The sequence below is a fragment of the Lolium rigidum genome, chromosome 7, assembly GCF_022539505.1.
Source record: "Lolium rigidum isolate FL_2022 chromosome 7, APGP_CSIRO_Lrig_0.1, whole genome shotgun sequence".
In the NCBI taxonomy this organism is placed as follows: Eukaryota; Viridiplantae; Streptophyta; class Magnoliopsida; order Poales; family Poaceae; genus Lolium; species Lolium rigidum.
The window spans coordinates 329,750,284-329,822,037 of record NC_061514.1 but is presented as its reverse complement, the minus strand read 5'-3'; the positions used below and the strand labels follow the sequence as shown (position 1 = coordinate 329,822,037).

General features: G+C 46.9%; 3 protein-coding genes and 1 pseudogene across 3 annotated transcripts; 1 reads left to right on the top strand and 3 right to left on the bottom strand.

The window, feature by feature from the left end:
• Positions 1-5,415: 5,415 nt before the first annotated feature.
• LOC124673413 (ABC transporter C family member 14-like) lies at positions 5,416-15,614 on the bottom strand. The gene is made up of 11 exons (XM_047209496.1): positions 13,515-15,614; positions 12,772-13,092; positions 12,348-12,434; positions 11,341-11,967; positions 9,829-9,993; positions 9,431-9,725; positions 8,903-9,114; positions 8,423-8,728; positions 8,278-8,341; positions 6,040-6,279; positions 5,416-5,831 (listed from the first exon to the last, which is right to left on the bottom strand). Exons 1-11 carry the CDS (start codon positions 15,612-15,614, stop codon positions 5,728-5,730), a joined length of 4,521 nt encoding a protein of 1,506 aa, XP_047065452.1. The 3' UTR covers positions 5,416-5,727.
• A 449-nt stretch (positions 15,615-16,063) lies between these two features.
• Positions 16,064-17,231, bottom strand: LOC124673412 (annotated as a pseudogene).
• Positions 17,232-27,460: 10,229 nt separating this feature from the next.
• LOC124677246 (probable acyl-CoA dehydrogenase IBR3) lies at positions 27,461-34,031 on the top strand. The gene is made up of 16 exons (XM_047213246.1): positions 27,461-27,745; positions 28,267-28,407; positions 28,907-29,038; positions 29,399-29,587; positions 29,785-29,862; positions 30,087-30,206; positions 30,306-30,404; positions 30,473-30,590; positions 30,831-31,099; positions 31,236-31,430; positions 32,017-32,159; positions 32,556-32,640; positions 32,725-32,934; positions 33,014-33,166; positions 33,385-33,489; positions 33,567-34,031. Exons 1-16 carry the CDS (start codon positions 27,476-27,478, stop codon positions 33,756-33,758), a joined length of 2,499 nt encoding a protein of 832 aa, XP_047069202.1. The 5' UTR covers positions 27,461-27,475; the 3' UTR covers positions 33,759-34,031.
• Positions 34,032-34,444: 413 nt separating this feature from the next.
• On the bottom strand, positions 34,445-42,698 carry LOC124673411 (pectinesterase-like). The gene is made up of 2 exons (XM_047209495.1): positions 41,516-42,698; positions 34,445-35,210 (listed from the first exon to the last, which is right to left on the bottom strand). The coding sequence occupies exons 1-2, from the start codon at positions 42,696-42,698 to the stop codon at positions 34,516-34,518; spliced, it is 1,878 nt and encodes a 625-aa protein (XP_047065451.1). The 3' UTR covers positions 34,445-34,515.
• Positions 42,699-71,754: the final 29,056 nt, after the last annotated feature.

Below are 71,754 nucleotides of genomic sequence, written 5' to 3'. Positions count from 1 at the left end.
GTACTTTTATGATATTGTTGCACCTTGTTATGCTTAATGCTTGTCACTAGGGCCCGAGTGCCATGATCTCAGATCTGAACATGTTATTGTTTCATGATGATATGCATTGTTTTATGATCTTACCTGCAAGTTGTATACACGTATTGTTGTCCGGAACCCGAGGCCCCAAAGTGACAGAAATTGGGACAACCGAAGGGGAAGGCGGTGATATGAGGATCACATGTGTTCACGGAGTGTTAATGCTTTGCTCCGGTGCTCTATTAAAAGGAGTACCTTAATTTCCAGTAGATTCCCTAGAGGCCCGGCTGCCACCGGCTGGTAGGACAAAAGATGTTGTGCAAGTTTCTCATTGCGAGCACGTACGACTAAATATGGAACACATGCCTATTGATTGATTAGTACTTGCATACCGTTTTATTACTATCACGCAAATGCCCTACCTTGATTGTTACATGAGTTTCTCTCATCCATGCAACGCCCGTTCATCCATCCCCTGTGCCTACAATATTTTAATCCTGCTTGTTTACTATAATCACTACTTGCTATCTTTGTTACATTGCTGCTGATATTTCACCACTGCTATCTGCTATAAAACTGTTACTACTGATAAACTCTTGCGAGCAAGTTCTGTTTCCAGTGCGGACTGAATTGACAACTCCGCTGTTAAGGCTTACAAATATTCTTTGGCTCCCCTTGTGTCGAATCAATAAATTGGGTTTTACTTCCCTCGAAGACTGTTGCGATCCCCTATACTTGTGGGTCATCATTTGGTTAGATAAATTTCCTATCATAGTGCTCTGATTTTCAATGAGCTTTGTAATGGTACTATTTTGTTCAGCTGGAGCATGCATAAAATTCTTGAAAGTAACTTCAACGGAAGTATTACCATTGCTTGCTCCATTACCATTGGTGAAGTTATTATTAGGAAGTCCTGCATTATTATTATATGGTCTAGGAAAATTAGAGCCATAATTTTGACTCTTCCATGCAGGGTTATAAGGATTTCTTGCTATGAAGTCTATTTCCTCAACTTTAGTATTGGTGAGGGCATTAACTTGGGTAGTTTCTTTTACCCTTTAGAATATGCAAAAGCTCATCTACCTTTGAAGTGAGTTCTTCATTGTTACCTTCGGTGATTGCATTCACCTTTCTTGAAGAGGATCTGTCTACATGCCATTGGGCATGGTTTCTTTGCATATCATCAAGAAGCCTCCTTGCCGGCTCAACTGGCTTGCTCATGAATGTTCCTCCTGTTGCAGTATCAAGCATAGACTTTGACATTGGGTTAAGGGCATTATAAAATAAATGTAGGATTCACCAATCCTCCATTCCATGACTTGGACAATTCATGGTGGCTTCCTTCATCCTTTCCCATGCAAGTGCTATTGGCTCGCGGTCTTCTTGTCTAAAACCTGTAATGTTAGAACGCAGTTGCATAGTATTTGATGGTGGGAAAACTTAGTCATAAAGATATTAATGCATTCATCCCATGAAGTTATACTGCCCTTAGGCAAAGCTAGCAAGCAGTCTTCTGCTTTTCCTCTTAATGAAAAGGGAAACAAGGGCAATTTAATAGCTTTGGATCAGCATCTTTAATGCACATCATATCACATATTTTAGTGAATGTGTTTAAGTGCATACCTGAGTCCTCAGCGGATGAGCCTCCAAATTGGTTCCGCTGAACCAAACTTAAAAGGTTAGGCTTAATTCATAGTTCTTCGCTTCAACAACGGGCTGAGTTATGGGTGCACGAATAAAATCATCATTGGGGATAGCATATTCTCCAAGCTTCTTTTCTGCCATAGTGATTATCTTTTTGGGTTTTCCTTCTACGATTAAGAAAGAACAAGTAACTAAATTTTTTGGGTTTTCAAATAAAAGTAAAATAGTAAACTAAAAATAGTAAATAAAATCTTAAAACTAAAAATAAGATAACTAACAAGGTCTCGAGTAACCTTACCGGAATAGCGAAACTGCTTCCCCGGCAACGGCGCCAGAAAAAGGGTTGATAGCTCCGATCATGATTACGAATTGTATTATGGTAAGCTTTTTTCCTAGAAGACCTAGGTTTAATCGAACCTTGGGAAGCACTGCTAAATGGTGTATGAAGGAAACGTCTACAAGATTTTGCTAGTTTATTTTATCTTTAGTTTACCGGACCTATCTAGTTTACTTTTAAGGGGGTTGTGTTCAATGATTGAAATAGGCAAGGGTTAAGGTTCCACCTGTAGCTATGCATACACACACACACACATATATATATACATATAAATCTCATATGTGTAAAAAATAAAATATAGATAAGAGATTTGTGGGTAGCACATCCATAAATAACCTTGCCCCTAAAGCCAGAGGTGACAAGAGCCTAATGGTCCAACCATTGTCCTCACAGCCGCAAGCAACAACAATTATTAAGTAAATACAGACCAAAGCCTTAAGCTAGATGATTGTGCTATGGTCCGAAATGAACCACTAAGCACGTACTAGTACTTTCCCCTTTCTGTCACCGAGGTTTCGCGAATACACGCCGTTCTCCACTCATCTCACCTCTTCCTTGATCGTCTCTAATGACATGGGTACCTGTAGATCATCAAAGATGAGGCGAAGAGACAAGGATACAAGATCGCAAAGCTCCTATTCAACCTTACACATAACATAAGATTAGATGCACATAGTTGCTGCGAGGATTCACCCCAACCCACAACCTGTGAGGACTACTCACACATAATATCAAGATCGAAGGTAGAAATCATTGTGCAAAATACTTAGATTGAAATCACAATATTCTTACAATGGTCGCCAATTCTCAGGGAGATCTCTATTACAATGGTGATGACTATGGCTATGGAGGAGATGGAGGATGGAATGGATGAACTATGGGGATGGATCTCCTTCGGTGTGTTGCAGATGGATCTGGTGGATGACGACTCTGTTTGGCAACGAATGGTTCTCTGTTTGGCATCGGCCGCTTCACGACTTTTATAGTGTTTGACCTTAGGAACGCAACCGCTGGTGGTACGGGAATACGGTACATGTGGGGCTTGCCCGTACCGATGCCAGTTAAAACCTCTGGAACCATGCTCCTGGCGCGATTTTCTTCAATAATTGTAGGTATGTTTTCCATTATGACGTGATATCCTGCACAACATCCAAAAATAGAAGAGAATGCACATCTTTGCATTGATTAGGCATTAGTGGCAAGTTGAGAGGTAAACTTAGTCAATTTATTGATTTAGCTAGGGGTTTCAACGCGATAAAATATGGTGTATTTCACAGCCATCAACCTTATCAAAACGTCGATTCCAACTCCGGGATGCTTACTTCAGTCCATAAATGGAGCGCTGAAGTTTACATACATTGTTAGCATCTTTATGATCGACAAAACCCTTGGGTTGTACCATGTACAACTCTTCCTCAATGTCACCATTAAGGAACGCTGTTTTGACATCCATATGCCAAATCTCATTATCGAAAAATGCAACGATTGCTAACAAAATCCTCACAGACTTTATCTTCGCTACCGGTGATAAAGTATCATCGTAGTCAATTCCTTGAATTTGTCGGAACCCTTTCGCGACAAGTCGAGCTTCATAGACAGTAACATTACTATCAGTGTTTGTTTTCCTTTTGAAAATCCATTTGTTCCGACAGCCTTGCGGCCATCAGGTAGGTCCACCAAAGTCCATACTTGATTATTGTACATGGATCCCATTTAAGATTTCATGGCTTCTTGCCATTTGTTGGAATCCGGGCTCATCATTGCTTCCTCATACGTCGCAGGGTTGTCATTGTTGTCCACCAACATGACATTTAAGGCAGGGTCATACCAATCAGGAGTGGTACGAACCCTCTTCGACCTGTGAGGTTCAGTAGCAACTTCATTCGAAGTTTCGTGATCATTATCATTAGCTTCCTCTCTTATCGGTGCAGGCGGCACATGAACATCTTCCGACGCTGCGCTACTCTCAAATCGGAGAGAAGGTTCAACAACCTCGTCGAGTCCTACTTTCCTTCCAGTCACATCTTTCGAGAGAAAATCATTTTCAAGAAAGGACCATTCTTGGCAACGAAAACTTTGCCTTGAGACCTATGATAGAAGGTATACCCAATTGTTTTTTAGGGTATCTTATGAAGACGCAGTTCTCTCCTTTGGGTTAAACCTTGTCAGGTTGTAACTTCTTTACATAAGATTCACAATCCCAAACTTTAAGGAACGATAACTTAGGTTTCTTACCAACCCATAATTCATATGGTGTCGTTTCAACGGATTTATATGGTGCCCTATTTAAAGTGAATACAGATGTCTCTAATTCATAACCCCAAAACAATAATGGTAAATCTGTAAGAGACATCATAGAACGAACCATATCTAAAAGAGTTCGACTACGACATCCGGACACACCATTACACTGTGGTGTTCTCGACAGTGTCAACTGTGAAAGTATTCCGCATTTCTTTAAATGCATGCCAAACTCGTAACTCAGATATTCTCCGCGATCAGAACGCAGAAACTTAATCTTCTTGTTACGATGATTTTCTACTTCACTTTGAAATTCCTTAAACTTCTCTAAAGTTTCGGATTTATGTTTCATAAAGTAGATATACCCAGATCTACTCAAGTCATTTGTGAAAGTAAGATCATAACAATATCCACCGTGCGATGGTACACTCATTGGACCGCACACATCGGTATGTATTATTTCCAGTAAGTCTGTAGCTCGGTCATGTATCCCAATGAATGGAGTCTTAGTCATTTTTCTCATTAGACATGCTTTGCATCTTTCAAGTGATTCAAAATCAAGTGATTCTAGAATTCCATTGGAATGGAGTTTCTTCATGCGCTTCACTCCAATGTGACCAAGACGATAATGCCACATGTATGTAGAATTATCATTCAATTTTAATCGTTTAGAATCAATGTTATGAACATGTGTATCACTACCATCGAGATTTAATAACATCTCAGGTGCATGACCATAAAATATATTACTCATAAAAATCGAACAACCATTTTTCTCAGACTTAAATGAATAATTGTGTTGCAATAAACAAGATCCAGATATAATGTTCCCGCTTAACGCAGGCACCAAATAAAAATTATTCAGATTTAAAACTAATCCCGAAGGTAGATGAATTGGGAGTGTGCCGATGACGATCACATCAACCTTGGAGCCAGTTCTAACCCGCATCGTCACCTTACCGCTTGCTAGTCTTCATTTATTCTGCAGTTCCAGTTTTGAGTTACAAATATGAGCAACCAAACCAGTATCAAATACCCAGACATTACTACAATTACTAGTAAGATACACATCAATAACATGTATATCAAATATACCTTTCTTCTTGACGTTGCCGTTCTTCAGATCTGCCAGGTACTTGGAGCGGAGCAATTTCGCCTCCAGTGCCCATCGTCCTTGAAGTAATAGCATATAGTATCAGGCCGAGGGCCAGCCTTGGATTTCTTATGAGGTGCAGCAGCTTTCTTGTCTCCCTTCTTGAACTTTACCTTGTCCTTAGACTTGCCCCTCTTCTTGAAATTGGTGGTCTTATTGAAAATTCGAAGAAAAAAAACTATAAAGCTACAGGGCACACTCAACAAACATTTACTGAACATCTACTGGTACTTTTATTTCTTGATGTATTCCGCTTAACATACACTCGAGTAGCCAACCTACCAAAACGACGCTTACTTATTTCCTAATGTCTGCAGCACGAGGAAGCAAGTTACTAGAGGTTGGACGAGCGATCTGCATACTCTTGGACCATCGCCCCGAAGAGGGAGGACGGCTGTTCGATCAACTTCGAAGGCTCATCAAATTCCTTTACCAGGCCTGAACAGAAATACTGAGATTTTAGAATGGAGAATTCTGAAGAAGAAATGACATGGCTAACTGAACCAAGCGAAAAAACAGGATTTCAGTTCTCTGAACTAGACCTACCTAGCAAACGTTCCATCTTTATTTAAGAAAATGAAAAGGTAGATTACTGGCAGAGAACGATTAATTGTCTATCAAAAGCAGGGGCATTAAAGAGACCTACCTGCGTCCAACACCAAAACTCTATCGCAATCCATGACGGTTGGTATTCTGTGTGCGATGCTGATTATTGTACATGATGAAAATTGTTCTCGCGTGATCTTCTGGATTGCGGCGTCAGTTTGAGAATCGACTGAAGCAGTTGCCTCATCCATGAATAAGACTTGATTCTGCTTCAATATTACACGACCAAGACAAAGAAGCTGTCTTTGGCCTACGCTCCAGTTCTCCCCACTATCAGCCACTGCAAAGAGTATAGATGGAATGGACATTATATATCAACTGCCTAGTAAAATAGAATAATTAGCAGAAGGAATAGTAATTCGTGATTGTATTGGCATCATATTTTTATGTAAATTTTAGCTTCTTTGCCTGACCATAAATCACATATATAGTGTGCTTGGCAATAATATACAAACCAGTAGTGCCCAAATATTTTTATTTGATCAATGTGCGTTTATTCCGTAAAATGGAAAATTATTTTATGCTCTTATGCAAATTGATAGTTCAGAATTTAGGCCGTGCAATTTGGATTCAGTTTTTCCCGACAAAGGGAATATATTAATATCAAAGATATCAATTATACTCAGCCTCTGCAACAACGCAATACTCTAATGGCAGTACGGATGCTATGGATGCATACAACCAAAAAAAGAGAAAAGAAAACTAAGATACAAAAGTTCCGCTAAGTATCCCATGCCTAACAACAACAATACATCCACCACCAAAACAACACCTGAAATACAAACTCTCCAAAAGCGACGCCTTCAAGAAGGGAACAGTACTCCAACACCGTCGTCGCCCGACCAACGATCTTAGATTTTCACCCTGAAGATAGTCTCCGCTCTCAAAACAATGCCTCCAACAAGGTCATTGCTAGGCACAACCAGTTAACGCCAGACCTTGTATTTTCACCCTGAAAGGCAGGACTCTGAACTTCACCTGTGTTGTCGCCCTCACTTTCATACACTGCCCACTTTCATACACTGTTGTCAAGCCCGGATCACAAAGCAAGTCCCTCAACAACGCGGAGACTTGAATCTCCCTTAGCTAGTCCTCCCATCCGACCTTCATGATATTCTCTTCTTCTGACTTTCACCATAGATCCAATGTCACTTGGTGTCAACACAGAAAAGAGCTTCACGCCGCTCCCTCCAGAACCAAATAGTCGGAATAAAAGCATGGGTACGCGCGACCGAATACCACCCAATCCAGCAAACTCCAGGCAAAATATGCGTTGTTCCATTTGCCGGCGGAGCCTTCCGGAACTCAACACTCCGGCTAGATAAAAAAGGATCGGCATCCGGTAGGTCTTCATCTCCGCAGAAGAAGAACCCTAGGACCACCACCTTCAAGCCCGAAGTAGACGAACAGGCCCCCACGCCGCCATTGACGACGAAGGAAGACTCGGTGGACGGCGGCCGCCGCAACCACACCATCCTCGCCCCGCAAATCGCCGCCCCTTCCTCGCGCCGCCGGCTCCGACGATGGATCTCGGCGGGTACAAGATCCAATAACCGCCGCCACCAACCATTGCCGGAGGCCGTGGAGGATCCATTGCCGGAGGCTTTGGAGGAGTAGCCGCCGCCGCTCGTCCAGGGTCGCCGCCCTAGACGCAGAGCGCGTCGAAACCGGTGGCCGCCGCCCCAGCCGGCCGCCGCCTCCATCTTCCCCCCCGGGCACGTTTGGCGCCGGGGCCTGCCGCCACCGTGGCCAGCGGTGGAGGGAGAGGACGCGGGGGGAGAGCTGGCGGCGCTAGGGTTTGGGGCCCTGACGTCGCCCTGGGAGCGAACGCGAGGGGGCCGTCTATTCACTGTTCATTTGGATTCAGTTATTAAGCTCTGGTTTATTTTTCGCATTGCCAGTGTCCATTTGGCAACTATCATAGTAAAGTATCTCCAAACTAATATTTTGTTAAGATACGGACACATTCACTGTTTCCTGTACATGGTAACTATGGACTATGGTTTGAAGAGGATTGGTTGCCAAATATGTAGAAGTCATGATATTGACAGCCTAGAGGTTTGTTACGTTATTAATGTTACTATCTGCACTATTTATCCCATTTATGATTTTAAAAGGGGCGGCGGTTCAGAACTTTGGACTAGTAAATGATCTTATTTGACAACTACACAACACTTCTTCCGACACCACTTCGGGGAAACATATTAAGAAATTAAGGCTGAGTGGAAGATGCAACTTATGTGAACAAAAACACAACACAAGTATATTAATGGCAAACCTAGAGCGTCAAGCTTTTGAGCTTTAGAAGCTACTACATCCTTCAGTTGGCAATGCTCCAGAGCCTGCAAACATGTGATGTAATTCCACCAGCTAATTAGCCAATCACCAAGGAGGAAGGATAGAACAAACATTTTACACAGTACCTGCCATATTTCAGAATCTGAAAACTGCCCAATTGGATCAATGTTACTTCGAATTGTCCCCTCAAAGAGTACTGGTTCCTGGGGAATTATGCCGAAGCGGGATCTCAGATCATGTAGACCCAATGCACATATGTCTACTCCATCAATGATTATCTTCCCCTCTGCAGGCTCTACAAGCCTGAAGAATGCTTGAATCAAAGTTGATTTGCCACTGCCTGTCCTTCCAACAACGCCTATCTTTTCACCACCTCTAATGCTGACAGTGATGCCTTTCAGAATTAGAGGAGTATTTGGTCGATACCTGACCTGAAAGGATAAAATTGGGGTAATGAGCTCAACTGATCGAATAAATCCCCAAAGACAAATATTCAAAACATTCTACACTGTATTGTGTGTAAAATAGACCAGTAGTTGCACCAAATTTATGTGAAATAAATAAGAAAGTACAGGACTTCATATTTAAGTACTTGACCTTCTAACCTTTAAATCATTGATATCAATATCTCCATGAGTGGGCCAATACAGAGGAGGGTGGTCGTCTTTTTTCCACGCTGCCTCAGAAGGAAGAGTGCTGAACTGATTTACCCTCTCCACGGCAACCATGTAATTTTCTAGCATACAGCTGATGGATATTGCGTAGTAAACCACAAAATTGAGAGCAAGGCCATATGAAAGAGACATGCCAACAAATTCTGTAAAAACATAGCACACATCACTTCCTCCTGGCTATATAAAGCTCATGATCTTAAATCCACAAAGATTACTTTACTGGATATATCAGTTTAAAATGCATTGTCCTATCTCGAAAATAAAGTTATCCAACTCATGAGAATATCTTCATCCTATTAACTAACATCAAGACAACCCAAAAATGCAGTACTGCATTCTATTATTAGGGGGCAGCTGCTGAATTTAATGAAGCGCAAATTAGTGTATTTATCCTGACATGATATAGCCGCTGATCTATGTTACAGTACGGTCAGATCTATTATATATATTCAGTTGTACCTTTCTTGATAAAATTGCTAGGCAAGCTAATCATGAGAAAAGCTGTTATTGACAATACAAGTGTTCCAAGCAGCTCCAGCCGGAACCCAAGCCACTCGTTTGCTGCATAGTTGTGGAAGTTCATGCGCAAACTTGAATTGATTCTGTCTAAATTCTCCTGGAAAAATTCACTTTCCTTGTTGAAACATCTTATGGTTGTCGCACCTACAACAGTCTCAGTGAAGTGATCAATAATCGGTGCTTTGGTTACTCCTTCAAGTCGAGTTAGCTCCCGTGAAGTGCCAAGATATTGATTCTGCAGAAAAGGGGAAATTGCAAGTTATATTGAGCAATCTGTTTCTATGAGCAGAATTAATTAAGGTGTTTTGAGGTGAGCTTTAGAAGAAGAGCATGCATACCCTGTACCAAATGCTCAATAGCAAGAGTGGAATTACAGCTATAACTGATGGCCAAGCGACCTGGCAAGTAACAATAATGGTGCTAAATACTGAAATGTACATTGAAATTGTCAGGCCAACAAAAAAGGCCAGCACATCATCTATGGTTGTTTGGTCAGATGATGCCTGAAAAAACACAAGGGGGAGGTATCAACTCAGTACTTCAGTACATAGCAAAATAATTGCATAACACACACTCCTGATCTTGCAAAACAAAAACTAGAACATATTCTTTCTTTCCATATATTTCGGAGTGAAAGATGATTTCTTTGCACGAGGCCACTTTAAGTTAGGTGATGGTTCAACTGTTAGATTTTGGGAGGATGTTTGGTTGGGAGATAAAACTTTGGCACAGCAATATCCATCTTTATAACATATAGCGCAACATAGAAATGTCTTGGTTGCGGATGTGTTAGCTCAGGTAGCTCTGAATATTCAATTTTGGAGGGTATTGCATTGGAACAAATGGATGGATTGGTTGCATTTGTGTAGACGTTTGATGAATGTTACTCTTGAGGATCAAACGGATAGTTTTGTTTGGAACCTTACAACCTCAGGCTTATTCCTTTCCTTTCCTGCGAAAATATTTATGGAAGCTTAAAATACCGCTAAAGATAAAAAAAATGTGGTTTCTTAATAATAAGATTTTGTTAACTAAAGATAATTTTGCAAGAAGAAATTGAAAGGGTTGTATGAAATGTTGTTTTTTGGTGCTCAAGAATCCATTGAACATTTATTTATAGCTTGCCTGTTTGCAAAACTACTTTGGCGGATGGTGTATTTTACTTTTGACCTCCCACCTCCAGCTAACATTACCAATATGTTTGGCAATTGGTTAAATGGAGTTGACAAAAAAGCAAAGGATCGAATACGCATTGGTGTGTCCGCTCTATGCTTGTCAATATGGAGGTGTCGGAATAATATTATGTTTAACAATTCAACTTCTTTCAATATTATGCAGGTTATTCATATGGTGGTCCATTGGGTGCAACTGTGGGCGTTACTCCTTCCTCAGGACCAACAGGTATTTATGGATACTGGATGCAACCATCTCTAAACGGTCACACAGGCTATCTTGTCCCAGGCTGGCTGGTGTCACACTAGTCGACTACAGGATGCTTAGTTGGCTTAGTTTTCAGATTTTTTGATGTTCTCATGGTTGATTTATGTATTGATCATGAGTGATCCGTGAATTCTGTACCACGTACTTATGTGTTGACACTGAATCTATTAATAAAGGCCGTGTGCATCACCACAATGCAGAGGCCGGGGTGATTATCCCCTTTTCGAGAAAAAAAATATTTCGGGGTACAAGTAGAGAAAAGCTTACAAGTCAAACTAGCTCTGTTAGCACTTATTTAATTTAATAGAATGGACCAGAAAAATAAGGTTTGCCAAGTTAGTAACATATAATCAACTTAGGCAAATGGGCAAGTTCATGCTATAACCAAATAAATCATACAAGATATTTACCCGGCTAAGAATCCTTCCTGAAGGAGTGGTGTCAAAAAATGACATTGGGGCATGCAAAATGCTGTGAAACATCTTACTGAAAAAGATCTGAGCTGTTTGAAGACCCAACACTGTCTCGAGAAAAGTCTTAATTACTTGAAGGACCATTGAAACACCAGCTATGGCAAAATACACTCCAATAAACAAGGAAGGATTAAACGGGATGCTGCCTGATGTTTCATATGAAAGCCAGTAGTCACTAGCCATATCAGAAGCTTGCCACACCAATGATAATCCAAATATGCCCACAACCCCCCACCAACCCCAAGCCTCCGTCAGGTATAGCTTGTACACACGCCAACTTACTTGGCCACTTTCTCTTTCCTCTTCTTGTATAATCTTGGAAGTGGCTGCTTCTATTTCTGGTGCAACGATCAGCTTCTCGCCCTTTCCGATGGATCTAGAGTGGAGAGAGGGGATTCTGATTACTGCAGCAGGCTGAGAATGTCTAGTCTTCTCCACTTGTCGACCCTGTTCCACCAGTTCCATTGAACTATCATGAGCAGCAACAAGAGCCGAAAAACCTGCACCTGCTTCTAGTAACTCATCATACTTTCCTGACTGTGCAATCATACCATCTTTCATGACCTGCTTATATTCACATGGTAAAAACATGAGTACACCGTTGTTTATGTTGGTTTGTTTCGTATAAAATTTGAATTTTTTTCTCTTGCTGGACACTGGATAGTACAACAGTATGCTGAGAAGTAATCGTAAGAACTAACTTTTCATATAATTGTATACAAGAATGATATGAAGCTTAGCATAATAACACCAGAGCCAGCTTTAGACTGTGGACAGATACTTAGAAAGTACACTAACTGTTTTTCTTTTTCGTATAAAGAATGTGTAGATGCTTTTCTTAGATAATGCAAGAGCATAACTGCCTCCTGGCCTCTTGCTTTGGAAGAAACAAAAAAAAAACACTTCAATGGCTCCTATTTTCACCAGAAAGACGATAAACTTACGAATATGGTGTCGGCATTATGCAGGAAATCTACTTGGTGAGTTACAAGCAAGATGGTCTTCCCCTTGAGCAGGCCCCTTAGACATTCCTGCAGCAGAAAGATCACCCGTGTGATACCACTCAAAATATGTGGCATATAATAACAAAAGGTTCACTTTGATTAGTTGAATTCAGTGGTAGTTATACCGAGAGAGTTACTTCAACCTTGTACATACAAATAGGGAGCTACTTCATTCATTTGTTCTTAGTTAGAACAGCATAGAAGAACAACCATCATATGCATTTCACAAATATTGCCCTAACTCTTGCTTATTATTTATTTAATTGTTACATATTAGAATAGTGATTGGTAAAATACAATGACGAAAGGAGAGTACCCCAGTATCATCAAATCAAATTCTTGGAAGAAGCAAAAAAGAATTTACCTTGAAGATATACGAGCCGGTGTGTGCATCTACAGCACTGAAGACATCATCAAGGAGATATATATCGCATTTTTGATAAACTGCTCTGGCAAGCTGAATGCGTTGTTTCTGTCCACCACTGAGATTGATTCCTCGCTCTCCTATTTCTGTCTGGTCACCGAATTCCATCATTTCCAAGTCCTTTTCCAGGCAGCAAGACCGTGTGACTTCTTTATATCTTTCAGAATCCATTGGCCGGCCGAATAAAATATTCTCTTGAATGGTCCCATTTTGGATCCAAGCTGTCTGTGCAACATATGCAGTACTACCACATACCCTAAGCTGTTAAGAAAAGAAGCACGAGGGCATAATAAGATAAATATGAAAAATCTGTAGACTAATGCGTATCACTAGACGTTCCTTAATTTATGAAGCCAAGAAGGTATCATCTAATTCCTGGTGTGATTCAAGAATTCCTTATGGATACTTGAATAGCCATCCCTAGGAGTATCATAACTGTATTAAACCACTGTTTTCTACCGGGTGAGACTTCAGCCATTGCCCCCGATTTCACAAAAACTGTATCTCTCAGTTGGAAGATTTGACCTTGCACTCAATTTGCATCCAACTTTAAGTGGCAAAGACCTCAATTTGTGAATGTTGCATAAATAATTCTCAAAAAATAAGAAGAATGTTGCACGAGCAAATAGCATAGTATTTTGATCAACAAGGATGTCTATTTGTATAAGAAGTAACACTTTTACCTTGCCTGAAACCTTGTCCATCTCCCCCATAATACAGGACAGCAGCGACGACTTGCCAGACCCGACCGTTCCAACCACCGCTGCAAGCTCGCCTCTTCTTACCTCCATATTAATCCCCTTCAACACTGTCTCTAACACGGGTGTTTCCTCCACAATAGTCTCATCCTCGTCCTCTTGTTCCGTTTCATTCTCCTTCTTGCCCCTCATGTCCCACGCGAACGTGGCATCATGCACCTCCACCACCACCCGGTATGCTCCAATGCCAGAGTCAAGGACATGCTCCACCGTAGCATCATTGAGCTCTGCATCAAGCAGGTACCTATCAAGCCTTCCAAGCGACACGGTGGCCTGCGTGATAGCCGCGATCGCCTCCGGAAAGCTCTGCATAGGTCCATCGAGCATTCGGAAGAAGGCGGTGGCCGTGAACACCTTGCCAGCATCCAGCTCTACACCTGTCAGCACGCATGTGCCGAACACGAGCACGGTCATGACGAGCGGACCACTCCAGAGCACGACGGTGTTGGCACACATGAAGTACATGGACTTGGCGAGCCACCCGAGCTCGGCCTCCCTGAGGTGGCGAACCTTGGAGCCGAACGTCTCCTCCCACGCCTGCAGCTTGATGACGCGCATGTAGTTGAGCAGCTGGGTGATGGCCTTCATGCGCTCGTCGCGCTTGCCGAGGAACTTGGACTGGTACTCGAGGTTGCGGCGGTTCGCGAAGGCGACGACGACGGTGACCACGGCGATGGCGGCGACGGCGGTGAGCACGGCGGGGCCGAGGTGCGCGTAGAGGAGGGCGAGCGCGACGGCGATCTGCAGCGGCATGAGCCAGAGGTTGTGGAGCTGGTACGTGACGCTGGACACCTCCTCGGCGTCCACCTCCATGTAGTTGACGATGGCGCCGGCGCCGTGCGCGCGGCGCGCGCCCGTGGAGAGCCGCAGCGACTTGCGGTAGACTGCCGCGAGCAGCGCGGCCCGGACGCGCATCCCGAGCTTGTGGCCCTGGAACTCGTAGTGGTGCGACGCGAGCGTCTCGGCGGCCTTCCCGGCGAGCAGGACGGCCACGAGCCGCAGCCCCTCCGCCGCGCCCCCGCCGCGGCGCACGAAGTGCACGAAGCGGTCCAGCAGCGACGGGCCGATGTACATGACGGAGATGTGCGCCACGCCGAGCGCGGCGACGAGCAGGAGCTGCGGCCAGAAGGAGCGCAGCAGCGCGGCGGCCACCGGGTGCGCCCGCTTGGAGGAGCTGGAGCCCGGCCAGTTGGAGAGGAAGAGCGCGTACGCGGTCTCGGCGGTGTCGGCCGGCGCCACGGGCGGGACGTCCTTGTCGCTGAGCGTCGCCGTGGAGCCCTTGGTGATGAGCGGGCCGATCCAGCTGAAGGTCGCCAGCGAGAGCCACGACGCCGTCGCGTAAGCAGAAGAAGCGCCGCTCCGGTCTTCCTGGGCGGTGGCGGCGGACGCAGCGTCGTCGCCTAGGCCCGTGGAGCCGTGGACCGCGAAGTAGAGCAGGGGCAGCGAGAGGACGAGCCCCGCGAACGCGACGGGGTCGTCGGGTAGTATGGGGACACCGAAGGCGTACCGAGCGGCGGCGGACCCGGAGAAGAGCGCGGAGATGGCCGAGGTGGCGAGCCAGAAGAGGCGGAGGTGCTTCGGGTGTGTGCGCGGTGCTGACGACGCCTTCTCGGCCGCGACGGTCCCCGCGGCCGCGAGGTGCGCGAGGAGGTGCGCGGCGAGGAAGGCGCACTGGACGGTGCGCAATGACGCGAGGGCCGCGAGGGCGAGCAGGAGGAGCGAACCGGCCGCGAGCGCCGTGGAGGCCGCGAGCGCGAGCCTGTGCCGGAAGCTCCTCGTCCCGCGTCGGTGCGGCGGCGCTGGCTTGGCGAGGAGGGGCTCGTGGTCCTCGTGGGAGGATCGGGTGAGGCGGAGGGAGAGGGCGAGGGCGGCGAGGAGGAAGAGGAGGTCGAGGGCGGCGAGGAGCGCGCGCTGTGGGCAGGGCGAGAGAAGGAGGAAGGCGAGGCGGTCGGGGAGGGACGGGTGCGGCGGCGGCGCGCAGGCCGTGGTGGCGAGCCACCATGGGACGGAGGATCCACTGAGCATGGCGGCGGTGGTCGGCGTGGGTTGGCAGGGTGCGGAGCGGAGGGCGCCGCCTTGTGTCACATTTGTTGCGCGTCCCGTCGGGGTTTTCTGGTGTCAGTTGATGGGAGAGGAATGTGGACCAAGGCAAGTTGTGGTGGTAAAGTCTTGAGTAAAATGCACCTATGGTCCTGGAACTCTACGGCAAGGTCGACAATAGTCCTGGAACACGGAAACTGCATCGTTACGGTCCTCAAACTCGTCTAGGACGTCCACATACGGTCCTAGATACGTATGCTGATGACGTGGCACCGCGGAGAGGCTTTCTCCCCCCTTTTCTTAACCCTACATCGAGCCAATTATTGAATATTTTTATTTTCTGAACCAAGCGAGATCATTACAGAAGTAGAGTACAAATTAGTTGTGATGACTGATAAGTGAAAAAATGGACTCGTCCAGGTCCAAGTATCTAGCTAACTCTGCTCCCTGTTCTTCACCCGCATGGGCAAGCCACCTCCCATGCGCAGCGTCAGTGACAACACGAGCTTGGGATGCCCCTAGCCGCCAATGTACTGGAAGCTGAACCTCTCCAGCACACACGCCGCGATGGGCTTCATCTGTATGTAGGCCATCTCCTTGCCGAGGCACATCCTCGGCCCGGCGTGGAAGATCAGGTACTTGAATGGGTTCTCCGGCCGGAACGCGCCCTCCTCGTCGAGCCACCGCTCCGGCCTGAACTCCTCGCAGTCCTCGCAAGATATGCTCTCCAGCCGTGCCATCGCGTAGGTGCAGGACGTCAGCAGCCATCCTTTCCCGACGAATGTGCCATCCGGAAGGAAATCGTCCTCCTTGCAGCCGTGCGTGTCGGCAGACGACAGCGGGTACAACCTCATGAACTCGGTGATGGCTGCGTGGAGGTAGTGCATCTCGCGCAGCTCGTCGAAGCTGAACGTTGGCGCGCCTTCGCTGATCTTGCTGCCTAACGCGCGCACCGCACGGATTTCGCGCGCGATCCTGTCCTCCACGCCGGGCCGAGTAGACACCAGCCAGAAGAACTAGGTCAGCACGGACGAGGTCGTGTCGCGGCCGGCGAGGATGAAGTTGGTGACCACGTCGCGGAGGCTCTCGTCGCTGTGCTCGCCGGCTGCGGCGAACAGCGATAGGAAGTCGTCGGCCTCCCCTCCTCTCTCCCTGCGCTCCCTGACGATCTTGTCCGCGTAACCGTGGATCGTGGCGAGCGCCGAGCACATCCGCCTCTCGGGTTCCATGCCGAGCACCTTCTTGATGCGCCACAGCCACGTGACGGGTGACATGAACCGGGCCATGAACTGCGTGTAGTTGAACACGGCCATGAACTCCGTGCTCTCCGGCGCGGCTATGCCCTTCTCGGCAAGGCAAGCCGGGTCCTCGCCGAACGCTACGCAGCATATGTTGTTGAACGCGAAGCGCTCCAGCACGTCCAGGGTTGTCTGCCCGTCGCGCGTCCGTCCTGGGCCAGCCAGGAGCCTCCCCGTGGCGCCACGTCATCAGCATACGTATCAGGATCGTATGTGGACGTCCTAGACGAGTTTGAGGACCGTAACGATGCAGTTTCCGTGTTCCAGGACTGTTGTCGACCTTGCCGTAGAGTTCGAGGACCATAGGTGCATTTTACTCTAAAGTCTTTACTCTTTTTTGAACAAGCATATGGGAAAGCCTGTGATGTCGGGGTAGATGACACGTACCGGCGTCCAGCAATAGACGACAGCGGGAAATGGTTCCGTGGAATGGAGGGAGCAGCCGAGCACGGGCCGTCGTTGATTCCCGGGCGGTCGGAAGAATCGCATTCATTTTCTACGGTGCTTTCCTTCGTGGGTCTTTTTCTAGTCCCTCCCTAAACAAAAACAAGTGCAAAATTTATTTGATTTCAGATATGTCTGTAAAGTGTCTACGTATATCTATATTTTGATAAATTTCGATATGCTTTTATAAATGATGATATAAAAAAAGCGGAAAAGTGTTCATATAATTATAGGTATATTTATAATCGAAAACAGGCCACATTCTGCAAATCTGAAAATCACGACCGGACCCATTAGATCATGTACTGACTGGGTAGAATTTCCACACCTATCGGCCGATCCCACCTTCGTATGTCATCTTCTTCACATTCTCCAATCCCCTAGAAACCCACAGCTCTTTATCACTACGAAAAAGCTACACACATCACTTCTCTCCCCAATCCTCCCCTAGCAGACTCCGCTCGAATTGGAAGAAGGTAGGAGGCGATGGAGGATGTCACAGACGCATGGGGGTGGCGAGGCACATGTAAGCAATGATTTTCTTGTTCATATATGTGTCTCCTACAACGATCACCTCCCCTTCTAGCTGCCACGATGCTCTTCGTCATGCGATCCGTTCGTCCGGAAACCAAACTCCCTGGGTCTAGCCAAATCCAAATTGCTTAAGCTTGGACTACCTTCCTTTGATTCAGGGGTGTTCACGGATTCATCTGAATATACAAAGCTAACAGTGTCAAGTAAACACGAAAAATTTCCAGTAATTTTCCTTGCATATGACTTGAGTAGATGGTATATGTTGATATTTTTCGGTGATGCATATCTAAGCTTTAGAGAAATATTGTTGAAAAGTTTGGATCCGAAAACCTCTATCTATGTTGACTGCCCAGTTCTTACGGAAATATGGATCCACCAATGTGAGATGTGGAGGTACATGACGGAAACAATATGAGGTAGGGCGGCGAATTCTAAGAAAATGATGCGAACACTAAAAATAGTCATGAGACATTACTGCTATATATGATTCTAACACGATCCCTTAGAACAATAAAAATATAAACATGTTTGATTATAAGTAGAACCTACCAACATACCAAATTGTCATCTCAATGGTTTTATTAATCCTCTATAATCCTTTCAATCAAGAATTATGAATATTCCTCAATCGATGCGTAACTCAATCTTGATGATCTGTGTCGCCAGTAAATACATTTTAGTTCTTAGCATCGCCACTGGTAAAAGCAAATCTAATTCAATTAGATGATTATGTCGCTAGAGGAAACATGACGTGTCTTTCAAATATCAATAAAAAACTTTAAATCCACCAATTCTCCTTGTATGAATAACAAATAGCTTAATTTAATCTTGTATGTAGTAAGGCTTATTGTAATTCTATGTAAGTCAAGCAATCTTATTCAAATGAGTCCATATTTTTTATACCTAGGTTTTTTTCGGTTCGAAATCAGGGTTGCGCAGTTCAGTAAAACAAGTATAATTTTTCATACGAAGTTCGTTTTTGATGTATGATCACTCAAATTGTTCAGAAAAACATGTACATCTAAATACATTCACCAAAAATCAAGGTAGAACGGCTGCCTTGCCTTGTCCAAAGGGGAGATTCACCCCTGGATACATAGTGACAGGGGTTACATCCATTGGTACATGATGCAATGGTTGACAAGAGAAATTTTCAGATTTTCAGAACTTATGTCATTTGCACCTCATACACCCCCATAGGGAGAGAATCCACCACATTGCTCTGCTCAAGAAGAGAATGGAGAAATGGTGATTAGGCTAAGGTTACATACTTACGTGGGTCAATCAATTCTCGGGTTGATTACTTATACGGGGCAACGGCTACATAAGACCATTGGCGCTTGGCGGGCCTAAATTTTTCATAATGGGTATTCAAAATTAAAAATAAAAGAGAAACACAACTCGACTTAGTGAATGTACTAGTATTCAATCCCAGGAGCAGCTGCTGCCGTGAAACCTGTTCTAACTAACAACACCGACATGAGCTCATGTGTCGATATACATGGTACTTTATAAAAAAGACCCTCAATTTATAAATAGATGTCTAAGTTTTGTCTAAATCTAGATGTATATAGACACTAAAAAACATCTAGACACATCTAAATTTGAATAAATCTCAGACATCTATTAGACAGAGGGAATAGAATTGATAACTCTACCACCGGGTTGAATAGCTGAATACCCATAATACCATGTGTGCTCGCCAATGCATAAGACGGTGTTATGGCGAAATAAAAATAAGCTCATAGCGACGGGGCAAATTTCCTAGTTATCTTCAAAATACTGGTAATCTGATAACTAGCCTAGCCGATCGAGATGTTGTTCCTTTGACCCGTGGAGCACTTATATGAGAGCATATGCAGTGGTACATTTATTCTGTAATCGCGGAATGCCTGTTGGCTGTTGCGTGTAGCTTCCGAATCAAGAACTAAACGATAAATTGTCCGCTGGCCCTCTATCTGATGTCTCTGCGTCGTGCATTCATGTCTCATATCTGAATTTACCAAACACTAGCAGTGCAGGCCAACCATTGCTGGGACTGATACGTCAATGCGACCCATCTACCTCCTGGGCCGCATTTACATCTAACATGGACCGTGAAGGCAGCTGCACTGAGCGAACAGGTCCACTGGTAGTATAACTTTCTGTATTATTCATTTATTCCCCGTATTCACATGGTACATCGAACTAAAAGCTATGTATTTCGATGATGTCATATAACATGTGCATCTCAATGCTCAAATTCATGGTTGTGAGGTCGACCTCTTCTAGGGGTCACCCAAAAGTCTGGGTCGGTTATTACAGCCAATGTAGAAGGATATTGTTTGTTAATTATAATATCTTGTAATTTAGAAAGATGGAGTACACAATAAGTGTTTACTTATAATTCGTTCTCTCTAGCTACTACACTTATAAATTATAAGGACATTTTAAGCATGAGAAATAGGACAGCAAAACGCATGCCCAAGATTCAATGTACTCCGTCTGCCCAGGTGTATTACATCACGAAAAACATCCGTGTACAAATAGATCAGGGGAGATATTGCGGGACAAATAAATTTTGTGAGTGGGACTAATAAACTAATATACATCCAAAAATTTACTTCACGAAAAGTCATCCGTCTATAGTAGATGATGTATTTTACATCATCGCGTGCTGCCACATCAGGTGTTGTAACATACATCACATATGCACCAAATCCCTCTTCTTCGACAGTTCAATCTTCAAATCCAGTAACTCAAACTTCAAATTCAACAACTACAAGTACCAAGTCCTATTAAACTTCAATTTCAACATTGGGATTCCTATTACTACCAAGTACCAAGTCATTGGAGGCTAAAATTGATTCGAGCCTTTCCGATTGGTTCGATGCAACATGATTTCTCCTCGATTCACCGTCAAGTGAGGATGGGCTGTCACCATGGTGGCCGTTGCGCCTCATCCTTGCCCCGTCACGTTCCTCCCCTCATTTTCATCGCCCCCACCTCTCGCGACCACGTCCCCCGCCACCGGCCAATTCAACTCGGTGCTAAGCTCGACCCCCTCCATGGAGCCACCACCACCCTTCTCCACCCTGCCGGCCCGCTCTACCTCACCGGTCACCCTCCGCAAGAAAAATGGCGCGACAAGCTCTGTTGCTGCACACCTCCGAGATGATGAGCCAGCGCAAGGGAGTGTCGTTGATGCAGCGTAATCTGGCAGCGTTCGTGCAGAACATCCGTGCCGTGTACCTGTTCGTGGAGACGGATGCGCTGGTGGTCACGCTGCCGTTGTTCCACGTGCACAAGATGATGTGCGCGGTGTTGTCCTCAGTGGCATTCGACGCTGACGTGATCGGGTATCTCCCTCATCGTGACGGCGCGTGTGGGAGGCGATGAGGACGAGGGCGCACATCACAACAGCACTGGGGTGATTTCACGAATTTTAATCGACGGTGATGGTCATCAAAGAGATCAAGTGAAGCGACGGTCAGGCGCTGAAACTTCACAGCCTAAGCATGCCACGTCATATTGTAGGATACAACGTGGTGATGTATATTCTGGTCACTTGGCCAAAAATATACACGACGGTGTAAATTTTTTACATCACCAAATAGATCAATGTCGTCTGTTGAAGAGGCATTTTGAGTCAAATATGTTTTATTACAAGTCGATTTTATATCATCTGTTAGCTATACTCTCTCCGATTCAAGGAATAAGACGCACTTGGTTTACGTGCTTTTTGATATATAATGATTGTTTGTATGAAATTAGCATTATTAGAAAGTTCTTTTGAATACGAATCCAGTAATACTATTTTCATATACTATAATCAAGATTTTGTCGTACATAGGACTACGAATCATACGTAGTATTTGCGTGGGTCTCGCTCGTATGCAGGGAATAGGTTTAGGAATAGGGCTAGCGAAGGAAGAGACCAAGAAAGGAATTCGTAGCCTAGAACCTTAAGCCGGAGCTCATAACGTATACGAATGCAAAGATTCCAGCTATTGAAGCCTACCCCATCTAATAAGTATAGGAAAAAAGACTACTTCTCGAAAGAGATAGGCAGTCATGTTTCAGCATAGGTTGTATTTTCAAACAAAAGAAAAGAGCAAGTTCCCACATGCGAAGAGCTGCTTCGGAGAAATATTTATCTTCTTTTACCCCCTTTACGCCCTTCGGGGCTACTAACAACGAGCTAATACAAACGAACGACACGGCTCCTACACCGCTTAACTCCAATAATAGAACCTGGTCCCACATCCCTTGCATTTGATAATGAAACAATCATAATTTGTTGAATTTAAATATGTTCAATCTCATTTCTTGACAATTCCCTTATATCCTTTGAGTCCGACAAAGCAGCATACTAGTGGTTGTAATTAATATTACTTTCTTCCTACCAGGCTTACTGGGCACTTCGTACCATCAAAGTTCTGAATAAAAGTGAGGTGTTGGGTAACATCCCGCCCACGCTATCTCCAACAGCAAAGATCTTAAGGGAAAGACTGAGTTTCAATTCATGAGTTAAGGAATACTATTGGGAAGATTGGGCATTGGGTTCATCTTGTTATTGACCATCCCTGGCACAACACATATCTTTTAGTATACGTCTTTTTGAGTTGCTTAAAGATTTCAGATATTGCTTTTTCTGTTATAGGAAGTGTGGCGTTCCCCTTTGGGGTGTTTGTAAGTGGCGTCACCCGATAGTTGCTCAACTTTTATGATTAAAGTTCATCGTAAAATACGCGTGCACCTTATTCCATATGAGTAGTTATATCCACGCGAAGAAGCCATTTGAGCCGAGGAAAATACATGAATGCGCTCATGTGATATCCCTTCCTATATCCCACCTTTCATCTAGCTTGCGATCTACGCTGTAGTATATTTATATATTGTGGGTATTTCACATGTATCCTCACCGTATGCTACGCTGCTACACGGGCCAGCGTGGCGTTCACCCAGTTGCAATTAATGCGAATACAAGGTTCATTAAAACCGCATATGCATGTCAGATTTCCGTCCCAATAACCAGAAGTAATTAGCACCGACCAGTACAACGAATCATCCTTTATAGTTCGAGCTAATTTTTTTGGCATGGAGTAATTAATTTCAGTGCGTCACATGAACTGCTGACATCAATGATCTGCATGCAATATCATGTAACCACGCAGAGGTCATTGATCTGCATGCAATGTTATGGCCTTTTAGTACCAGGCTTATTTTTTTCTCTAAATGTTTAACTAAGTAAATTTTGACTAAGTTTTTAGAAAAAATAGTTAACATGTATAATCCAAACTCAACACCATCAGAATCATCATTAATTAATTTTTATATAATATCTATACAATATCATGTTTCTTGATAGGATTTTTGAAAAGTTTGATCAAACTTTAGTAAGTTTGACTTTTTCAAAAATAATAATATAGACCTTATTCGATGAAACATAGGTAGTAATACTCCTGCCATTTAGATCGATAAGGCACACACGTATTTTAAGGTGACTTTTGACCGAATAAATTGTATAACAATATCTCAATTATATACATAACTAATAAGTTAGTATCATATTGAAAAATACTTTCTAATGATACTAATTTTATATTAAATATTTTTATATACATAGATTAATTTCTAGTTAAATATAAACATGTAAAACAAAAACTTCTTATTCACTGAAATGGAGGGATTAATATTCATTTTCTCTTGCTTTATGACCAATCACAAAGTGCCACAATGCGGTCTAGATTCCAAGAACATCTAGCGCTCCGTTCCAAATGTCCGCGTTCATTTATCCTACCAATTTGGTGCCAAGATTTCCCTCAATCACAAAGACAAGGAAGAGTTAAGTACTACCTCTGTTTCGATGAATAAGACCCATATGCATTCCAAGACGAATTTTGATCAAAAAAGTTGAGGCACAAAATTGTGGCGACCCTTGAGGTCGGGGCTAGACAAACTCAGATTCACATCTGCCATAAGCCTAACCTAGATCACTAGAGCCTACAGGGTGAGAATCGGTAACACAACAGTAACTCTACGACTGAAAGCAAATATATTACACCTCTTTAACAAAGTTAAGATCTAAATTATTACACGCAGAGGTCACTAACCACATTACAACAAGCAACGGAAAGCAAATTATGTTATTCTAAATAACAAGACCGCAAAGGGTCTAAAAGTGATGGGATTCGTAGCATAGAAAACAAAAAATTTCCTACCGCAAGAATGAATAACAAGTCAAGATCCAATCTAGAAGATGGTAGCAACGAGAAGATCATGAGACTAACCCTCGAAGATTCCAAAGCCTACGAGATTAGATCTCGTTGTTGATGTAGTCGATCACTTGCCGCTTTCAAAAACGTGTAGAAGATCTTGACGGTGCCACAGTCGGGCAGCACCTCCGTACTCGGCCACATCTCCATCTGCGTGAGTACGAACTGTTGATCAATGGCCGCGCACAAATAGCGCCGAAAACAGGAGAAGAAACCTACCGACGCAATTGACCGAACAGGTCGTGGGCGGCGCGGAAGGGCGGCGCAACCGGCAACGTTTGGCCCCAAAACAGCCGGTAGGTACGCGGCGGAGCCAAACCCGAGTACGATCCTGCTCTCCCGCGCGACGACAACGGAGCCGACGGCGATTACTACGGCGCTGCGGCGGGACGGCGGCGAGTGGGGTTGGGGTGGTGGCGTCGCACTAGGGCAGCAAAGAAAGGAAAAAAGAAACAAATCCAAGCGGTCGATTTCGCTGTCCCTGACTTGCGGGACCGGGTTAGAAATGGAGGACGCTCGGCGCGTCCGCCGAGCGTCCGTGGAGACGCAAACCTGGAGCATATTTGGGCTAGGTTTGCGTCTCCGCGAACTGCCCGGTCACTTTGCGTCGCCCGCTGGAGCAGGACGCAGACGCATTTCCGATCACGGCGGATGAAAGCGGTCGCTTAGCGTCTGTTTGCGTCCTAAGGGCATCTCCAACCGGGCGACCCATCCCGCGCCCGCGCGTCCGGATGGGTCGAAACGGACAAAACCGCGGCCCAGCGCGCGGACCCATCCCTAAAACGGATGGCCGCGGCGTCCGGGACGACCCAAACCCGGCCCAAATCTTGGACGAGTTTGCGTGGCCGCGGACGCGAAAGGCTGGTCGCTCGCGTCCTCCCTTGTCCGCCCCGGCCCGCCTGTCTCGCCTCCCAAAACACAAGCCCGTCGCCCACACCTCCCCACCGCTCCGCCGCCACCCACGGACCGGCGATTTGGGAGCGCGTCGCCGCCGGCCAACGTCGTCGAGCCGCCGGCAAGCGGGGCGGAAGCATAGGTCGAGGTCCCGCGCTGCTTTCGCCGCGTCGTAGCAGAGTCGGAGGACGCCGCCGCCGGCGCTGTTGTCCTCTCACCGTCGCGACACCTCCCGCCGTTCGCAGCCTGCGCCGTTTCCGCCGGAGGTGAGCTCTCCCGCACCGTGTATCCGGACCGGACGGCGTCCGAGACGGCCGCTTCGCAGTCGCTACGAAGCATTTGGATCGCCTCCGCTCGCGAGGTGTTCGGTCAAATGCTCGAACTAAAATGTGTCCCTTTTCGGATCATGGTGGACAGCGACGACGAGTACTACTTCAAGAACTTCATCGACACGTCGTCGGAAGAGGAGTCCGACGACGATTTTTTCACGGATGCTCGCGCTGCTCATCCACGAGCACGTCGTCTCGCAAATCCCCGTGCATCGGGGGTCCTTGCCGGGCGCGCGGCCGCCTTGGACCGCAAAGAGAACGCGGCCACGACCAGCTCTACAACGACTACTTCAAACCCAAGCCATTGTTCGTGCCGTCCATGTTTCGCCGTCGTTTTCGGATGACCGGGCCGCTGTTCCGCCGGATAATGGATGCCGTGAAGATCTACGACGACTACTTCGTGCGAAAGTGGATGCAATTGGCAAGGTAGGCCTCTCTTCGTACCGAAATGCACGGCAGCGATTAGGATGCTCGCATATGGCGTTGCCGGTGATTTCGTAGATGAGTACACGCGCATGAGTGAGTCAACCGGCTTGGAATCGATGTACGAGTTCTGCGGAGCTGTGATCGGTTCGTTCGGAGAACAAGTACCTCCGGCAACCTAATGCGAGAGGACACGGCTCGTCCGTTGTCGATCAACGCTTCCGGGGGTTTTCCTGGGATGCTTGGCGAGCATAGACTGCATGCACCGGGAGTGGAAGAACTGCCCCTTTGGTTGGCGGGGGTATACGGCGGCCATTCCGAGGGGTGCACGGTCATTCTTGAAGCTGTTGCTTCCCATGGCACATGGATTTGGCACTCATTCTTCGGAATGGCTGGCTCGCACAATGACATCAATGTGCTGCGGCGCTCTCCGGTGTTTGATAGGCTAGCGTACGGTCGGTCCCACGATGTGGATTTTGAGATCAATGGCCACCACTACACGAAGGGGTACTACCTTGCCGATGGTATCTATCCACCTTGGGCTACACTCGTTAAGACAATCCGGAACCCCAACTCGGAGCGAGGAGGCAAGGTTTGCCAAAGAGCAGGAGGCAGCCCGGAAAGATGTCGAGCGGGCGTTTGGCATCCTCCAAGCTCGTTGGGCTATCGTCGAACACCGCCGCGAGCACTGGGATGTGCAAACTCTGTGGGAGGTGATGACCGCTTGTGTAATCATGCATAACATGATTGTTGAGGTAGAGCGGGATGATTCACTCTTTGATATTGACCTGGGAAGGCCAAGGAGAGTTGGTTACTCCTCGGCAAGGTGCTCCGGCATCATTCCGGGACATTCTTCATGCGCACCATGAAATTCGAGATCTAGCTGTACACAACCGACTTCAGAGCTGATTTGGTCGAGCACATGTGGCAGCACGTAGGCAACAATGCTGCAAACAACAATGATGAAGGAAATCCTGAAGCCTAGAGCATTTGTATCGTTTTTCATTTTATTTCAATAATACTTTATCCTTGATTACATGGACAATGTAATGTGTAATACATTTTGAGCATTTGTACTATTTTATATATTTTATATAATATTTTTTTGCGTTTTTCTAGTGAATTTACAAGAAAAACATACCATATGGCGCCGCGACCCAAATCTGCCGCGTTGGACGCACCGCGCGACCCAAACGGACGCGCGGACGCGGGGCCCTGTCCGCGCGTCCGCTCGGGCACGCAAACGGCCCAAAACGGACGGCCCAGCGCGTCCGTTTGGGTCGCCCGGTTGGAGATGCCCTAAGCCGTGAAGTTAGATTCGGTGATGCACCTGGAAGGTTAGTCCGATCAGGACGTGGCGATACATACCACGCTCGATCGTCGGCCGTCGATACTGATCGGTGGACAGGTACCGGTGTGACAAACGTGCCAATCCCCTCTCACGTCGCGTCCTGGTCCGGCAGCCGAGCGCGGCAAGCCGGCGACGCAACGGAAAATCCATTTCAGACGAGAACGAGATACTACGCCGATATCTTCGAGGCGCACGCAACTCCGTGCAGGCCGGCAACGGGCCCCTATTCGTCATCAAATCCTCGCCTAATAAATACTACCAAAACCAAAAACAGGAAACACCATTACTCCCCTTCCCCTCTGCCGGCAGTCCATCCATGGCGACGCCGACCTCGGACCTGCTGCGGCCGGTGGACCCGGCGCTGGCGCTGGACGAGGCGGCGCTGCTGCGCTACGCGGCCGCGCACGTCCGGGGCTTCCCCGCGCCCGCGCCGGCGCTGGCGCTCACGCAGTTCGGCCACGGCCAGTCCAACCCCACCTACTGCCTCCGGGCCGCCTCCGCCACCGAGACCCGGCGCTACGTGCTCCGGAAGAAGCCCGCAGGGGCCATCCTCCAGTCCGCCCACGCCGTCGAGCGCGAGTTCCAGGTCCGGATCCTCACCCGCCTCTTAGCTGCCGCTCAATTCAGTCAACTGTTTATTAGGCTTTGCTGTTGCAGATGTTCCGTTTGCCAGCATAATTTAGTCTTGTCTCCAGTTCGACCCTGGGTTCGATCTGAAATGGTAGCCAGAGTTAGCTGCTGCTGCTGCTTGTTCAACCGGGTTTATGTATGTGGTTGTCAGTGGTACAGTAGAATTAACGTTTACTTCAAAGTTCAGGAAACCTCCACTGATTGCACTTGCTCATGCAAGCTCATTAAAAAAGCCTGTGTGGTTGCTGCTAACTAGACAATCTAGTTTCGTGCTCATTTACAGCATCCCGACCTTTCTAGCATCTGTATAATTGACAAACTCAGTGTACTTATCAGTGATCAGACCGATTGAGTTATTTTATCTTTTAGCCATGTGGTGAAGCATGAGGGTTTGAATTACTCTACATGTCGTTGTGAATGCTTTGTATGTACTTTTTTTTTTACTTGCTCCCTGAGTTGTTTTTGATATGGAAGCAGGTTCTCAAAGCTCTAGGCGCTTACACGGATGTTCCCGTGCCTAAGGTCTACTGCCTCTGCACCGATGCAAGTGTGATTGGGACCCCTTTCTACATAATGGAGTACCTGGAAGGAGTGCTGTATCTTGATAGCACGTTGCCGGTACGCTGTTTATTGCGTGTTCTTAATTAGTCTTGCCAACTCTGCAGATTCACTGACCAGTTCATCAACCTCACTTGTACATACTTGTTAGTTGGTAGTGTTTCAGTGCAGAATTTGGACAATATTTGCCTATCACCAGACATTCCTCTAGCTTATGATAGTGGATTGAAGTTCTGGCAAAAGATAGTGTAATTGTTCTTGTATGCAATGTACGGGAACATAAAAAAGAGCAGTCTTAAAATTTGACTGATAGCTATCACCCCTAGTCATTTGTTCAAACCTACAAGGCTTAGAGTAATCACAAACACTAAAAGTCAGTGGCAATTTTCAAACCCCTCTTTCTCTAAAACATTTAGAGTTTTTCTAGGAGTCCAGATGAAAGTTCCAACATTCCTATTTTATGGAAATAAATGTATCAAATTGGCAATGTTTATATTCATTTTGTTTGCGCTCAAACAACGATCTTATTCATGATATTTTCTTGCCCTTTTTTGTGCAGGGAATAAGTCCAGCTAAAAGGAAGTCTATATACTTTGCTGCAGCAAAAACTTTGGCTGATGTGCACAAAGTAGATGTGTCTGCAGTTGGACTGCAGAAGTATGGGAAAAGAGACAATTATTGCAAAAGACAAGTAGGCCTTATCTAGTATTTACCATTACACTACCTCCCCCTTTCTGGTTGTCTTCTAAGGACAAAAGTCAAACAAATTTGTTTTCCCGCTAGAATGCAACTTGAACTATTATTACACTTAAGTATTATTTCTAGCTTACCGATACTTAAATTCACATTGATCTAACCAGCTGAGTTCATGAAGTGCATTGAGCTGATTAAGAGCTCTGCTAGCAAACATGCTTTCTTTTTTTCACAAACACTTACTGTATGGACTGCGTGTTCCCAGCTGTTGCAACTCAAGTTGATCATCTGAGTTCAAATAATTAAAATAAATTCTAGTTGTCACGTTCTGAATAATGGTTACTGTTTCCTGGTTCAGGTACAAAGATGGGAAAGACAGTATCTTCAGTCAACTGGTGATGGAAAGCCTGCTCGTTATCAGAAGATGCTTGATCTAATTCGTTGGTTGAAGGATAATGTACCAGAAGAAGATTCATCGACAGGATTTGGAACTGGCCTTGTTCATGGTGATTATCGTATTGATAATCTTGTATTTCATCCAACAGAGGTTTGTATTTTCGGCATTATGTGTGTTTATGTAACCTCCTAACTACTCCCTCTGTCTCATAATATATGAATGTTACTACTTTTTAAAAACCAATATACTCCTATATTGGTTGTAATAACATCTTATATTATGGGATGAAGGGAGTACTTTACATTGTTTAAACCTTCTGTATGATGATCGCTTATGTTTCTCTACAGGATCGAGTAATCGGTGTACTTGATTGGGAACTATCTACTTTGGGGAATCAGATGAGTGATGTTGCCTACAACTGTATGGTATGAAATATGTTTTTTTTTAAATGTGAGATATTTTCTTATACACAGTATTGTTAGGCATCATTCACCTATTTACAGCATGATTTCTTCTGTGATTTGCATGCTATCTAAGTAACAGTTCTAGCTCTTCAGTTTATCATGTTAGCTCAGCTGTACTCATTGGGCATTATCGCACCTTTCGCTAACCATGGTTCAGCTAAAGTAATTATCATTTATCCTTGCAGACCTATATTATTGATTCAACACCCACTGAAAATATTTCCTATAAAGGATTTGAGCGTCCTAGCATTCCAGATGGCATTCCTCAACTGGAAGAGTACCTATCTGTGTACTGTTCTATATCTGTAAGCACTGTATTGTTTGCATTTTGACACTGGCTGGATAAATACTCCCCTCTTACTCACTGCTTATTATCCTTTGCTTTCTTTCGAAACTTTCCTCAGGCAAGAGCCTGGCCTGCAGCAAATTGGAAGTTTTATGTTGCCTTTTCACTGTTTCGAGGGGCATCTATCTATGCAGGAGTATATCACAGATGGACTATGGTACTTGTCTTTAACTCTGGAAATCTGTGTATGTTCTTCTATTCTAATTCATTTGAGCTGTCACGCAGGGTAATGCCTCAGGTGGCGAGCGTGCTAAATTTGCTGGCAAGGCTGGTAATGTTATGGTTGACTGTGCCTGGGATTACATAAATCGAGAAAATGTCCTTCAAGAACGACCTGCTACAGGTAATTCTATTTCCTAGCATCATCTCAACAGTCTCCTGCGTCATGGTTTAGTGTGCTTTGTCGATATGCTCGCTCTTTATGTTCTCTTAAACCTTGTCGCCGTTTTCAGATAAATTGTTTTGCATAGAGATGGAAAATGTGGTTATGATCCTTTATTCCTTTTTAGGAACAATCCTTTTATTGTAAAGTATAATGTATTTAAATTTTGTTAACTGACCAACCTTTGCTTTTAATAATCAGATATGCATGTCTTGAAAGCTCCAAGGCAAGAGTTCCACAGTGAGCAGGAAGGTTCAGCTTTGACAAATGGTCAAGGAAGATTTGTTCCTAACGAAAAGGTTATGCAGCTACGGAAAAAAATAATGAAGTTTATGAAAGATCATATATACCCCAAGGAGGATGAGTTATACAAACATGCACAATCAACCTCACGGTGGACAATTCATCCAGAAGAAGAAAATTTGAAAGCATTAGCAAAACAGGAGGGACTGTGGAACTTGTTTATTCCGGTACTTTCTGTTTTCTTTTGACACCTTTCATATTTACCTGATCCAGAAAAATAAGAGCTTTGTTTCTTACTTTAGTAATGTAAGGTGCACCTATTTTATGCTGGATTCAATGCTGATTAAAATGGTTGACCTGCAGCTTGATAGTGCAGCCAGAGCAAGAGAACTACTACTTGAGGACCGATCTCATATATCTCCTGGAAGTTCGGATGATCTTTTGCTAGGCGCGGGTCTCACAAATCTTGAGTATGGATATTTATGTGAGATAATGGGCCGTTCAGTTTGGGCTCCACAAATATTTAACTGTGGTGCACCTGATACGGGCAATATGGAGGTAAAACAGATTCATTATGGTTATTTATAGACAAACATATTTTGGAGAAATGGCTTTGAAATTTTGGAATGAGCGCAATGCACGGGTCTTTCACAACAAACATGTGATCATTCTCGACAAGATTAAGAGAGAATCACGACTTTGGGTTACCGCGGATGCCAAACATTTGAGTTAAACAATGCAGGAGAGTAGTTCCAGTTGTAATTTTCTTTACTTTCTGTCAAACTCATTAATTAATCGAATGGTGCAAATCTTTTGCCCCCGTTTAAAAAAAAACTTGTTTTGAAAATATCTGCCTGTATAAAATCTGCAAATTATTGATGCTGCTTAATAAAGCATGATAGTAGCAGTTATCCTCTTGATTCTGCTGTTTTATGTATATCGTAGAGTCGGATTGCTTATTCTATTTCCCAGCATAGAGCAATGTAGATGACTTATTTATTTATTCCTAGCAAATGATCCATCCTTAGTATGCCAATCATTTTTAGAAGGTTCTTGAAACATATGTCCAGTTTAAATGCTTTGTTATGGTTGGTGCTGGTACTTTTGTATATGGAGAATTTATGATATGAAAATCTCATTATAGGTCTTACTGAGATACGGGACTAAGGAGCAACAAAAGCAGTGGCTTGTTCCTTTATTGGAAGGGAAAATTCGTTCGGGATTTGCAATGACAGAACCACAAGTTGCATCTTCGGATGCAACAAACATAGAATGTGCAATATCCAGGTAATAAGTTGGATAAAATATTAATGGGCAACAAGATAGGCTGTTGAAGTGTTGATAATTTAATTACCTAACCTCTTGTATCTCTTTAGTTACAAGCTATTACCTTGTCAAGGCCTATCATATAATTGCAAATGACATGCTTAGCAGATCCTAGTTATAAAGTAACTAGCATTTTCTTTTGTCTATTTTTTTGTCATCTCAAAGGTGTTTTTAGTTTTCATGCAAAAATATTAACATGGTATGTTGGTTGAAACCTCAATTTCTTTTGTGAATTATCAGGAAAACAATAATATCCTCGTGGCATATATTTCCTTCCCCTCCCCCCTCTTTTGATAGTTTATACAGATGGCATCACTTTCAGTTTTCTGATTACTTGTAACATTTTTCCCTTGACAGGCAGGGAGATTTCTATGTGATAAATGGCAGGAAGTGGTGGACTAGCGGTGCTATGGACCCAAGGTGCAAAATCCTGATATTAATGGTAACTATAACATCTATCTATTAAAGTGGTACTATGGGTCTTGTATACTTTTTTTCTTAATGTAAAGATGCTTGTTTCATGCAGGGAAAAACAGACTTTTCTGCACCTAGACATAAGCAGCAGTCAATGATTTTAGTGGATATCAACACTCCTGGAGTGCAGATAAAGAGACCGTTGTTAGTATTTGGATTCGATGACGCGCCACATGGACATGCAGAGATTATTTTTGATAACGTGCGTGTTCCCGCCACAAATATGCTTCTAGGGGAAGGACGGGGTTTTGAGATTGCTCAAGTAAGCAATAATTTTCTGTTATCACTAATCATTTTGTGATAATATGTACATTCTGTGTCATATTTAAGATGCTTGGCAGGGAAGACTAGGTCCTGGAAGATTACATCATTGCATGAGACTAATAGGAGCAGCAGAACGTGGCATGGATATGATGGTTGAGAGGGCCTTAAGTAGGACGGCATTTGGAAAGAGGATTGCACAGCATGGGTCCTTTCAATCAGACCTTGCAAAGGTATGGCCTTTTTGACTGCTTGTATAGGGTTCATTTACAAACCCATGGTTTGGTAAAGAGAAGTGTCTATTTCACAGAAGCTACGTGCCACATGAGTTAGTTATCAATTCGTTTGTTTAACTTACCCCTTTGTTTAGAGACATTTCAGTTTCTGTACCTCATTGTTTCTTTCCTTGCTTTTTTTGTGTGTGTTGTACTAACATGGATATGAAATCCAGTGTCGGATAGAACTGGAACAAACTAGGCTTTTGGTGCTTGAAGCAGCCGATCAACTTGACCGGCATGGGAACAAGAAAGCCCGTGGGATCCTCGCAATGGCCAAGGTAAACAATTCAGTAATGTGCACTTCCTTTTAGTCATACAAGCAACCAAAATTTGAGTGAATCTGGTCCTCATGTAGGTGGCAGCTCCAAATATGGCCCTGAAAGTGCTCGACATGGCAATGCAAGTCCATGGTGCAGCTGGTGTCTCATCGGACACGGCCCTATCACATCTATGGGCAACCGCTAGGACACTGCGGATCGCAGACGGCCCTGATGAAGTCCATCTTGGCACAATCGCGAAGCTGGAGCTGCAGAGGGCAAGGCTGTAAGATCAGGACGATGTCCAGATTCAGTAAAAAAAGGGGCAAGGAACATCTGGAAAAGGTCAGTAAAGGATGGCGTCACAGCCACAGGTAGATAGAATGGTGAATAAGTGGTGTTAGATTCCTGGATGTACACTTCCTGTTTGCCCTTGTCCGTTCCGTTGTTATTTCTCCATAAGACTGTGCACACATGATTAATGTTCGTCCTGTTGTAAAGAGACCAACCCTACCCGTACAGTTGCATGAGAATTACAGATCTGAACACTAGTTTACTGTACCCGATCTGAACATTTGCACTAGCAATCTTTTTTCGGTGTGCAGTAGAGGCGAGCCAGATGACCACAATAAGAGCTACCCTTGGAAGCCAAACCTGATGCAAAAAATTTGCGCAAACAACATGAGGTACATGAACTGCTCTTATTCCAGACAGACCCATTACACTTCCTGTTTGCCCCTGTCCATTCCGTTGTTATTTCTCCATAAGACTGCGCACATGATCAATGTTTGTCCTGTTGTAAAGAAACCAGCCCTACCAGTTTACATTACCATATTTTGAACATTTGCATTAGCAGTTTTTTTAGGTGTGCAGTAGAGTCGATCCAGATGACCACAATAAGAGCTCTGTCCTTTGGCCACTGTAGATGTTATCTCTGAGAGGCCAAACCTGATGCACAATTTCTGGGCAAAGAACCTTGAGGTACATGAACCACCTTTATTCCAGACGGACCAATTACATTACGTGTGAACTAGGAACAAAAAATCCCTATCTGAGACCCAGCGAGTAGGGGAAGGAGCTGGAGTTGAGCCACAGGTCGCCCTGGACGAATGTCTGCACGGTGAAATTGCTGGCATCGGCGACGCTGGTGAGCACGCGGTACCCCGGCCACGTGACCCTCGCTGACGTGTCGGCGCCAGGCCCTCGGTTTATGTACTCTGCATAGTAGAGAGTGTCGAGCGCGAAGGTGCCGTTCCACTCGAGCCAACCCCTGGGGTGTATCAGGCTCTCTATCTTGGACTGCATGAACACCGTCCGGGAGTACTGCTTCCATGGCCGGCCAAGGTAGGAGGAGAAGTTGGCCTGCACGGGGACGAGGTCAGCGGCGGCGGCGACTTTGCAGCCCTGGATGGAGATGCCGGTGTTCTGGTTGGGGTCCTCGCGGCCCTGCGCGGTGAAGGCGTTCTTCTGGCCTGGGTCCGGGCGGCGCGCGTAGAGGTTGCAGTTCTGGAGCACGACAGCGGCATCGCCGAAGATGAAGTCGACGGTGCCGTAGACGTCGCAGTCGCGGTAGAACTGGCGGAGCGAGTGCGCGTAGAGTGTGTCCTGATACCCCACAAAGCTGCACCGGTAGAAGGCGGAGAGGTCGGCGTTCACGCGGAGCGCCACCGCCTGGTGCTTGCTTGGCCCGGCCGCGTTCTCCACCGTCAGGTCCCGCGCCAGGAAGCCCGCGCCGACCACCGCTGCAAATTGATAAGTGTCATGTCATAACAGATGCCAGCCACAGAATGGTCTCTTTGATAAGTATGGGAGTCCTTAGCACTAGTGTGACTTAATGTGACTTTTGCTCATGCGTTACAAGTGAATTTTAACACTAACCTATCCAGAGGCGCGTGCCACCTGATGTTCTAAATCAGTGGGATAATATTAAAGATAACATTGCACAGATGCATAGATCTAATGATGCTGGTGCATGGTATCTTACTGCAAATAAAATGTTTTCTACAGATCAGTTTATCAGATAATGTTGGAGAGTAATATAGAAAGGTGCACACAATAAAGGGATTTGGAAATCCACATTGCCTTTGAAAACCAATTTTTTCTTTGGCAACTTCATCAAGATGCTGTGTCTTCATAAAAAAGAAAAAATCAAGATGCTGTGTTAACAAGAGATAACATGAAAGGAAGACATGGTTGTGGTCTCCTAATGTTTGTTTTGTGACAAAATTAAGACAGCTAATCATTTGTTCTTTCCCTATGGAGTGGTGGTAGTCGTTTGTGGGGGCATTAGGAGCTTGGCTGGGAACTAGTTCTTGTCCAAGAAGTCTTTGGCAGAGATTAGCCTGTATGCTTATCTTGGTGATCATTTTTTCTTTGCCAACTGTTGCGGTGTGTTGCTCATCAGAAACAAGTGGAACGTTGTTTTTGGGAGCTTGGCAGAAGGAAAAGAGGCTCCTAGCTAAAGTTGTAAGAAAACATTTGAAAATCATGTGCTTATCAAATCCCCTGTGGTGGTAGTCTTCACTATGTGCTGGCTAAGGGAGGCTAAGAATTGGGGCTTACAGGCTGATTAACTAAGCTATGCATCTGACAATGGCTTCTCGAGATGCTAGACCTCTAACGTTGATGATCTAAGGACCGTGATCTTTGCGTTGGATAACAATAGCTTATTTTGTTTGATGTTGGTTCTTTCGTCTTGTTAAACTGTAATAATATTTGGAACTTTTGTAGCTTAACCTTAGGGCAATAGGTTTTTGCCCCATAGTGGGTGCTCGACCCTTTCTTCGTGTGTGTGTATGTGTAAGACTTTGTATTTTCGTTATGCAGTAACGGAAACGGTTAGGGCCGTCTTGAAAAAGATGTTAGCCACGACTGAGTTTAGTAGTGTTTGGCATTGGTCCACCGACTAAAGCATGAAAGCTTAATGAAGTCTAGATTGTTTCTACTGGTACAATGTTGTCATCTGCGTATGATCGATACAAGGTGCGGTACGTAGCTGGCGTGGTTGCCATGAATGAATGCGAGGTACATGTGCATGTGAGGGTACCGGTCAAGTGAGTGGATGTGCATTGTCTCCATACCGACACCATGGACGACGACAGTGCCGTGCCAACCACATCGATCGCGTGCTGCTACATTCGGCGACGGAGCCATTAAGGCTGCTGCCCTGTGTATAGCTAGCAAGCAAGAATATCGTCCTAGCAAATGTAGCAAGCTAGCGATGCTCATTGTACGCGCGCCCATGCATTGTCGCCCACTTTCCTGTTCCAAAACGCGTGCTTCCATGTGATGGAGCAACCAGACAAACCCCAAAAGAACGCGCGTGCGTGCTGGACGAGGCCGGATAGGCCATTTTTTCGATAAAGGGCATTTTATTACTTAAGTTTAAGTATTACACCCGGCCTCTGCATAACCGAGATGCACACAGCCATAAAGATACAACTAAAACAAAGCACGATACAAAGCACGATAAAGAGCAGCAACAAATCCTAAGATTAAGATGGCCCAATTCGGAGGCTATGCTCGCCACCCATGTTGGATAATATAATCCTTCGCCGTAGTTTCCAACCGTACGTACACCTCCGTAAATAGGTCTCTCGTGCTCCAAACGCCGAAGAGACGACCATGAACGGAGTAAAGCCGTGCACCGGTAGATAACCCGCAAAATAGAAGAATTTACATTGTTAAAAACCTTGTCATTTCTACATAGCCACAACGACCAAATAACCGCAATCGCTGCCACCCTAATGAGTATTTTAAACCTATGATCCACCCCAAGAAGCCAATTGCCAAAAATATTGGCGACACTACGTGGTGGGTATAAGGTAGACCCTATTTGGATGATTGACCATATAGATCTAGCAAACCGACAATGAAAGAAGAGATGATTTATTGTCTCACCGTGATGACAATACACACATTTCTTATTTCCTTGCCGATTGCGCCTAGCAAGGTTGTCTTTAGTAAGAATGACCCCTTTCCGAAGATACCATGCGAAAACCTTTGTTTTTAGTGGTATCTTCATTTTCCGGATCATTTTATTATTGACGACCGGCTCAACTCGGTTGGATCAAAGCACTATACATGGAGTTAACCGAGAATCTGTGATTCTCAGTAAGATTCCACCGAAACTCATCCGACCCTTGCGTCAAGTGTACATTCTCCAAACGCCGGAGTAATGCATTCCGGGATACAAGTCGGGCCCCAATAAGGTCTCGTCCGAACGTCACCCGAGGTGGGTTAGAACCCATTACCTTTGCAAGGGTATCCTCTTTGTAACGCACAATGTTATATAGTGCCGGATATTGTTCTCTGAGCGTGGTGTTACCCAACCACTTATCCTCCCGTAAACGTATCTCCGATCCATCCCTAATGGAGAAGCAACCATGAGGGAAGAAGTATTTCTTTGTCGCCATAAGGCCTCGCCCAAAAGTGAGAATCCCCGTGTTTCCAAAACACTTGGGATATCGCTTTTGAACCGACATACTTCCTCCTTAAGATTGTTTGCCGTACACCGTCCTCGGTGAGCGGCTTTGAGAGCCACTTCCCTAGCAGAGCTCTGTTCTTGACCTCAAGGTCATGAATCCCGAGCCCTCCTAGTTCCTTCGGACGACAAACCACACTCCATTTTGTAAGCCGGTATTTCTTTTTCTCACTATCACCTTGCCAAAAGAATCTTGATCGAAAATAGTCTAATCGATGCAAGACCCCTTTAGGAATCTGGAAGAAGGAAATCATATACAGTACCATATTAGTTAGTACCGAGTTTATGAGAACCAATCTTCCTCCCAGATGATAGTAATTTGCCTTTCCAGCCTACTTAGACGCTTTTGAAGTCTTTCCTCGACATGTTTCCATTCGGCCTAATGTGAGTCTCCTGAAGTGAATCGGAATACCCAAATAGTTAATTGAAACTGCCCTAAACCACAGCCGAACATCTCGAGCATATAGGTTGGCATCGTCGTGGGCTTCACCAAAACAAAACAATTCACTCTTATGGAAATTGATTTTCAACCCGGATAGTTGCTCGAACGCCGAAAGGATTAACTTCGGGTTTCTTGCTTTCTCTAAGTCATGTTCCATAAACGTAATCGTATCATCGGCGTATTGCAGGATAGAAAGCCCGCCATCAACTAGATGGGGCACTACTCCTTCAATTTGCCCTTCAGACTTCGCACGCTCAATAATAATAGCTAGCATATCCGCAACTATGTTAAATAACATAGGTGATAACGGATCGCCTTGCCTTAAACCTTTTTTCGTCTGAAAGTATCCGCCAACGTCATCATTGACTTTGATGGCAACACTTCCACCGAAGACAAAGTTATAAATTAGCCGACGCCACTCATCGAAAAACCTTTCATCCCGAGAGTCCGTTGAAGGAAAGACCACTTCACTTTATCATAGGCCTTTTCGAAGTCGATTTTTAGGATAACGCCATTCATCTTCTTATGATGTAACTCATGAAGCTCGTTTCATGTAAGGTGACTACTCCATCGAGTATGTATCTACCTTGCATGAACGCGGTTTGAGTAGGACGTACCACATGATCGGCCACCGAATTAAGACGAATGGTCGCGGCTTTTGTGAAAATTTTAAAACAAACATTAAGGAGACAAATGGGTCCGTATTGTTGAATTCGTTCGCTTCATTCACTTTGGGTAACAAAACGATTTCTCCAAAATTAATCCGGAAAAGCTCCAACTGGCCGGCCGACAAAGCCGCAAAAAGCTCCAACAAGTCCCCTTTGATTATCTCCCGAAGCTCCGAAAGAACTCAGCTGGAAATCCATCGGGTCCTCGGTGCTTTATTGTGCTCCATCCGGAAAACTCGCTTTCTTTACTTCCTCCTCGGAATAAGGAGCGGTAAGAAATGCATTTTCCTCCGCGGACACCGGGGAATATCCTCAATTCTGGTCTCATCCAGGTGATAGGGTACTCTCCACGGGATCCCCAAACAGGCCTTTGTAATAATTAGTAATATAAGACTTTATCTCGGTCATGCCCCTCGATCAGCCCCTCTTCTCGTTCCGGAGAATGAATGAGTTTCTTCCTATGTCCGCCATTAGCGACACTATGGAAGTATCTCGTATTCGAATCTCCTTCCAATAGGAATTGGACTTTTGATCTTTGGTACCATTTGAGCTCTTCCTCGCGTAGAAGACCAGCCAGTCGTGCATTGGATTGACTTTTTAATTCAATCTCTTGCACGGTTAGCGGTCGAACCTCCGCAATTGCCTCAAGCTCATCAATGGTCATGGTCAGACTGAGCTTTTCAGCCTTCAACTGCCCAGATAAGTGCGATGCCCATCCACGGAGACCGGCACGCTTCTTTCTACATCAGTCGATACGACCAGTGTGGCAGTGTCCGCTTGCTCTTGTACCTTGGCTTGCAGCATCACGGAACCTAACTGGATTGCTCAGCTTGAACAATACATCATTCCCCCTCTGTTCTATAACTCTTGTCCAAATTTAGATGTATCTTATTCCTTTCTTGTTCCTCTGCTAAGGTTATCTGGGGTGCATGTTATTGGCTCTATTTTTGGAACCAAGTTGATTCCTTGTTTCTGTTTGGCTGGCAGTGTGTATGTAACTTGGTTTCATGCTTTTTGGCCCTGTGGGGAGGTTCTGTACGTTGCTTATTGCTGCCACTGTTTGTTGGTCAATTTGGGTAATGGAAAGAGAGTTGAGGCCCAGTTGGAAAAAATACGAATAGATCTAAATATGCGATAGCAATTACAGAATGGAGGGAGTGTTTTTTGTTCTTAGAGGCGTGCATATGCTCTTACACGAAACCAGTTTGAGGCATGCTCACGGCTAGCTGTTGTACTCCACTGGATCGGGTGCTAACCATTTCACAACCGAATCTACCTGTCGGTGCCTACAAAAACACATGAGTTTGGGGCCAATACAGCCCCCACTCCGATCGACGGGGACCAGATCAGAAGATGAGGAATGGAAAAGGAGATCGAAGCGCCCCCAAAAAAGCACTCCATCGTGCTACAATTGGTTGTACAGTTTTGTAGTGGCTGTTGAATGCGGTCAGATCATAGAATCGGGTTCTGCTGCCCTCCCAGATCTCGTCCTGCGGTGTTGCGGCCACACACCGGCAGAGCTTGCTCAGATTTCCATTACCAATTCTGCCGCTCACGTTCATGGCTCACCCACCATACCTTACCTAATCCCCGTCCCCGGGCTGCATAACTGCAAATGCCGAGAATCAACGACCGTGTGCTCTAACACGGTAGCAGGACCGATAACGGTACTGGCAGGATCAAGTTTGCACTAAAGAAGATTGTTTCAGAAATAGAAACATACTCCTAACCGTAAGCTCTATGAAGGCCGACTGACTATGTTGGACACGGCAATTCGACCGGGAGAAACATATGCAATTGCACACTCACATGTACTTGTCATGCCCACAAATCACAACGCGGTTTTAAATTGACCTGCAAGTAACTTAATTCTCGATCAACCTAGAGCTAGCAAAAGGGTTGACATTTCTAGTCGCGGATCAAGACTTTCACGTGTGATCGAGCTCGTGGTGAACTAGCACAATAATAATGCAGTCCGAATGGCACCGATTTTTTTCTTTTCTGAATGGTAGGCACCAAATGCATCAGTCCGATAATCTCAATCATGTAATCTACGTATTTGTCTGTAACTAGTCACAGGTGGTCCAGTTGCTGCACCTAGTACGGTACCTTCCAATCCAAGAAGAGTAAAAGAAGCAGGCCGTGTTCCCCCTTTGTAACCTGATCAGTGACCACGATGACACTCGTGACAAAATGTACCACGGACGCTCGCTCACGAGCTCGGATCTCACGCAAACGACCAAGCTAGGCGCGCGCGCGCATTACGTCGGCAGCGCGTCACTATTCCGGTGGGTGGCCATGCCGGCGTCGGCATCGGCGTGCCGACAGGCGACAGCGGCTCGTGGTGAGCAGTAACTCGACTCTGTCTACCACTGGAGTGGCAAGTGATGAAGTGTGGAGCTACCAGAGCAGCACGTGCGAGCTAGGTAACAAGCATTCGAGTTGACGACGTACCGAGGGTGGCGGAGCGGAAGGTGGTGTAGTTGTCGACGACGTTGCGGCTGGCCTTGATGACGGTCCGCCACATGCCGTCGCCGACGAGCATGATGTTGGTCTTCTCGCTCCCCACCTCCACGTTCTCGAAGTACCCTCCGGCCTTGACGTGGATCACGTACCGCGTCGCGCTGTTGTTCGGCGCCGCCGCCACCGCCTCCCCCACCGTCGTGAAGTTGCCGCTCCCGTCCTTGGCCACCACCAGGTCCGGCGCCGCCTGGACGCCCCCCTGCAGCCGCCTCCGGTCCCCGGACGACACCCACGACGGGAACCCGCCGCGCCGCACGGGGCCATACTCCTCGAACGCCTCGCGGCCTCGCCGGCGCTGAGGGAGGCGGCGGAGCAGGGCGAGCGAGTTGGACACGAGGTGCGCGACGTGGTAGATGCGGCCCTGGATGTAGGGCCGGACGCGGCCGTCCTCCTCGGCCGACGGGCCCGCGAACCCGTCCAGGCAGGTGTACTGGTTCGTCATGGCCGCCGACAGCACCGTCTGCACGCCGGCGACAGACTCCTCCGCGGAGCGGTTGCTCGCCGAGAGCTCGGCCGCCGCCGTGGTGAGCTGGTCCAGCGTGTGCCCGAACAGCTCCACGCAGTCGGCCAGCGCGAGCCGGTCGCGCGTGCGCAGCCGCGAGGGGCGGGAGAGGTAGGACGTGCTGTTGGACGCGGCGGCGCGCACCGCCGACGCCGCGCGCCCCACCACCTCCGAGATCACGTCCCCCAGCGGCTTCTGCGCCAGGTCCGGGATGGAGGACAGCGTGGAGACGCACACGTCGCGGTGCAGCATCCCGGCGCAATGCCGGTCCACGGCCGCCGCGTGCTCGGAGTCCTCGTCGGCGGCGGCGGCGAATGCATTTTGGGCCAAGAGGAATGCGAGAAGCAGCAGCAGGAGGAGGAGCTTGGCCGCGTCCGGTCGCTGGATTCTTGCAGTCGTCGGAGGTGGCATTCTGTGGTGGGAGTGCGGGATCACTGTGGGGGGAGTGAGCGGGGCCGGCCGGACGTGACAGGGACACTGGCCGGTGCGCGTCGGTGCGAGTGAGAGGATTGGAGGAGCCTGACTGACTTTTATAGATGCTGATCGAATTTTATCCAGACTGAAGCTCGTATTCAGCTGTCCTGTCATGCACGGCACGGGATGCTCGTGCATTTGGCGATTTACACAAAAATAACCCAAAAGTGGAAGAAAAGCACAGACTGACCCTCCGGCGAAACTATTTCACCAATCTAACCCTTTTGTGTGGCGCCCTCCCGGGCGCCACACATGCCCATGTGGCTCCCCTCCGCCGGCGCCACCGACCCGGCCCGACGTGGCTCCATCGACGCCGAGCCGGTGCGCCCATCCGACGTGGCGGCATGTGTGGCGCCCCTCCCAACGGCGCCACACATGCACTTGTAATCCCCCAAAACATACTGTAAGACAATTCCTCTGGGACTTAGCCGTTTTGCGAGGCTCGATGTGTGGCGCCGATGCCACGGGCGCCACACTAGCATGTGTGGCGCCGATGCCACGGGCGCCACACATCCACTTAAGTGTGGCGCCCGCGCCCGCCCCCGGCCCGACCATCTTCTTCTCTCGTTTCTTCTCCTCTCTCCTCTCTCCCCCAAGGCGGCCGGCGGTTCCTCCTCCTCCTCTCTCTCTCCCCCAACAAATCGGCCACAAATTCATCGGATCCGACCGGCCAATCTCTTCCCCATCCATTCCTCAAGGTAATCCCCTTCGAATCCCTCACATTCATCCACTAATTTCATAGATCTTGCTAGATTTACACATGAACCCTAGACATGGAAACTAGATTTGAAATGGCTATGTATGTGTTGAATGTGTATGTGTAGGAACCCTAGATATGTAGGAACCCTAGATATGTAGGAACCCTAGATATATAGGAACCCTAGATGTGTTGAATGAAATTTTACATGTATGTGTTGAAATCCTTATGTATGTATGTGGTGAAAGGCAAAATTGGAGCTTAGCAAATGCATTCTATTGTCTTACATATGTCTATTATGTGCCTAGGAATGGTATGTCTTACGAAATTCATATGTGTGATGTATTTGGATATGAACTCTCATGTATGTGTGATGTATATGTGATTCGAAAGTTAGATATATTCTCATGTATTCTTGATGGAATAACTCATATTTGTTAGGAATGTATGTGTGATGGCTTATTTGGATATATTCTCATGTATGTGTTGCTCATATTTGGTATGAATGGCTCATAATATGTTGTATGTGTTGCTCATACATGTAGGATGGTGTGGCTTCTGGATGAAGAGTACGACGGGGAGCACCGGGCTGTTCATATGACGGAGAGGGGAACGGATCTTCACCCTTTGAAGATTCGTTACCATGGCACACCGGATATACCTTATGACGAGAGGTACACGGAGTTCATCCGGCCTACCGGTCTTATGCCGTTCATATCCCTTGTAAGCCGTGGGGGCCACACATGAACCCCTCGGCACTCACCGCCCTTGTCGACCGGTGGAGGCCGGAGACTCACACCTTCCACTTGAGGGCCGGCGAGATGGCCCCTACTCTGCAGGATGTTTCCATGATCCTTGCACTACCTATTCGGGGCGAGCCACTGTGTATGAACACAGCTTCGATGGGTGGCGCCGGCGGATGGTGGGGCTTATTGGCGGGGCTCCTCCGCCGCGAGAAAATCCAAAGGAGAGAGTTCCCGCCGGCGCGTCTTTCACTTGGATCGAGAACTAACTTTGCGGGAATGCCCCATAGAGGCCGACGAGGACACTCGGAGGACGTACGCCCGCGTGTACTTATGGTACATGATTTCCGGGACTCTCTTTCCGACGGTGGGGGTAAGCTGGCCCATTGGTGTTGGCTGAAGGCGCTTACGGTGTTGGACGCCCGGTGGAGTTGGGGAACAGCGGCACTTGCCTACCTCTACCGGCGGGTGATGATTTGTTCTATGTACTATTTTCCTATAGTAGTGCGCTACACAAAGTAGTAACCAAATATATTATGTACGCGGTTGGACGAAGCTTGTCGCGGGGCCGGGAGCAAGACTTGTCGCGGGGCCGGGAGCAAGGCTGGGAGCGGCGGTATTGGTGGATGCATGCTCCTACTTTCCGTATGGAGGCTGGGACCGCCTATCGGTTGGGCGTCCCGGGGTACTCAACGAGACGCCATGGCCTCATTTCCCTCACTTTCCGATCGGGAGCCCACTTGGGCATACCTTTGGGACAATGTCTCGGAGATGACGAGCGATCCAATGGTCATGTACGGGCAGTACAGCTGCGGAGTTGGACACTCTTACCGCCGAGCGGGTAACCGATCACTGCGGAGTTGCAATCCTAGTTTTGATTGATTCTCTCGGCATCTACTAAATAATTGTATCTCTGCGGGTGGAATGGGAGCCATATGGTACCTACTACCGTATTGGCGCGGCGATGGCCGACCTAAACCCCAAGTGCACGGAGGAGGCGCGGTTACGGCGTATGCGCTGCCCACTCATATGCATGTGGCTTGTTGAACACCACCAGCCGCAAAGAGTGATGAGACGGTTTGGGCTGTATCGGGAGTGCCCACCAACGTGGCAAGACACGGACAAGGCGCTTCACGGGTAAACTTCGGAATCATGCGATGGAAGATTCTTGATAGAAGAGGTACAAACTAACTTGTTGATTCTTGCGGGCTTGATAGGCAGCGGCGAGAGGAAGATCACAAATTGGCCGAGTCCATCATAGCGGCCACATCACGAGCGTTCCAACATCGCTTGGAAGCGGCACGGAATGCTGGCCACTGAGCGAGATTGTGCCTCACGACTTCACCGCTTTCAACAACTACCTCGAGTGGTTCCATCGGAACACGCGTATCGAGTTAGTGAAGCGCGCGTATCGTGAAGAGATCTTGGACGACCCCATCCGAGTTCGATGAGGTTGGGCAAAGCCGGCCACGACACTTTTGCTCGCGAGAGGGAGATCGACTTCTATTGCTTCCGAGCTGAACTTCGTGGTAATGGATTCTCTCACTAACTAGTACATCATCTAGATTGCCATGTGCTCGCTTAAATTGTGTATGCTATGTTTGTCACGGCGGGAGGAGATCCGAGAAAACGGTGAGGAGTGCGAGGTTGTGTGGGAGCGAGCCACACGGATGAAAAGCTCGTCGGACCGTTGCGGAATTTCGTTAAGGTATGATCAGCAACTTTGAATGTACGCAATTATGTGCTGGTGGCTTTGTAACCGTGAGTTCCATGACGCTGAACACCTGCACGAAAGATGCGGCGGTTAGCGAACTTGCTAGGTTGCCGCGAAGGCGAAATCCCTACATCCTCCTCTTCGAAGAACATGTATGGACTATTTTGTTGCTGCGAAACATGTTCTTACTAATTTCAACTTTTGTAATCTCATGTGTTCATGTTTGTGCGGATTCCTCCCGAGGACGACCTAATTCCGAGTCAAGGCGTACTTCCGAAGCGTACCTCCAAGCAACGGTCGGCTTACCGGTTGAAGCCAAGGGGCAAGGCTCCAAACCGGTACACTCCGGAAGATTATGTCAACCGAGGAAAGAAGGTTGTCACCGATGACGGGCCGCCGCGGAGATCAGCTATGTCGAGGATGAGGAACGACGAGCCGTTCTCTTCGAGAGGAGGAGGACGAGGAGGAGGAGGAGGAGGAGCGGGAGCGGCGAGCGGGAGCGGCGGCGGGAGCGGCAGCGGCGGGAGCGAGCGAGCGGGAGCAGCCAAGGCAGCGGACGAAGAGGATGGCCGTCCGGAAGCAGCCCACGAGGACGGCACGTCGAGGACGCAACTAGGATGTGCTACGTGTTGTTGTGAACTCTATATTCATAAGTATCGATTTGTGAACCCTATGTCATTTCGAACCATGGTGCAGCAATGCTACTTGTTGTTTGAATCTACGTGCTACAATGTGACCTATGAAGTGTTATATGTGTATGTCATGAAATTGCTACTTGTTGTGTCCAATGTTGTACTCGTAAGCTGTTGGAGTTTGGTAGGATTTTTCAGGTTTTTAACAAAAGTCGGTGTGTGGCGCCCTCCACTCCGGCGCCACAAGTGCTAGTGTGGCGCCCACGGCATCGGCGCCACACATGCCAACCTATATGAACTATTGGGTCGAAAACATCCGGGGGCTTCGGACGATAAGTCCTTAGCCGTTTTCGCGAGCCTCTATGTGTGGCGCCCGTGGCATCGGCGCCACACATGCTAGTGTGGCGCCCGTGGCATCGGCGCCACACATCGAGCCTCGCAAAACGGCTAAGTCCCGGAGGAATTGTCTTACGAGTATGTTTTGGGGGATTACAAGTGCATGTGTGGCGCCGTTGGGAGGGCGCCACACATGCTGCCACGTCCGGATGGGCGCACCGGCTCGGCGTCGATGGAGCCACGTCGGGCTGGGTCGGTGGCGCCGGCGGGAGGGGAGCCACATGGGCATGTGTGGCGCCCCTGGGAGGGGCGCCACACAAAAGGGTTAGATTGGTGAAATAGTTTCGCCGGAGGGTTAGTCTGTGCTTTTCTTCCACTTTTGGGTTATTTTTGTGTAAATCGCCCGTGCATTTGGTCTGCCTCACATTTGTAACAGAGAAGCCGAAAAGTTCTTTTGGATCATGGGCACCAGTGATCTCACTGTATTAAAAAATTCGAAAATTATATTTATATATTTCAAAAAATTATGTAGCAAAATTATAAAAGTAGCCAATGATGTATTCCACTGACGTATAAAATCTCAATTACAAATGTTTTGTTTTCTGAGCTACATAAAAATGACAAATTCTGATTTTTTTTTGGAGATTTGAATCACTATACTCAGATCCACATATTTGTTATTTTTGTGCAGCCCAAAATACACATTATTTTCAGTTGAAAATTTACATGTTTGTGGGATATAATACTGACTCCATCATGATTTATTTTCAGATTTTTCTAAAACTTAAAAATATGATTTTTGATTACTTTTCTTAAAAGAGATCACTGGAGCTCATGTGCACCAAATCTCCGTCCCAGAGAAGCTGACTAATTTTTCGGTGCACTGCTAGAGCTATGAAGAGCCTATGATTGCAGGGTGATCAAGAGTTCAGGACCATCTGACATGATTTACTACTACTTGAGATTTGGCATGATTTATTTTTGAATTTTCATCTGCATTCATGAACTGACTAGAGCTTTCCACAAGCTCGAGCTACCCGCGTTTACTGATTGACAGAGCTGTGCTGCAAGACTGCAAATGAACAGCAACGGCTGTTACTACATTAATGGTACTGATATGAGCATCTCAGGAGTATGCGCAACTTGTCACCACTCACGACTCACGAGCGTGCGTATGTGCAAAGACTGGATCACTGAAACAGGGTCATACTGTAATTTCATAGCACAAATGTCAAAACGTCCACGTGGAACAGGGTCCCAAATGCACATACACCAGGATCAAGATAATAGTTGGAGTGATTTCACCTCTGGTTGGCCAGAGCATCTTCAGCGGTCCGACGCATTTCGTCCATTTATATAGGCCCACGGTCACGAAATCAATTGAAAGGGATTTGCTGACAGTTTGCATGCCCAACGCATTTATTTTCCCATTTTATTATTGATAAAACAATTTACATAGTGCGAAAAAACATGAACATATAAAAAAGCCATGGCCTGCTAAAACCCTAACTCTAGCATATAAAGAGACCTAGGTCAGGTTGACGAGCCCCCGGGACAACCCATGGCCAGTCGGGAACTGGCGGAGCAAATGCCGGTGCGACAGGTGGTGGATGTGGAGGCGGCAGAGCAAATGCCGGTGGTGCCCACGTGTACGTGGGCGGAGGCGGCGAAGGAGGTGGTGTTAGATTGGCTAGGATCGTCTAGCTGTAGATCTAGTCGGGTAGAACTTTACCTATGAACAAAGAATTGAAGATTGTGTCTGTTGACTGTGTGTGAGAGAGAGAGATGGATGGCGTACCTTCACCTTGGCTCGATGAGCCAGACGGGTTGGACATGACGGCGAGGGTGATGGTCAGGCAGTGGCGGCGGCGACGCTTCCTGTTGTGGGTATACTTCATGGGTGTACCATCGACAGTGCCTGGATCCGGCAAGCCCGGGTGGCCCATAGACGGTGATGTGGCATGTGGCCCATCGGGCGGCCCAGTTGCTGTTGATCATGAAGGATGAAGTCCGGCCCAGGATCGATAGCCGGATCCGAATCAACCTTTGGAGGAACCCTGATCCGTGGAGGCCCATGAGGAACCCGGATCCAGTACGACGTATATGGAAGGCGGATCCTTGACGTACACGGCAAGACATTGTACCGTAGTTAGGCAATCTGTAATCCGGCTAGGACTCTCCATGTAAACCCTAGATCCGTGCGCCTTTATATGCCGGATCCCGGGAGCCCTAGAGGCACAACCACAACTCATTGTAACAACGCGAAAGCGCCCGGATAATTCCGGACAAGCGGCGGTAGGCCCCGTCATCGTGCAGGTGTTCCGAAGCTGGGTAAATCGCGTACCACCGTCCCGAGTGCACTCCGCCCTATGGCCCCTACTTCTTCTCCCCCTCGTGAGGATCCCTCCTCCGAGGTACCGTCGAATAGGCAACGACAGTTGGCGCCCACCGTGGGGCCAGCGGCGTCTGGAGGCCGGAACCGGGAGGGTTCCGCCATGGGAAGCTACGACGACACGATCGCGGTGGGGCGTGTTCTTTACGCCGGAAATCTTCCGATCGTCCCTCCGGACGAGTGCTGGATTCCGGCTAAGACTAACCCTGTCAAGCTCTCCATCGTCCCAATCGGCGGCATCCACATCTTCATCGGCGAAACCGTCGATTCCGACGGGAACACACTAGTAAGTAACGCTGACGCGACCGCCGCTGAGCAGGACGCAGTCGCGAAGATCCGATCTGAGTTGCAGGAACTTCCTAAGGAAGATTCCGCCTTAGATCTGGAAAAATCAAAGCCCACCCAATCCGCCCCTGAGCAGGAAATAACGGTGGAAGACCAATGCAGATCCGCCTGGGTCTCCCAGGTGTTAGAGAAGCAAAAGTGTCACTTCGTGCACTTCATAGCCCATACCACCGGAGCCGCCCCTCAAGAAGTCGGAGCTGGCCCCGTGCAGGTTGAGGCACCGGAAAACGCCGTCACTCCGGATCAGCAGGAGGCTGTCGGAGAAAACGACGCTCCGGGTGAAGAATCGATCCTGGGCAACCTGAGCCCAACTTCCGATGATTCCTCCTCTATGGACACGGAAGAGTTCAACCGCAAGATAGAAGAACTCGGAGGCGGTGAGCAACCCGACGTCGATTCCACCCAGCCTATGCAGGTTCTTGTAACCGTGGCACCGCTGGATCGGCAGGAAACGGAAGACGAAGACTCCACCTCCGACCCAGGACCATCCAACGCAGCATCTCCGTTATCACGGGAATGCCTGCGCAAGGAAGTCTTGTCCCCAGAAGAGATGGTTGAGCAAGCACGCATGGATTTAGTCGCACAGTCTGATGTCCTCAACAAGCCGATAACCCTTGACAATGCCGCAGATCTGGAGGCTTTAGAAGCCACAAGGAAGGAGATGCTGGCTACTGCCAAGAAGTTTGCCAACACCGCTGCTGCGATGCTGGATGAGAGGACAGAGGCTGCCAACTTTGTGGTCCACTTTCAGAAGAAGGACCGCGAGGTCGATGAATCTCTTGCAAAGCTCAAGGAACTCAGAAAGCACTGGGAGGACAAGGTGAAGTTTGTTCAGGAGGAGGAAGATAGAATCAGGCGAGAAGCCATCCCTCCCCGCATGATTACCTTGGCAACCCCCACAGAACAGCAGCCGCTCGCAACTCCAAAGGACAACATGAAGAAGGCTGCTGAGCTCCTGACAAAGAAGGACGAGGAGATTGACATCAACTACGTCCGGAAGCTCGTTGCTTCAGCGATGCAGCAACAGAGTAAGGCGGATACTTCGCGCAAGTTGGAATCCAATCCGGATCATTGTGTATCTACCGCGCAAAAGGACGCCCGCGTCAATCGCCACCCTGATGATGAATCGCGCACCGGATCCACGGAGCGCAGAAGAAAAACAAGGGAGCACCCGAATCCAATCCCCGTGCCATCAAAGACGCCTCCGTCAGACCCGAAGAAGGGAAAGGATGCAATGTACACTGGTAGGAACAAGTACCGGAACCCGTCACCTCCGCCCAACGGGTACCCGCGTCCCCCGCCTCCTCGCCGCCGCAGTCCAGCCGGAAACACCAGACCCCATGGGCCCGGTGGAATCAACATCCGCGACATGCCGCCGCCGAGAAACAGGGAGCGTACGCCGGAACCACGTCGGACCCAGAACAACGATCGTGAACCAGAGCCCAGAAGGAGCCGGAACAACGATCGCGATTCTGAGCCCAGGAGGAGCCGGAATGCTGAACGTGAGCCGTAGCCCCGCCGAAGCCGGAACGACGAAGGAAACTATCACCAAGGTGAAGGTAGCCACCGAAGCCGGAGCGAGCCACGGGAAGACCACCGGGAATCTGAGGGCGGAAGCAAAAAATCCCACAGGCCCCCTCGCAGGTCCCCTTCACCACCACCAAGTGGCGGAGGCGGTGGCCGGAGATCTCGTTCCCGCTCAAAAACCCCGGATGGCGGCCCACGCGATGCCCGAGAACGCCTCAACGAGTACAGATCTGATTACATTGGCCCAAAGTGCTTTGGCAGGATGATTCGAGAGGAACCAAAGCCAAGGATGAACCTCAAGCTACCCGGAAACCTGAAGAATTATGATGGCATGGAAAGGCCGGATACCTGGATCGAGGATTACTATAATGCAGTAACCTTTGCCGGAGGAACCCCTAATATTCCTGCCGCATGCTTCAGCTGTACCTTGTAGGTCCAGCCCGGATCTGGCTCAGTGACCTCGAGAAGAACTCCATCTTTTGCTGGTTTGACCTGAAGAACGCCTTCGAGAAACACTTCAGGGGCACCTACAAAAGACCTGCCACGACAAGCGACTTGCAGGCATGTATCCAGAAGAAGGGTGAAACATCGAGGAGCTTCCTCACCCGATGGTTGCAAACCAGGAACGAGTGCGAGAACGTTGACAACCGCACAGCAATGCACGCCTTTATTGGTGGCTTGCAGAGAGGAGGACTGCTGCGGCACAAGCTGACCTGCTTGGTCAATGCAAACAAACTGACTTTGGATGACATGATCACCATCGCCAGCGATCATACTGCCGCCAATGACGACGCAGGCGGAGATCTAGCAGCTACAACAATTCCCCTGCATCAGCAAAAGAAGAACCGTGATAACGGTAGCAGCGGCGGCACCAAGCGGAAAAATCCCCCCCATGACCAGAGAAGTGGCGGATCCGACTTGATCGCCATGGCCTTCCAGCGCGGAGGCCAAGAAGGCGGAAGAGGCCGCGGCCGCGGAGGCGGAGCTGGAAGGGGCCAGCAGCGTGGCGATGAGGTCACTGCTGCCGGAACCCGCGCCCCCCAAACTTATGAAGAGTACAGAGACATGCCTTGCCTGGCCCATCTGGATCCGGCTATAGGGAAGTCCACTCACACCAATCGCAACTGCAAGTGGGTCAATGATCTCAAAGCTGACCCGGAAGCAGGATACAAGCGAGCCCGGAAGCACCGCCCACGCGGCAAAGGAGGCAAGGGCAAGAACAAGGACAAGGAGGAAGACAGTTCCGAGGCGATGGACGAGGATGACGCTTCGCCGGATCCCAAAGCCGGATCCGCAGCTAAACCCAACCCCTTCGACAAAAAGAGTGCGGGCGCATACCACACTTTCCTTGGAACTCCAATAGTCCGTGCAAGCAAATCAGCTCTCCGGATCCTGAACGCCACAGTTCCCGCTGTGCCGCAGTATGTCAGGTGGTCGGAAACTCCGTGTATGTTTGACAGGAAGGATCATCCTACCGTCATTCCGAAAGAGTGCTATGCCTTGGTTGTAAGTCCCCGCATCGACGGGTATGATTTCTCCAAGTGCCTCATGGATGGTGGAGCCAGCCTGAACATCATGTACCTGGAAACTTTGGAGCGGATGAACCTTACCAAGGAACAGCTAAAGCACAGCACCACTGAATTTCATGGTGTGGTTCCGGGTAAAAAGGCAAATTCCTTGGGCAGCATCAGACTTCCCGTGGCCTTCGGCGATGCAAATAACTTCCGCCAAGAGATGATCACGTTTGAGGTCGTGCCCTTCAAGAGCTCCTACCATGTCATTTTTGGTAGGCCCACCTACCACAATTTTCACGCTAGAGCGTGCTACATCTACAACAAGCTCAAGATTCCGGGTCCAAAAGGTATGATTACCATATCCGGAGACTACAAGAAGGCTCATGAATGCGAATTAGGCGAAGCCGCCTTCGCAGAGTCTGTGATATCTGGAGAGGAGCTGCAGGGCTACAGAGCCGCGGTGGATCCGACTGAGATGCAGACCACCAAGAAGCAGATCTCCGAACAGAAGACCTCCTTCAAGGCCGCGATAGAAACCAAGAAGCATGACCTCATTGTAGGCGACAGCTCCAAGCAGGTTTCAGTCGGAGCCAACATGGACCCCAAATAGGAAGACGCGCTCGTCGAGTTCCTCCGCGCTAACATAGATATCTTCGCATGGCAACCTTCTGACATGTCCGGAGTACCTAGGGAACTCGCCGAGCACTACCTCAACATAAATCCGGGGGCTAAACCGGTGAAGCAAGCTATGCGACGCTTTGGAGATAAGAAGCGCCGCGCCATAGGAATGGAACTAGCAAAGTTACTAGAGGCAGGTTTTGTAGTAGAAGTTATCCATACTGATTGGGTCGCAAATCCCGTCCTTGTACCCAAAAAGAACACTGAAATACTAAGAATGTGCATCGATTACTCCGGCTTGAATAAGCATTGTCCGAAGGATCCGTTCCCCTTGCCGCGCATTGACCAAGTCATTGATTCGATGGCGGGGCGGAACTTCGTGTTTTCTTGACGCATATTCCGGGTATCATCGGATCCGGATGAAGGAGTCCGACCAAAAGGCGACTTCGTTCATCACCCCTTTCGGCACTTCATTGCTATGTCACCATGCCCTTTGGTTTGAAAAATGCAGGTGCCACCTACCAACGTACGATGCAGCTGTGCCTGAAGGACCAAATTGGCCGGAACGTGCACGCTTACGTCGACGACATCGCGGTCATGACCCGGAAAGGATCCGACTTGATCAACGACCTCACAGAAACCTTTGAGAATCTCCGTCGGTACAAGATGATGTTGAATCCGCTGAAGTGATTCTTTGCGTTCCAGCCGGAAAACTCCTTTGCTTCATCGTCTCTCACAGAGGCATTGAGGTTAACCCGGAAAAAATCAAGGCAATCCTGTGTATCAAAAGGCTAACTTGTCTCAAAGATGTGCAATGACTAACTGGTTGTGTCGCAGCAATCAGTAGGTTTGTTAGCCGTCTTGGCGAGAAGGCGCTATCTTTGTACAAACTGCTGAAGAAAACAGACAAATTCGTCTGGGACGACACAGCAGATGCAGCACTTCAGGGGTTGAACGAAATACTCACCTCCCCACCTATCTTGGCGGCTCCAGTAGAGTCAGAGCCCATGCTCCTTTACCTGGCAGCTACCAACAGAGTCATCAGTCTCTTCATCGTGGTGGAGCGAAAGGAAGAAGGTCACGAATATGACGTCCAAAGACCAGTCTATTACATTAGCGAGGTACTGACGGAGTCAAAGCAAAGATACCCTCACTTTCAAAAGCTGGCCTATGGTGTGTTCCTAGGCAGCCGAAAGTTGAGACATTACTTCCAAGAGCACCCAGTAACAGTCGTGAGCAAGGCTCCGCTGTCGACGATTCTTAACAACGCTGACGCAACAGGACGCACAGCAAAATGGGGCATCGAGTTATCCGCCTTCGACATCGCTTACAAGCCCAGGACTGCGGTTAAATCCCAAGTCTTGGCAGATTTCGTCGCAGATTGGACAGAGGCTCCGGATGCAAATCTGGAGCCGGAACCAGAAACATGGGTCATGCACTTCGACGGATCCAAGCAGCACCAAGGCTCAGGAGCCGGAGTCACCCTGAAGTCCCCTACCGGAGAAGAACTGCAGTACGTTTTGCAGATTCACTTAGAAGCTACAAACAACATGGCGGAATATGAGGCTCTACTACACGGTCTGCGCATCGCCAAGGAAATTGGGATCAAGCACATCATATGTTGCGGAGATTCCGACCTGGTGGCACAACAAGTAGCCGGAACCTGGAACGCCAGAAACTCCGTCATGGCGGCTTACAGAGATGAAGTTGACGAGATCGCCAAGTGTTTCCTCGGATACAAAGTCAAGTACGTCAGACGAGACGATAACGCAGCGGCAGACATGCTATCCAAGCCCGGATCCGGCAGGAAACCAATTCCGCCTGGTATCTTCCTGGAGCACCTACGGATACCCTCAGTCAAGGGCGCTAACCCGGAAAATCCAGAAGTGGCAGTATCTCCGGCAAAGGAAGTGATGGTCATCATTCCGGCCTGGACACAGCCTTTCCTGGACTACCTCATTGATCAGAAGTTGCCGGAGGACGAGGTCCTCGCGCGACAGATCATCAGACGAGCAAGATCCTATACAATAGTTGACGGACAGCTCTACAAACGAAGTGCAACTGGGGTATTTCTCAAATGCGTCTCCAATCAAGATGGCATTGAAATCCTCAGAGAGATCCACACAGGGGATTGCGGGCATCATGCCGCCCCCAGGTCCCTCGTTGCCAAAGCTTTCCGTCTTGGATTTTACTGGCTCACGGCTAAAAAAGATGCTAACAAGTTGGTAAAAACCTGCCGCGATTGCCAGTACTACGCTACTCAACCAAATGCTCCAGCCCAATAGCTGAAGACCATCCCTATCACCTGGCCGTTTGCGGTCTGGGGGCTTGATATGGTTGGTAAGTTAAAGAAATCATCTCCTGGCGGTTTTGAGTACCTCCTGGTTGCTATTGATAAATTCAGTAAATGGATCGAGGCAAAGCTAGTGAGAAAAGCCGATGGTGCTACGGCACTCAAATTTGTCTGCAGCCTCGTGACGAGATGCGGCATCCCACACAGCATAATCACAGATAATGGAACAAACTTCGCCCAAGGAGAATTGAAGGATTATTGCCATGACGTTGGGATCCGACTAGACCTGGCATCAGTGGCTCATCCACAGTCCAATGGTCAGGTCGAAAGAGCCAACGGACTCCTCTTATCCGGAATAAAACCACGCCTTGAAGAACCGATGCGCCGCGCAGCCGGAGCTTGGGCTGAGGAGTTAGACTCCGTCCTGTGGAGTTTACGAACTACCCCCAACAGGTCAACAGGATTCACTCCGTTCTTCCTGGTATACGGATCCGAAGCGGTGCTCCCCTCCGACATCATCCACGATTCACCGCGAGTCTCCGCCTATAATGAGGAAACTGCTGACGAGGCCAGACAGCTATCTGTGGACCTGATCGAAGAAGCTCGGAACTTAGCAGACCAACGCTCCACCATTTACCAGCAGAAGCTCCGACGCTACCATAGTCGTCGAGTCCGGAATTGCTCGTTCATGGCCGGAGACTTGGTCCTCCGTCTTCGCCAGGTGAAAGATCACAAGTTGCAATCTCCATGGGAAGGACCCTTCGTCGTTAGCAAAGTGCTTCACAACGGATCGTACTACCTTGTTGATTTCCGAGAGCTAAAGGATAGACCTGCTAATTGGCACCGGAAACGCAAGAGGGAGGATCCGGATGACATCTACGATGAAACAGAATGTCCTTGGAACATTGCACAACTACGTCCTTTCCACACTTAGCATAGAATTACATACTTTATAACAGTCATACATGATCAATGAAATAAAGCTTTTGGTTCACTCTTTGAGTCTTTTACCTCCTTTACTTGTTCATTTTAGATCGTGTATGTTTTCCGACTAAAACCGCAGAGCTGGATATTTCCGCCTAGGCGTGTATGAAAGTTGTGATTTTCAAAATCGTCCTTTAGGACGTAAGCTTAAGTTTTCTGGTGGAAATATTTTCTGCTGCGAACCCATGGATTCCTGGCAGCGACTTCCGGCACTTGGGCTGGGGGCTTGTTTCCGCGGTTATTGACGGATCGCCATTGGGCTTCGTCGCCGCTGGCGGGCGTTTCCGGCACAGGTTTTCCGGCTCGCGGAAGGTCAAATGGGCAAGCCGGAAATTATAAAGCCAGCACTTGCTTTCAATATACGAAACATGCAAATAATATTAAACGGATAGCATGATAAGTATTTTCCGCCCACGCATAGTTGTTTCGTCCCTAGCTACTTAAAAATTTAAGTTATATTACAAACCCACTCCGGGGCCAAAATGATGCATCAGTTTGACTGTTTCACAGGTTCTACTCGGAGGATTGATCCTCATCAGAAGCAATGTAGGCGGAGCCATCGCCAGAGTCGTCGCCGGAGCCTTCTTCCTCATGATCCGCGCTCAACCCGGAGCCTTCCTCAGCGAAATCATCTTCGGGGAGGTCCTCTTCATCTTCATCCTCCGCGTTAGAGAATCCTGGGGGAAGATCATGCTTGTTGTACCAAAACGAGTGGTTAACTCGTCCGACAAAGAGCCGGTCATACCCTTGGGTCTCCGCGAGAAGGACCCTCATATTGGTGCCCTTGGGGGCTCCGCGTGCGATGTTAGCGAAGTTCATGGTTGGGAAGTGCGCCTTGCACGTTGCCAACACAAGTGAAGCAACTCCGCGGGCGGAAGACTCCTGCCAGTCCTTGATGAATTCCGGCACCTGCTTGATCAGTTTTGTCATGGTGTCAATCACCGCGGTTCCGGCTCGCTTCAGGGACAACGTTTTGGCGACTCCGCGACATGCCTCGAAGAGGTTATCAATGGAGTTCTGCGCTTCTTCATACGCTTCAGTCCTCTTGAGGGTGGCATCCTTCGTCCACTCAAAGCCAAGGCTCGCTGCGAAAAAGTACGATCAGTTTTTTCCGCGAGCAGAAGCACAAGTCTGAAGAAGTCGGATTCACAAAGAAAGAAAAACGAGGTCCTTACGGAAGATCATTTTGTCAATCGCCTCCGCCTCCGCCTCGTAGTTTTTGTTCTTTGCGGCCAAGGTCTGGATCCGCTGTTGGCTCTTCTTCAGTTTCTCAGCGAGATCCGACGGTTCTTGGGTATGCTTCTCCAAGAGTTCTTTTTTCTTCTTGGTTTCCTCCTCGGAGGATTCCTTCAGGAACTTCTTGAGAGATTCATTTTCCGCCTCAAGAACTTCGATTTTGGCGGAAAGGGAGTCGATGGAGGGACGTTTGGCAATTTCTTCTGGAACTCGGAATTTCAACAACAAGGTTAATATAGTTACATTGACGATCCTAGGGGCTCAGTCAGAGTTATTACCTTCAAAACCCTTGATGCGGGTCTCCAGCAGCGCAATGGCCTTCCGATTATCCGCGTCCCTGGTTTGAAGCAGTTCAATTTCTTGTCTCTGCTCCAGCACATGGGTGCGCAAATCCTCATGCAGTTTCCGCATGTTCTGTGAGAGCAGTTTAAGGATTAGACGGAAATTCAAACTTGTGGGGGCTGGACGGAAGTTAAAATGTTTAGCATGTGAAAATTTTGATTTTCCGCTACAATCTACAGTTCAAGACATTGGCTCATACATGTTACTCGGAAAAATGCATAAACCAATGCCTGGGGGCTGGTGTTACCTGACGCACATTCTTGTGCTTGGCGAAAAAAGCCTTGATGCCGCCTTCAAGCTCAGTCAGCTCCTGCTCCTCCGTGTTCGCAGGCCCCCACACTTGCTCCATCATGGAGGAGATCTCCGCGTGGAGCTGTGAAAGAAGTGAGGATGAGTCTGGGGCGTTCCAGTGGCGCCGCTCAAGGTGAGTTTTCTCTCGACTTTGTCAGCCGGAGCGTCAGTTGAGGTAGCCGCAGGCTGCTCAGGCGGAGGTGCAGATGAGGAGGCGCCCTTGCCGGAATCGCCCTTGTCAGATTCGACAATTGGATCCTCCGGAAGGTCATCAATGTTGATGACGTCCTTGGGATCCGACTTGGCGACGGATGAGGCCTTGGGCGGAACCTCCACTTCTGGGGTAACTGGAATAGAAGCCGGAGACGGCTTGACCTTCTTCTTGGCGATCTTGGGGGCTTGGCTTCCGGAGCTTTTGCTGCAATAAAAGAAAAAGAAGCATAACACGTTAGTGTATGTTAACTCACAGCAGCAACAAGATCTTGTGACGGAAACCAAATGCTTACCCAGTTGGTATAAAGAATTGCTGGATGTTGGGTTGAGCGCGGTTGCTGGTATCGATAAGCTTGAGGCGTTTCTTCTCCGCCTCCGCCTTACGGGTAGCCGCGATGCTAGGCGCCTCGCGGGCACGTTTGGCTGCAGGGCTGGAGGGAGCGGCTTTTTTCCTCTTGGTGAGACGCGGAGCTTCGGGAGCTTCCGCTTCAGATGCGGCTTCCGGGTCAGTGTTCCCCGATTGAGGGACCCGGAGGAGAGTTCCGAGTTCGCCTTCCTCGAGGGCTTCGAGCTTTGTTACCAAGCCAATACTTAGACAAAGATTCAAAATATAAAGGAATCGACAGATGGGTCAAGGTAACGTACCGCGGTCCCGGAGCCGTCGGTGTGGATGTCCTTGTTACACACGTGAATGTGAAGATCACGCTGAATCTTGATGAGGAGGCGGATCCTTTTGTCGATGGCGTCGGCGGAGAGGTTGTCCTTAGAGGCACGCATAGGATCGTCGCGCCTGATGTCTACGCCCCCTCCTTTTCCTGTAGACAGTGTTGGGCCTCCAAGAGCAGAGGTTTGTAGGACAGCAGCAAGTTTCCCTTAAGTGGATCACCCAAGGTTTATCGAACTCAGGGAGGAAGAGGTCAAAGATATCCCTCTCATGCAACCCTGCAACCACAAAGCAAGAAGTCTCTTATGTCCCCAACACACCAAATAGGTGCACTAGTTCGGCGAAGAGATAGTGAAATACATGTGGTATGAATAAGTATGAGCAGTAGCAACGGTGCCAGAAAATAGCTTGCTGGCGTGTAGTTGATGGTGGTAGTATTGCAGCGAGTAGTAACGCAGTAAAACAGGTAAACAAGCAGCGATAGCGATATTTAGGAACAAGGCCTAGGGATTAGACTTTCACTAGTGGACACTCTCAACATTGATCACATAACGAGAATAGATAAATGCATACTCTACACTCTTGTTGGATGATGAACACATTGCGTAGGATTACACGAACCCTCAATGCCGGAGTTAACAAGCTCCACAATTCAATGTTCATATTTAAATAATCTTAGAGTGCATGAAAGATCAATTCGACTAAACCAAGTACTAACATAGCATGCACACTGTCACCTTCATGCTTATGTAGGAGGAATAGAACTACTTTAATAACATTGCTAGAGTAGCACATAGATAAATTGTGATACAAAACACATTGCAATCATAAAGAGATATAAATGAGCACTTCACTATGCTCTTCATAACAGTGAATAAGTATTCTGTGAAATATAGCCTAAGAGACCCACACGGTGCACACACTCGTCACCTTTACAGACGTGGGACAAGGAGTCTCCGGAGATCACATAAGTAAAATTCACTTGACTAGCATAACGACATCTAGATTACAAGCATCATCATATGAATCTCAATCATGTAAGGCAGCTCATGAGATTATTGTATTGAAGCACATATGAGAGAGATGAACCACATAGCTACCGGTACAGCCCGAGCCTCGATGGAGAACTACTCCCTCCTCATGGGAGCGAGCAGCGGTGATGAAGATGGCGGTGGAGATGGCAGCGGTGTCGATGGAGAAGCCTTCCGGGGCACTTCCCGTTCCGGCGGCGTGCCGGAACGGAGACTCCTGTCCCCGGATCTTGGCTTCGCGATGGCGGCGGCTCCGGAAGGTTTCACGTGGGTTTCGTCGAACGTCTCGGGGTTTTCGCGACGGAGGCTTTAAATAGGCGAAGAGGCGGCGCAGGAGGGTCGAAGGGTGCCCACACCATAGGGTGGCGCGGGCCCCCCGGCCGCGCCGGCCTAGGGTTTGGTGGGCCTGTGCCCCCTCCCCGGTGGTTCTCGTGTGTTCCGGATGCTTCCGGGCAAAATAGGAACCCGGGCGTTGATTTCGTCCAATTCCGAGAATATTTCGTTACTAGGATTTCGAAACCAAAAACAGCGAGAAAACGAGAACTGGCACTTCGGCATCTTGTTAATAGGTTAGTTCCGGAAAATGCACGAATAGGACATAAAGGGTGCATGAAACATGTAGATAACATCAATAATGTGGCATGGAACATAAGAAATTATCGATACGTCGGAGACGTATCAGCATCCCCAAGCTTAGTTTCTGCTCGTCCCGAGCAGGTAAAACGATAACAAAGATAATTTCTGGAGTGACATGCCATCATAACCTTGATCATACTATTTGTAAAGCATATGTAGTGAATGCAGCGATCAAAACAATGTATATGACATGAGTAAACAAGTGAATCATATAGCAAAGACTTTTCATGAATAGCACTTCAAGACAAGCATCAATAAGTCTTGCATAAGAGTTAACTCATAAAGCAATAATTCAAAGTAAAGGTATTGAAGCAACACAATGGAAGATGAAGTTTCAGCGGTTGCTTTCAACTTGTAACATGTATATCTCATGGATAGTTGTCAATGCAAAGCAATATAACAAATGCAATAAGCAAGTATGTAAGAATCAATGCACAGTTCACACAAGTGTTTGCTTCTTGAGGTGGAGAGAGATAGGTGAACTGACTCAACAATAAAAGTAAAAGAATGATCCTTCAAAGAGGAAAGCATCGATTGCTATATTTGTGCTAGAGCTTTTATTTTGAAAACATAAAGAGAGCATAAAAATAAAGTTTTGAGAGGTGTATGTTGTTGTCAACGAATGGTAGCGGGTACTCTAACCCCCTGCCGGACAAACCTTCAAAGAGCGGCTCCCATTTTATTTTATTTTTGGATGGCACTCCTTCCAACCTTTCTTTCACAAACCATGGCTAACCGAATCCTCGGGTGCCTGCCAACAATCTCATACCATGAAGGAGTGCCTTTTTATTTTAGTTTTATTATGATGACACTCCTCCCAACCTTTGCTTACACAAGCCATGGCTAACCGAATCCTTCGGGTGCCGTCCAACAATCACATACCATGGAGGAGTGTCTATTTTTGTTAATTAATTTGGGACTGGGAATCCCATTGCCGGCTCTTTTTGCAAAATTATTGGATAAGCGGATGAAGCCACTAGTCCATTGGTGAAAGTTGCCCAACAAGATTGAAAGATAAACACCACATACTTCCTCATGAGCTATAAAACATTGACACAAATCAGAGGTGATAAATTTTGAATTGTTTAAAGGTAGCACTCAAGCAATTTACTTTGGAATGGCAGAAATACCATGTAGTAGGTAGGTATGGTGGACACAAATGGCATAGTGTTGTTTGGCTCAAGGATTTGGATGCATGAGAAGTATTCCCTCTCGATACAAGGTTTAGGCTAGCAAGGTTGTTTGAAGCAAACACAAGTATGAACTAGTACAGCAAAACTCACATAAAAGACATATTACAAGCACTATAAGACTATACATCGTCTTCCTTGTTGTTCAAACACCTTACTAGAAATTATCTAGACCTTAGAGAGACCAATTATGCAAACCAAATTTTAGCATGCTCTATGTATTTCTTCACTAATAGGTGCAAAGTATATGATGCAAGAGCTTAAACATGAGCACAACAATTGCCAAGTATCACATTACCCAAGACATTATAGCAATTACTACATGTAGCATTTTCCGTTTCCAACCATATAACAATTAACGAAGCAGTTTCAACCTTCGCCATGAAAATTAAAAGCTAAGAACACATGTGTTCATACGAACCAGCGGAGCGTGTCTCTCTCCCACACAAACATTTATTCAAACAAAAACAAAAATAGAAACAAACAAACAGACGCTCCAAGTAAAGTACATAAGATGTGACCGAATAAAAATATAGTTTCAGGGGAGGAACCTGATAATTTATCGATGAAAAAGGGGATGCCTTGGGCATCCCCAAGCTTAGATGCTTGAGTCTTCTTGAAATATGCAGGGATGAACCACGGGGGCATCCCCAAGCTTAGACTCTTCACTCTTCTTGATCATAGTATATCATCCTCCTCTCTTGACCCTTGAAAACTTCCTCCACACCAAACTCGAAACAAACTCATTAGAGGGTTAGTGCATAATCAAAAATTCACATGTTCAGAGGTGACACAATCATTCTTAACACTTCTAGACATTGCTCAAAGCTACTGGAAGGTAATGGAACAAAGAAATCCACCCAACACAGCGAAAGAAGCAATGCGAAATAAAAGGCAGAATCTGTCAAAACAGAACAGTCCGTAAAGACGAATTTTAAAATGGCACCAGACTTGCTCAAATGAAAATGCCCAAATTGAATGAAAGTTGCGTACATATCTGAGGATCACGCACGTAAATTTTCAAATTTTTCTGAGCTACCTACAGAGAGGCAGGTCGGAATTCGTGACAGCAAAGAAATCTGTTTCTGCGCAGTAATCCAAATCTAGTATCAACCTTACTATCAAAGACTTTACTTGGCACAACAAAACACAAAACTAAGATAAGGAGAGGTTGCTACAGTAGTAAACAACTTCCAAGACACAAATATAAAACAAAGTACTGTAGCAAAATAACACATGGGTTATCTCCCAAGAAGTTCTTTCTTTATAGCCATTAAGATGGGCTCAGCGGTTTTAATGATGCACTTGCAAGAAATAGTATTTGAAGCAAAAGAGAGCATCAAGAAGTAAATCCAAAACATATTTAAGTCTAACATGCTTCTTATGCATAGGAATCTTGTAAATAAACAAGTTCATGAAGAGCAAAGTAACAAGCATAGGAAGATAAAACAAGTGTAACTTCAAAAATTTCAGCACATAGAGAGGTGTTTTAGTAACATGAAAATTTCTACAACCATATTTTCCTCTCTCATAATAACTTTCAGTAGCATCATGAGCAAACTCAACAATATAACTATCACATAAAGCATTCTTATCATGAGTCTCATGCATAAAATTATTACTCTCCACATAGGCATAATCACTTTTATTAGTTGTAGTGGGAGCAAATTCAACAAAGTAGCTATCATTATTATTCTCATCATCAAATATAGGAGGCAAAGTATCTTCAAAGAAAATTTTCTCCTCAATGCTTGGGGGACTAAAAAGATCATGAAAACCAGCTTCCCCAAGCTTAGAACTTTCTATATTATTATCAACTATGGTGTTCAAAGCGTTCATACTAATATTACTACCAGAGCATGCAAATAAGATTCCATAGGTTTTTTAATTTTCGCATCAAACAATCCATGTTTTAAATCAGGAAATAGAATAAGAAGCTCATTCTTGTCCATTATGCCAAACTAGTGTAAACAAGAAACAAAAAGATGCAATTGCAGGATCTAAAGGAAATAGCTTCGAGTACTTACAACGGCGAAAATAGCTTAGTAGCCGAGATCCGGAGTGTGAGTACCTTTTACCTTTCCTCCCCGGCAACGGCGCCGTGAAAATAGCTTGATGTCTACGCTCCCTCCTTTTCCTGTAGACGGTGTTGGGCCTCCAAGAGCGAGAGGTTTGTAGGACAGCGAGCAAGTTTCCCTTAAGTGGATCACCCAAGGTCTATCGAACTCGGGGAGGAAGAGGTCAAAGATATCCCTCTCATGCAACCCCGCAACCACAAAGCAAGAAGTCTCTTGTGTCCCCAACACACCAAATAGGTGCACTAGTTCGGCGAAGAGATAGTGAAATACAGGTGGTATGAATAAGTATGAGCGAGTAGCAACGGTGCCGGAAAATAGCTTGCTGGCGTGTAGTTGATGGTGGTAGTATTGCAGCAGTAGTAACGCAAGTAAAACAATGAAACAAGCAGCGATAGCGATATTTAGGAACAAGGCCTAGGGATTAGACTTTCACTAGTGGACACTCTCAACATTGATCACATAACGGAATAGATAAATGCATACTCTACACTCTTGTTGGATGATGAACACATTGCGTAGGATTACACGAACCCTCAATGCCGGAGTTAACAAGCTCCACAATTCAATGTTCATATTTAAATAACCTTAGAGTGCATGAAAGATCAATTCGACTAAACCAAGTACTAACATAGCATGCACACTGTCACCTTCATGCTTATGTAGGAGGAATAGAACTACTTTAATAACATTGCTAGAGTAGCACATAGATAAATTGTGATACAAAACACATTGCAATCATAAAGAGATATAAATGAGCACTTCACTATGCTCTTCATAACAGTGAATAAGTATTCTGTGAAATATAGCCTAAGAGACCCACACGGTGCACACACTGTCACCTTTACACACGTGGGACAAGGAGTCTCCGGAGATCACATAAGTAAAATTCACTTGACTAGCATAACGACATCTAGATTACAAGCATCATCATATGAATCTCAATCATGTAAGGCAGCTCATGAGATTATTGTATTGAAGCACATATGAGAGAGATGAACCACATAGCTACCGGTACAACCCCGAGCCTCGATGGAGAACTACTCCCTCCTCATGGGAGCAGCAGCGGTGATGAAGATGGCGGTGGAGATGGCAGCGGTGTCGATAGAGAAGCCTTCCGGGGGCACTTCCCCGTTCCGGCGGCGTGCCGGAACAGAGACTCCTGTCCCCCAGATCTTGGCTTCGCGATGGTAGCGGCTCTGGAAGGTTTCTGTGGGTTTCGTCGAACGTCTCAGGGTTTTCGCGACGGAGGCTTTAAATAGGCGAAGAGGCGGCGCAGGAGGGTCGAAGGGGTGCCCACACCATAGGGTGGTGCGGGCCCCCCTGGCCGCGCCGGCCTAGGGTTTGGTGGGCCTGTGCCCCCTCCCTGGTGGTTCTCGTGTGTTCTGGATGCTTCCGGGCAAAATAGGAACCTGGGCGTTGATTTCGTCCAATTCCGAGAATATTTCGTTACTAGGATTTCTGAACCAAAAACAGCAGAAAACGAGAACCGGCACTTCGGCATCTTGTTAATAGGTTAGTTCCGGAAAATGCACGAATATGACATAAAGTGTGCATAAAACATGTAGATAACATCAATAATGTGGCATGGAACATAAGAAATTATCGATACGTCGGAGACGTATCAGCGCCCCGTATATTGGAACATCAAGCGGTCCCGATGTTGAAGTGGTTGGATCCGCTTGGTGAACCAGGACATGGTGAGGTCCTTCCCCGTCAGACCTTCCTCCGTCAGCTTGCATATCCGCCTAACTGCACGAGTCAGCTGAGGCGACTCGGAAAGGTGGGGACATTGCGTTCAGGCCGGATTCTCGCTGACGGGGCTGTTTTTGAAGGGCGGCAGCATCCTTTCGCTCGCCGGATCGGAGACGTCCTTCAGGTAGAAGAAGCCTCCGGACCAGTACCGCGCGGATTCGTGGCGGTCGGTGGGAGGATAGACGCGGCCAGGGCGGAGCATGAAAGTGATGGACCCGCAAGTAGCCAACTCGGAGGTCTGTCGGATTTTCTCCTTCTTGACGGAGAAATAGTATTGAAATAGAGGAAGTTCGGGAGGTACCCGGAGATGGCCCTCGCAAAGGGTGACGTGATTGCTGATCGCCAAGACGCTGTTTGGGGATATGTGGGGGGGCTGGAGCCCATATGCCTTCAGGATTTCTGAGAAGAAATCCGATGGTGGAAATGAGAAGCCACACTCCACCAGCGCCTTGGTCACCACCATCTCTCCGTCCTCGGGAGCTGGAGCCAACGAACCCGGAACTGTCCGCCAGGATCCGGGCTGCAGGAAGCCTTCCGCCTCGAGGTTCTTGAGTTCAATCTCGGTGGTGGTGCAGGGCCACCATTTCCCCTTGGCTTCGCTGTCTCGCTGACGAGCCTTGGATTTTTTAGCGGCCGCTTCTTCCGCCTTCTGCTCCATTTGCTTCGCTCCGGAGGCTTTCTCCGGGTTAGTGGATGTCCCCTCGATGTTCTTTCCGGAATCCTTGGAAGGTTCCACATGAACTGGGACGAAGGGGGGAGGTGCGGAAGAGATGGGTGTTGCCATGACTGGCTCGGAAGTGGGAGGCGGAGTCGAAGGAGACATCTGAAGAAGAAACAATGGTGGAAACATATCTTAGTCGGATCCAACGTCGGCATCCTAAAGCTCATCCCTACCAACTACGGCGCAAGGACGAAGCTTGAGAACTCACCGTAATGGTTTCCGCGGTGGTCAGGGTCGCCGGCGACGAGGTTTTTTGCACGGTGGCTCGCCGAAGTTAAGAACAGGATGAACTCTGTGCGGTGGCGAAGCAGCTCCGGTGAAACTCCGGCGGGATTCCGGCAGACTCCGGCACGGCGGAGAGAGAGCTCGAAGGCGGCGCTTCGCAGAGAGGTGAAAGGGGGGTGAATGAGGAGTTTAGGGGTCGACGGTGGATATTTATAGGCCGTGGGAGGAGATTCGTGCTTTGCATCCTGTGGTCGGAACGCAAGCGTCGCACCGTTGGATGCGCGACACGAGTCGAAACCCTAAACGGTAAAAATGGCTAAGGATAAGTTACCGCTCAGATCGCGCGAAAATGACGCCAGAATTGACGGAACCGTTTGAATCTTTTAAGGTTCTGGGTTGCAGCGCAAAGATAATCGGATCCTTGTCCACGGCAGGGGAGTAACTCGGAGACATGCGGTATGCTGTCGATGGATGAAGTCCCGCAGGATGGGAGGATTTTTCGACTAGAAGTTGGGAAACAAGAAAATGTGAAGTTGGAGTTCTTCAAGTTTCCTCATGTTACCAAGATTGACAGAAGCTTTAAAGTTTTAGCAAGGCGGAAACAAGAGGTGAATCTCGGAGAACTCTGGGGGCTACTGTTGTGGGTATACTTCATGGGTGTACCATCGACAGTGCCGGGATCCGGCAAGCCCGGGTGGCCCATAGACGGTGATGTGGCATGTGGCCCATCGGGCGGCCCAGTTGCTGTTGATCATGAAGGATGAAGTCCAGCCCAGGATCAGTAAGCCGGATCCGAACCGACCTTTGGAGGAACCCGGATCCGTGGAGGCCCATGAGGAACCCGGATCCAGTACGACGTATATGGAAGGCGGATCCTTGACGTACACGGCAAGACATTGTACCGTAGTTAGGCAATCTGTAATCCGGCTAGGACTCTCCATGTAAACCCTAGATCCGTGCGCCTTTATAAGCCGGACCCCGGGAGCCCTAGAGGCACAACCACAACTCATTGTAACAACGCGAAAGCACCCAGATAATTCCAGACAAGCAGCAGTAGGCCCTGTCATCGTGCAGGTGTTCCGAAGCTGGGTAAATCGCGTACCACCGTCCCGAGTGCACTCCGCCCTATGGCCCCTACTTCTTCTCCCCCTCGTGAGGATCCCTCCTCCGGGGTACCGTCGAATAGGCAACGACACTTCCCGTCACTACAACGCCCCCTGGATCGGTAGGGTTATGTCGGTGGGGTGTGCTCGCAGCGACGAACCTCGTACCGCTAGCCCCCACCTCTTTATATAGAGTTGGTGATAGGGCCCGCAAAGCAGAGAGGGTTGGGCGCTCCCGATCAGGGTGTAAATCAATAGGGCCCGGTGGGTCGTTGGGCCCACTCGAGAGGAGATCATCTTAACATTCTCCCCCTTGATCTCAACATATACTTTTAACTTTATAATTTTTTACTTTACTCATTTCATCACTGATTAGTACCTAGAGCATGTTTGATCGTCACAACTTAATTGCCGATAGAATCAAACACCTACAACATACCTTTCTATTTTGAAATAAATTATGTTTCTTTTCAGGCCTATCATGATCCAGAAATTATAGGCTTTCCCTTAAATCCATGCCGGCTAAGTGTTCCTTGAACACACTGGGTGGTAAGACTTTCGTGAGCGGATCCGCAAGCATATCCTTTGGCCTTATATGCTCGAGACTTATAGTGTGATCCTGGATTTTATCTTTCACAACATAATACGTTATCTATATTGGTTTTGTAGCATTACTCGACTTGTTGTTGTGATTATAGAATACTGCAGGCTGGTTGTCGCAGTACATCTTTAGTGGTTTATCAATACAATCTACCACTTTCAAGTCGGGTATACATTTCTTCAACCATATTTCTTGCCTGGGGCCTCATAACATGCTATAAACTCTGCAAGTCTGCATACACCATGGACGATGCAACTATTAACATGCTATATAATGTTGTTACTATTCTTTGCCATTATTGACTTCAGCCATACAAGGCAATCTTTCTTTAATGCCTAGTCTTCTTGAAGTGGAGACATGTATCTCTGTCCACCGGGAGAGGTCTTTGCATAATAGCTTTTCCATGTAGCTTTGAAGGAGAACCCTGGTTGCTTTGATTGTAGTTTCTTTTCTTGTTATCCTTCACATAGTTCAGAGAACCTTCATACGAGAATTTGATTATGTCCTCTTCTTGCGCACACATGACTATTGTCTTTTCTATATCCCACCGCTCTGGTTCCATGTTGTAGTTAACAACAAAAGTGTCAAACTGATTTGGCAGTAAAGCCATAACCAGATGAACAAGGAGTGCAGGCTTGAGCTCCAGATCAACATCCATGGTATTTAGCTTATTAGCCATGTTGCTCATCCTCAGGATGTGCTCTCTTATTGCATGTCACCTCTAGTGTACTTTTCTGTCACCAGTTGCTTCAGCAGCTGGATAGCATAAATCTTTGAAAAACCAGTAAACTAGCTCTTTATGTTTTCAAGATACTCCCCTACGGAGTCACATGTGACTCTGCAATTGAGCCCACAATAGCGTGTTCAATTGTGTTCTTTATGAAAGCCATGCACTTTTTGTTGGCGGTGAGCCACTTTTTGTTATCGAGGGTATATGTCATCTCCAATGGAGCATAATCCCTCTTCTTTTGCTAACATGTAGAATCATCATATTTATCATCTCTGACTGACTCTTTTGGCTTCGGCGGCTGCGGAGTGCCGATAACCCAGTCCACCTCAGTGCAGACGAAAGCCAAGTCGACCTTCTTTCTCCATTCAGTGTAGTTATCACCTCTGAGGGTTGGAATATCCTTGATGCATCCCATCAAGTAGTACCCTCCTACAAAACTACAAAGAAGTGAGATCATAACAATAATTGCATGCATTAATCCAATGTCGGTAAAAAATTAAGACATACAACTGTTTATGCAATTAATTGTATATCACCATTGGCAGAACAAAGAAATAAATGCAAATAAACAAACACAAATCATGATCATGTTATTAACAACGTTGGTTAGAAAATAACAGGAACATAATGATCATCATCATTTTAATCATGCTCTTTAAATTTAATTGTCACTTTTACTCTTTTTAAATTTAAAAGGCTTTTAACTATTTGGAGCGGACAATATGAATAAAATTCATGAACTTTATACTTTTCAGAAGAATTACCATCCCTTTTATATTTCCTTAAACAAACATCCCATTGGTTCAGTTTGAGTAGGAGAAAACTAGACAAAAAAACATCAAAAAAACTGACCAAAAATTGTCAAAAAAAAATGCTTCTATATATAATAAAAGGAATAAACTGGGCGTTGGCCAAATTTTGGCCCACGGCCTGCTCCGCGCCAGCGCGGCTGGTGGCCTGCAAGAACTCAGGGTCATTCGTGCATGTTTTCGTGGAAGTATTTTTTTTGTTTTTTATATCGTGTCCCAACGAAGACCGTAGGAGATTGTTTATCTGCGGTGTTTCCGTCGCACCCAATGTGTCACAAGTTTTAGGTGAATTGACAACAAGAATTGAAATGGAAAATAGTGAATGTAAATGATGGGATTTTGAAGTGTTGGAAATGCAATAGAGTAAAGTGCATAAAAGTAAACAACTATTAAGAAGTAAACGAGTTTCTGTAAATGTAAAGTAGGCGTGGGGGGATTCGGTTCATGGTGATAGTGAATGTACCTGGCGGAATAAATGTAATATGTAAATATAATTCTTCCTATTTATATCTGAGAACGCAAGCAACCCAAAAGAGAGAAATACTTCTCTTGGTAGATTTCATATTCCTCCAATAATTCTTCTACTTGTTAACAAAACCATGATCAACATATCTATTAAGGTGGTTAAATCAGAGCAAAGCTTATTATTTTTCTTTATGTTATGTACCCAAGTATTAAATCCTCATTTTCTGTAATTTCGTCCACACTAACTACTTAGGTTTGCACGTAGCAGATAATATATTTATCTACACCATCTGATCAGTTTGCACGCACTAGATGCTATACTGTCTCTAGTGCACAAAGTTTGGTTGTGCCTGTATCCCTATAATTGGACGAATATGCTATACTTTTTTTTAGAGCAAAGGGATCATCCCCGATTTCATTAACAAAACCATTCTTACATTGTTCTCATCCTTCAACATGCAACAACCAAATCTCAGCAGAGTTTTTTAGACACAATCACAGGTGATACTAGAATATGCTATACTAGTGCTGATTTTTCTTTGGCGATATAGTTCTACTGAATCTGTGTGCATACATCCTCGCATTTTATTTCTTTTCAAAATTGTGGTTGAATGGTGAGAAAAGTTAAGTAAGCCTCCACAAACCAGAATGGTTCACTCTTCTAGAAGCTGTGATTGATTGGTAAATAAGAAACTCTAATTTACATTCTGAGCAAGTACTCTGCTAGTTGTTCTTGTTTATGGTGTAGGTTTGTATATGCTTTTAATTGCTATTTACAATATTCTCTACACACAACCACTTTTATGTTTACATAATGAGATGCTCACTGGAACTAGTTTTTCGGGCAGGGCTGACAAATAGCAGCCAAACTGTTGTGGCGACATGATTCTCGTCCTTGCATTCGCGGATTCAGGGCGCTCGCAGCCAGGATCGTCCTCTCATGTGCAGAATAACTAAATTGAGCAATGGAGTATCTGGTTTCGTGCTTTGCTTGGTGGGATCAGCTGATCAGCTCATGTGTTATTTTGCTAAAGTAATGTCGCTAAAAGCTGGAAGTGGCGCGTACTTAGTTAATCGACAGATGGTATCCATGGCCTATATATATGCCAGTAGTCAGATATGCTGATGTGATATTTATTTTGCCAGCGTAATGGAGCTACATGCTCAGGGCAGTGCACTCTTAGTTATTAATCTTTTATATGTATGGCGTTGTTTCTGACTGATTGGTTGCCATGCAATTGCTCAATTTAGTTTGCAATCAACCTATATATGTCTGTCCAACACGTGTTCTGCTAATCCTATGACGTTTAGT

What these genes read in the sequence shown, in the direction of transcription:
- LOC124673413 (XM_047209496.1), bottom strand. Translation starts at nt 15,614, where the DNA reads ATGCTCAGTGGATCCTCCGTCCCATGGTGGCTCGCCACCACGGCCTGC. An exon ending in CAGGAAGGATTCTTAGCCGG is followed by an intron (nt 9,994 to 11,340) that starts GTAAATATCTTG and finishes GTGTTTTTTCAG; the next exon opens with GCATCATCTGACCAAACAAC. An exon ending in CAGATTCTGAAATATGGCAG is followed by an intron (nt 8,342 to 8,422) that starts GTACTGTGTAAA and finishes ACATGTTTGCAG; the next exon opens with GCTCTGGAGCATTGCCAACT.
- LOC124677246 (XM_047213246.1), top strand. Translation starts at nt 27,476, where the DNA reads ATGGCGACGCCGACCTCGGACCTGCTGCGGCCGGTGGACCCGGCGCTG. An exon ending in TTGTATTTCATCCAACAGAG is followed by an intron (nt 29,588 to 29,784) that starts GTTTGTATTTTC and finishes GTTTCTCTACAG; the next exon opens with GATCGAGTAATCGGTGTACT. An exon ending in CTGATACGGGCAATATGGAG is followed by an intron (nt 31,431 to 32,016) that starts GTAAAACAGATT and finishes ATCTCATTATAG; the next exon opens with GTCTTACTGAGATACGGGAC.
- LOC124673411 (XM_047209495.1), bottom strand. Translation starts at nt 42,698, where the DNA reads ATGCACGAGCATCCCGTGCCGTGCATGACAGGACAGCTGAATACGAGC. An exon ending in CTTCCGCTCCGCCACCCTCG is followed by an intron (nt 35,211 to 41,515) that starts GTACGTCGTCAA and finishes ATCAATTTGCAG; the next exon opens with CGGTGGTCGGCGCGGGCTTC.